General features: G+C 39.2%; 1 long non-coding RNA gene across 2 annotated transcripts; it reads left to right on the top strand.

Moving 5' to 3' along the window:
• The first annotated feature begins 496 nt into the window (after positions 1–496).
• Positions 497–17,236, top strand: LOC117308728 (uncharacterized). Of its 2 annotated transcripts, XR_004522898.1 has the most exons (5): positions 497–683; positions 5,916–6,024; positions 7,611–7,721; positions 7,922–8,056; positions 16,779–17,236. It is a non-coding gene; the product is annotated as an uncharacterized lncRNA (long non-coding RNA). The 2 variants fall into 2 exon arrangements; XR_004522899.1 differs by lacking the exon at positions 7,922–8,056.
• Positions 17,237–60,948: the final 43,712 nt, after the last annotated feature.

Genomic DNA, 60,948 nt, shown 5'->3' with positions numbered 1-60,948 from the left:
TTAAACCTAGGAAAATACCGGCCAAGTAACGGTTTAACATATCTTTTTTCTTGGAATCCTGCTAAACAATTGTTTACAAATAATCCCCATTTATTTAAGACCCATCTTATTGTTATAAAAGAAAATCTTATAGGAAATGGTTTGCACTGTTAATAAATCAATATGTAAATAAATCAATATCTATATAAATCAATATGTAAATAAATCAATATGTTAATAAATAAATGTGTAAATAAATATGTTAATAAATCATAAGTAAACTTATGAAATTCTTTGGAACACTCCATCTGCTATGATGGGGGCAGGGACCAGTTATGTGTCCACTCAGTGTTAGCTCCTGTATCTCACGCCTTTTCTTTACTCAGCTGGGGCCACTGTCAGTTGCCACGGTTTCAAAACACCCGTTGCATTTTACTTCCCTAAAGATAGTTTTCTCCTGTATTACTCTATACCAACAACAAGAAAAAGCTGAACAAACCGAAGAAGTCAACAACTCTGCTCAGTTCCATCCGAAAATTGCTGGACAGCCAGGACAAATGGTTGCCCCCAGAATTGTCAGGCACGTACAGAGCCTCACAACAGTTTACCTGGGAGCAAAAACCTCTGTGGGAGCCGGGACCAGGCAGGAAAACCTGAACTGGAATTAACAAGTTGCTGGAGCTTCAGTGTGGACAGTCTGAGAGGTAACAACTCTGGGGGTGGGGGGTAGTTATAGGTGAGGCCTCCACACTTCTGTGAGTTTATCTCCAGGAAATCTACCAGTTTCCCACAGTGAAAACTGGAGAAAAATCCCCTCGGGCTTCTGGCAGGAGAAAGGGGAAAAGTAGCTATTTTGAAATACACTAGAGCATTCCGTCCTTTTAAAATTTTATTTTATTTTATATTGGTGTAGAGTTGATTTACAATGTTGTGTTAGTTTCAGATGTCCAGCAAAGTGATTTAGTTATACATATACGTATACGTATACATATACATATACATACACTATGAAAGGATTCTGTTCTTAGGAAGCCCTAGCTTCAAGTGAAACTATTTTACCAGAACCTAACCTACTGTTTTCGTTTTTGTTTTTTTTCAAACCCTAACCAAACTGTGCGAAGGGAAATACCCAGCTCCAGCCCACTGTAGACTCCTATTAGAGAAGGGGAGTTCCCAACTCCAGCTCCCTCTAGCTTTTCATGTAGGAGAAGGGAAATATCCAGCTCCAGGTCCCTCCAGCCGTCCTACCCCACCAAAGGGAGGGGCTTGCTGAGAGGCACTGGTGAAGGCCACAGCCCAGGGGCCCAAGTTCACGAACAACTCAGACCACAAGACCGCAGAACCTTCCCCCTCCCTGCAAACCTCACCACCACATTACTGAAGGCTTACTTACTTTCACCCAGTACATCATGTGTGAATTTCAACAAAACATAGCAAGACATTCTAAAAAGCAAAAAGAACACAGTTTTAAGAGATAGAGAAGACATTAGAAACAGACACAGCAGGGATGTTGGAATTATCAGGCCAGGGATTTAAAACAATTATAATTAATATGCTAAGGGCTCTAATGGAAAAAGTAGACAAAAAGCAAAAATATATGGGTAATATAAGAAGGGAAACAGCAGTCTAAGAAGGAATACAATAGAAATGCTATAGAGCAAAAAACACTAACAGAAACAAAGAATGCTTTCGATGAGTTCATTAGTAGATTGAATACAGCTAAGGAAAGAATCTCTGAGCTTGAGGGTATGTCAACAGAAACTTCCAAAACTGAAAAGCAAAAAAAAAAAAAAAAAAAAAAAAGACAAAATATTGACAGAATACACAAGAACTGTGGGACAACTACAAAAAATATAACGTGTGGATAAGGATAGAACCAGAAGAAGAAGAAAGAGAAAAAGGATCTGAAGAAACATTTGAAACGATAATGACTAAGAATTTCCCTAAATTAATGTCAGACTTCAAACCACAGATCCAGGAAGCTCAGAGAACACCAAGCTGGATAATTGCCAAAAAACCACATCTAGTATTTCATAGTAAAACTGTAGAGAATCAAGGATAAAAAATAAGTCTTGAAGGAAACCAGAGGGAGGAAAGAGCCTTATCTACATGGGAGCAAAGACAAGAATTGCATCCACCTTCCTCTCAAAAATCAAGGAAGCAAGAAGAGAATGGAATTAAATATTTAAAGTGTTGACAAAAGCAAGCAAGCAAACAAAAACACCAAGGATTCTTTATCTGCAAAATTATTCTTCAAAGGTGAAATATAAATAAAGACTTCCTCAGGCAAACAAAAACTGAGGGACTTTGTTTCAGGTAGTCCTGTCTTATAGAAACATTGAAGAAGTTCTTGAGAGAGAAGGAAAATGATACAGGTGAGAAACTCAGATATACATAAAGAAGATTAGAAAAGGAGTAAGTTAAGATAAAATAAAATATTTTTCTTATCCTTAATTGATCTAAAAGACAACAGTTTTCTGGTAAATAATAACAAAATGTATTTGATCACTATAGCACATGTATAATTGAAATGAATGACAGAAATACTACAAGAAATGGATGGAAAAATTAGGAATAATTTATAACTTACTTGTACTACCAGAGAAATGGAATAGAGTTATGTGAAGTGGATTTGGATTAGTTGTAAATGTATACTGCGAACTCTAGACAACCATTAATAGAAGTTTAAAAGAAGCATAATTAATATTATAAGAACGAAGAGAAACTGTAATCATATACATGCTTAATTAAAACCATAAAAGGCAGAAAAAGAGTGGAAAACAAAATAGGAACAAAGAACAACAGGAATTAATAGAACCAATCAAATATGTTACATATTAATTCAACTATATCAATAATCATTATAATGTCAATCATCTAAATATAGCAATTAGACGATGGAGATTGTCCGAGTGAACAAAAAAGAAAACCAAACTATATGTTGTCTAAAAGAAACCCAATTTAAATATAAAGACACATATAGATTAAAAGAAAAGGGGTGGAAAACAGGTATACCATGTGAACACCAATCAAAGCTGGAGTAGCTATACCAACAGAGCAGGCTTCAAAACAAGAAAAATTATCAAGGATAAAGAGAGGCATTACATAATGATAAAGGGGTAAATTCTCCAAGAAGACACAATACCTAATGTGTATGCACCTACCAACTCAGCATCAAAATACGTGAGGAAACAAATTGATAGAAATACAAGGATAGAAGGCATTGTTGTAGTTGGAGACTTCAACATCTCTCTATGAGAAATGGACAGGTCCAGGGGGCAGAAAAGTAGTCAGAATATAGTTGAGCTCAAAAGCCCAATCAATCAACTGGATAAAATTAACATCTGAAGACAATTTCAGCCAACAATAGCAGAATACAAATTATTTTCAAGGTCACAGGGAGTACTCACCAAGACAAACCACATTTTGGATCACAAAACACACCTTAAAATTTTTAAAGAAGAGAAATCATACAGTGTATGCTCTCTATGAATACAAAGGAAGTAAACGAGAAGTCAATAACAGAAATATAGCTGGAAAAGCCCCAAATACGTACAGATTAAACAACACACTTTCAAAGAACACATGGATCAAAGAAGAAATCTCAAGTAATGTGAAAAATATTTTGAAGTAAATTAAAACAAAAATAATTTATCAAGTTTTGTGGGAGACAGTAAAATCAGTGCATAGTGAGAAATTTGTAACACTAAACATACATTAAAAAAGAAAGATCTAAATCAATAATCTAAGCTTCCATCTTATAAAACTAGAAAAGGAAGACCAGAATAAATTCAAGTAAGCAAGAAAAGAAATAACAAAAATTAGAGCAGAAGTCAATAAAATAGAAAAATCAACAGGGAAAGTCAATGAAACCCAAACTGGTTCTTTGAAAAGATCAATACAATTGATAAACTTCTAGCCAGGCCAACTAAGAAAAAGGACACAATTTACTAAAATCAGAAATAAAAGTTGGACCATCACTACAGATCCCATGGACACTAAAAGGATGATAAATTAATATTATGAACAACTCTATGCTCACAATTTTGATAACCTAGATGAAATGGACCAATTCCTTGAAAAATATAATCTGACAAAACTCACACAAGGAGAAACTGACAATGTGATTAGGCCTATATCTTTTAAAGAAATTGAAGCAATAATTAAAACCTTCCCAAACAAAAATCAATAGGCCCATATGGATTCCATGGTTATACCAAACGTTTAATTAAGAAATGATACCAACCCTCTATACATTCTTCCATAAGACAGAAGTAGAGGGGATTTTTCCTAACTCGTTCTATGAGGCCAGTATTAACACTAATATTAATACCCAAACCAGACAAAGACAATACAAGAAGTCTACAGACCATTATCTCTCACAAATATAGATGCAAAAATCCCCAGCAAAAATGAGCAAATTGAATCTCACAATGTATAAAGGAATTGTGCATCACAATCAAGTGGAATCTATTGCAACCTATCACATCAATAGGCTAAAGAAGAAAAATTACATGACTGTATCAATTTATGCACAAAAAACATTTGATAAAATCAAACAGCTATTTATGATAAAAACTCTCAGTAGGGCTTCCCTGGTGGTGCAGTGGTTGAGAGTCCGCCTGCCGATGCAGGGGACACGGGTTCGTGCCCCGGTCCGGGAGGATCCCACATGCCGCGGAGCGGCTGGGCCCGTGAGCCATGGCCGCTGAGCCTGTGCATCCGGAGCCTGTGCTCCGCAACGGGAGAGGCCACAACAGTGAGAGGCCCGCGTACCGCATAAAAAAAAACCAAAAAACAAACAAACAAAAAAACCCTCTCAGTAAACTTGGAATACTACTTCCTGAACTTGACAAAGAACAAAAAAATAAAACTACATTTCATGTGACACTAATGGTGAGAAACTAGAAGTTTTATTGCTAAGATCAGAAACAAAGCAAGAATGTCCTTTCTCACCACTCCTTCTTAATACTGTATTGGGAGTCCTAGTTAATGCAATAGGACAAGAAAAAGAAAAGAAAGGTATACATATTGGAAAGGAAGAAATAAAATTGTCTGTTCACAGATGACTTGATTGTCTATGTATAAAATCCAAAATAATTGATTAAAAAATTCTTGTAACTAATAAACTATATAGCAAGTTTGCAGGATACAAGGTTAACAGATAAAAGTCAATTGCTTTCCTATATACCAGCAATCAACAAATGGAATTTGAAATTAAAAGCAAAATATCATTAATATCAGTACCCTCCAAAGTGAAATACTTTAGTATAAATCTAATGAAATATGTATAAAATCTGTATTAGGAAAACTACAAAACTCTGATGAAAGAAATTATAAAAGAACTAAGTAAGTGGAGAAATATAGTCCACATTTACAGCCAGGAAGACTCAATATTTTCAAGATGTTACATCTTCCCAACTTGATTTATAGATTTAACATAATCCCAATCAAAATCCCAAACAAGTTATTTTGTGGATATTGACAAATTGATTCTCAAGTTTTATGAAGAGGCAAAAGACCCAGAATAGCCAACACAATATTGAAGAAGAACAAAGTTGCAAGGCGAACACTAGCCAATTTCAAGACTTACTGTAAAGCTACAGTAATAGAGACAGTGGTATTGGCAAAAGAATAGGCAAATAGACCCGAGGAACAGAACAGAGAGCCTAGAAACAGACACACATAAATATAGTCAACTAATCTTTTACAAAGGAGCAAAAGTAATACAATGGAGAAAATATCATCTTTCAACAGATAGTGCTAGAACAATTGGACACATATATGCAAAAAATAATAATTTAGATGGAGACTTCTCACAGGGAGTGAGTTCACTGCACTCACTATGGTGTGTGTGCCTGTTTGTTTGTGTTATTAACCACCATTATATGAACTAAACCACTTAAAAATTATACTATACTTTACACACTTTATAGCACAGAAATTTTCAGTGAAAGGCTTGATGAGGACATACTCAGATGAGGAAATAGCTTCCAACACTCCAGAAGATTCCCTGGACCACTCTCAGCACTATCTGCCCCACAGGTAACTGCTCATCTAACTTCTGTCACCAGAGATTACTTTGAGCTGCTTTTGACTATACATAAATGGAATCATACAGGATGTTTTTTTTTTTTTACATCTTTATTGGAGTATAATTGCTTTACAATGGTGTGTTAGTTTCTGCTTTATAACAAAGTGAATCAGTTATACATATATTCCCATATCTCTTCCCTCTTGCATCTCCCTCCCTCCCACCCTCCCTATCCCACCCCTCTAGATGGTCACAAAGCACCGAGCTAATCTCCCTGTGTTATGCAGCTGCTTCCCACTAGCTATCTACCTTACGTTTGGTAGTGTATATATGTCCATGCCTCTCTCTCGCTTTGTCACAGCTTACCCTTCCCCTTCCCCATATCCTCAAGTCCATTCTCTAGTAGGTCTGTGTCTTTATTCCTGTCTTACCCCTAGGTTCTTCATCACATTTTTTTTCTTAAATTCCATGTATATGTGTTAGCATACGGTATTTGTCTTTCTCTTTCTGACTTACTTCACTCTGTATGACAGACTCTAGGTCTATAGGATGTATTTTTTTAATTGATTTCCTTAACTCAACATTGTATCTCTGAGATTTATCCATGCAGTTACGCGAATTATTAATTAATTCACTGGAATTACTATATCATAGTCCACTGAACGAATATAGCACTATTCAGTGAACCATTATACTGATGGGCATTTGACTTGTTTCAAGTTCTTGGCTATTGTGAATAAATCTAATATGACAATTTTGGTATAAATTTTAGTGGGCATAAGCATGTATTTCTACTAAGAATATCAAATTATGTTTTGAAAACTGTTAAATAGATGAAAAGAATCGAGCATTGATCTGTCCTGCCTTTCCTAAACAATGCAATAGCTGTAACACTAGATAACCAAACGGTAGAAGAGGGACATTTCTATTTCTAAGCATATTCCAGTTGATAAACAAAGGTGGAATGTTTGAACTAGAATAGAAAATACATGTAATAACATTTTGAAAAGTCCATAAAAAAAGAAGTGCATTAAAATATGAGGTCGATAGTCAGATGCATGTGCACACATATAATTTTTCACATAATACATCGTTATGGTTCACACACATACAGAGAACACGTATTACGGGATTTTAAAGCTGATACGCGTGGCTCTGTGCATCTGGATTATCACAGGTGACATAACTCAGGTACTGACAAGAGGGGCTGGCAGCGTCCTAAATCTACGGGAGGAAATGGACCCAGCAGTTCTGGATGCAGAGCTCTTGGTCCCCCACTAGGTCCTTCCAAGACAACTACTACAGAGTGCATCACGGGAGTCACAGAGCGCTGTTTGTATCAAGGGTGATTGCTGCGAAGTGCTGGAGGGAATGAATCAAACGTTATCTCCCTTTCTCTAGGGAGAATGGGTAAGAACACTGAACAGGTGGAGCTCCAGGGAGGAACGAGATCTAGACCACTAGGAGTGTACCTTGGTGTGTTCTCAAGTTACAGGAAGGCTGATGCTCTGTACGTGGTGAAGCACTGCACCCAGCGGGTCCCACCCTGGCATGATTACATAATTACCTTAGAGCATTCTTTTCCTCATGTTTGTAGATGGTACAGCCCCTGCTGAGAACAGCTCCAAGTACAAACAGGAAGGAAACAGCCCTGCCCTCCAGTCCAGTGAGGAAGATAAACAAGCCTGTAGCAATTACAACTCAGTTGGTAAGAGACATGCTCTGCGTAGGCACGGATGCTGGGAGGACACAGAGAGAAAAGAGGCCACGTTGTTTATGATCCCTTTGTAAATTCCAGTTTTTGGGACAGATTTGCTATACAAGTTAGTAACCAACCATTATGTGACATAAAGAAGTCAATTTCAATACCTCACACTGCTCTTAATTAGGTTTTGTTACTTTTTTCAGAGTAACATGAGTGAAGGCACCTATTCCTCTGACAATCAAGCTTTACTTTTCAGTAAAAGAAACATGCAAAATGGGTCCAAAATTAGTTACATATACATGACCACGGTCACTTGGTGAGTCATTACAGAAGATGAGGTATGTACTACTTTCAGTGCCCAGACTTACATTTTCAGTTCTTAATAAACATGTTCTGGAATCATCATGGATTCTGCCATGTTTACCAAATTCTACAAGCTAGGAGAGTGTGTACATGTTTTTGATGCTTTACTTACAGATCAGTGGCATATTACAGGTGAAAATTCCCAAAAGTAATACATTGGTTTAAAGAAATTACATCGAAGTTCTACCCTAGTGGGTTTTAAAGATCACCTGACTTACTCCATCATCTAAGAGATGAAGAAAGTAAGGTTCAGAGAGTATTCAAAGTGTGCTTAATGGCTCTACATGTATTAGGTGGTAATTATAGAACCAGAACATGGATTTAAGTACTATTCTACTGGACCATGATAAGTATTTAAATTCATCACTTGCAAATGTAAGTCTAAGAGGGAAGAAGATTAAATATAATCTATAGGACAATAATGAGATAAGGTAAGGTAAACAGTGACACCCAAAATCTGAAGGAAAAAGTATCTTAAAATCTTTCTTGAAAACCAACTTAATTGTGATTTAAATTAAAAAAATACGGGGCTTCCCTGGTGGTGCAGTGGTTGAGAGTCCGCCTGCCAATGCAGGGGACGCAGATTCGTGCCCCGGTCTGGGAAGATCCCACATGCCGCGGAGCAGCTGGGCCCATGAGCCATGGCCGCTGAGCCTGTGCGTCCGGAGCCTGTGCTCCGCAACGAGAGAGGCCACGACAGTGAGAGGCCCGCGTACCGCAAAAAAAAAAAAATATATATGGAAAACATTTGAGTAATATTGTTCCCTTTGAATGATGTCTTCTCACATTCAATTTTCACTTTTCTGAATTTTCAGGTAGTATTTATTCAATTAAAATTCAAAAGGTAGAACTAGCTTGTCATCAGTATACTTTCAGCTTACACCTGGAAATTGTCGATCTTAACTGCAAAGTAGATGTTCACGGTGAAGAACAGAGCAGAACTTTGATGATTTTTCATCCTTCGTATTATTGTTCTTTTTTTTGATGTTTTTTAATGAAGTTAGCTATTCAGTATACCTATTTTTACTGTGAGTGTCTAAGAAGAAAAAAAAATTCTTGTAATGACTGTATTTCACAATTTCATCTATTTTACATTTTAGTCCAATATTGCAGGTTTTCTGAAGTAATCTACATTTTCTGATTTTCCATCCAGCATTGTGTTCACTACCTACAATATTAGTTTATTATTCTTACCTGCTATTTTATTACCCTTAAGCAATTTGCTTAACAATGTTGCACTGTAAAACCAATTGCTATTTTTTCATTTCTTTTACTATTTGCTATCTAATTTATGGGGAATGTCAATAAAATGCATACAGAGTTTCAATGATATTAAGGTATTTATGAAGTAAATAAAAATATAATTATTCATTTCAACTTATAATTTATCTTCTATTAGCTCCTGAAAAGCAATGCTATTTTTTTCCTGTCGGTCACACACGGGAAATGAAGTTGAATTGCACTGCACTAACCCCGTAGTGATCAATGCAGCCCCACCCACTGATCTCACATTACAGAAATCAAATATAATGTACATGAAAGAACGTTATAATAAAGAAATCTGAATCTTTTAAAACTCATTTTAAATGCGGAAAGTCTTTCACAGCTTTAATGGTTACATTTTTACTAATGAATCACTTAATAAACACTGCACAACTGATGAATTCAAATGGATCAATTTATCAAAGTACTATAGTTAAAACCACTACCATAAGGGATACAAAAATGTAATGCAGGCTATCTCTCAAGCTAATGGCATCTAGTAGACAGTGAAGTTCACCAGTGCCTATAAAACAAGGTAAATGAAAAATACTCGAGAGGTATAAGCCAAATGCAGAGTTGGAAGTAATCATATTTAATTAAAGAGATGACAGAATTCTTTACAAAACAAGTGACATTTGAAATTGTCCCATAATTACATTTAGACTTTGATATGAAATATAGGGACAGGTGGCATAGGTCATTCCACACTGTGGGAACAGCATATGCAGAAGCATGATTTTTAAACATTATGAGGCACTTTCAGGAAAGAGCAAGATGTACCACCCTTCCCTGAGATTCAGTTCTCCATTTACAACTCTGAGTATGTTTTCTTCAGATGGACAGGCGCTTCTCGCCTGCTATGAGACACAGGCCTAATATGGCTCTAACGTCTTCCACTGAAAACCACCTCCTTCTGCTGCTCCCTTCTTGACATCCAGCTTTTGACTCTTCTCTTTATGTCATCCTCCAAAATCAAAGCTGATCAAGTCATATAGATTTTATTGCCCAGTGATCCTTGCATTAATTCTCTTTCGCATAACAATTATACTGCCTTAAATTATGCTTTTGTGTTATAAATATGACTGATTTACATTAGAGACATAAATTCGCTGAACTAACTATAATACAGAATAAAAATTGGCTTTTATGACTTAGGCTATTGGCCAAGATAGAGTAACAGGGATAGGATTTAATCTCCTCCATAAGACAATAAAAACTTAATATATGAAACAATGGTATTCAAACTATGGACATAAGGCAATAAAGTCAGTGATCCATAGAAATGAGAAAAATTGAGGTGAGCCCTAACAACACCCCTGCTGACCGCCTGGATAGAATCCCCGGGAAGGGCACAGGCATAGGAGGAAATGACTCAAGGCCAGGGAGAGAAACACATACCAACATTAGATGCAATCTTACTCCATCCTCACACAGGCCAAGAAGAGTGCCCTTCCCTCATCCAGAGTACATGGGGCACTGGGTAAATTACTTGGAAGTTCCATGCCTCGGTAAGGAGGTATAATTAGCCCTAAACCAACACTGCTCTAGTCCAACCTAAAAAACTTTAGTCCAGCCTAAGAAACCTTAATGCAAAATACAAAAGGATCAAACTCTTTCTAAATAACTACATCCCACAACAGAGCTTAGTAACATTTACAAGAATCTGAAAAATATCTACCACAGAGTAAAGTAAAACTCACATCTGACATCCAATAAAAAATTACCAGGCATACAAAGTAGCAGGACAATTCAACCCATCACAAGGTGATAAGAAGTCAATCAGAGCTGACTTAGAACTGACACAGACGTTAGCATTAACAGACAAGGACAATAAAACAATAATTATAACTAGATCCCATGTATTCCAAGTGGTTAGTAAAGATATAGAAGATTAAAAAGTCCCAACTCCAACTTCTAGATGTGAAAAGTACAATATCTGAGATTAAAAAAGAAACACATTGAATGGTATTGCCAGCATTAGACATTACAAAGAAAAATAAAATAGTAAATTTGAACTTATGAAATAGAATAAGCATTAAAACAAATAAATAGGTCATCACAAGTGGCCAACTATACATGTAATTAGAATGTCTAGATTAGAAGAGGGAACAGAAATATATGTGAAGAAGCAAAATGCCTGGAACACACAGACCCAACTTCCTCAACAAAGCCAGACACAAGAAACACGAAGAATATTATACATATAATAGTCTTATATATATATAAGAATATTATAAAGCACACTGTGATCAAATTGCTCAAAACGAGTGATAAAGAAGAAAATTTTCAATGAGCCAAAGAGAAAAAGAACCAAGATTTTCATTATGAAGGAATAAAGAGACAAGTATAAACTAAAAATACTAGTCAAACTCAGATCGAGTGTTTTCCTTAAGATTAAATAACACTGGCCACGGAAGAATCCTAAAGGTGAGGACAGCCTGGGGAAGCAAGCATCCCTAACAACGTTAAGAGCTTCTTCGGGTCTTAAACTGAAGAAACCAAAGTTGAAAAGATAGCGTGGAGACAAGCGAACACCTGAAAATTGATAACTTACTAAATATTAATGGAAGTTTTATAAATATTTTTAAAATTGTGATAATGAAAAGCTAGTTTTGTAGAAAAAGAAAGCCCTTGTATCTCAGGTATGCACTGTGGAGTGTTTAAGTTGGAAATGAGAGGGAATCCAAATTTACTTTTAAATATTGCTGAAAAAAATGATGTTGAAGAGAAACGAAAGAAGACATTGATCATGGTTCATTATACTATTCTTTTTGTGTTTGCTTTCTATTATAAAAGGAGTTTTAAAGAAGCTATAAAGATGTGTTTTTCAAACACCATTTTATTCTAAGTATGCCTACATAATTTTGACAACAAAAAATACATTCAGAATGTACAAATTAACAATTTTATTCTATTGTCGTAGATAGCCACTATTTTCCTATATTTCCACTTAAGGAAAAAGCTAGTGAACAACAACAATAAAAATATCCTATTAATGAAAACTTCATATACAGCAACTATCAGTGAATGTATAGATTCGAACTAGGAAATTGCAGCTGAAGTTAAAAGGCAGATTTTAATTTTTTTTATATCTTGTACTGTTTATCTTGAAAATGCTATTTATTTAAGACAAAATAGTAAAAGAAATGGGTTTGCTCATAATCAAAACCAGAATGTACTCAAGGCTATCTTCTAAGGGCATTTATTAATTAAAAAACCTTTCAAATGAAATACCTAAAACCAATGCAGCTAAATAAAATTGATCTTTGCCACATTTACCTATCCAGGTGGAGAGTAGAATAGAGCTTTTCGTAAGTGGCCTCTCCATCGTGTTCTAGCTAAAAAGGCTCCAACAGTGGCTTCCTGCTAATGTAGCTGTTGGAATCCATATTGATAAACATAAAAGAAAGCTGAATATATCACTTCAGTTTAGAGAACGATTCTGAAAATTGAGAGCATCATTTCTGCCATGGTAACGCAGCTTAGATTTCAGTCTATATGAAAATAAATGTGTAATCACTACACCATTAATGCCTCAACAGTTGGAAGCAATGATGCATAACCAAACTGTATTATAGAGGCTGAATCTGTGTGGATCTGAAATTGAATGTAATTCAAAATCATTTGGTCTAAATGTTTTTCTTTTTTTTATTAGTATATGATTAGCTGTTTATATAGTGATATCCAGAAGATCCCTAAAACTTTTGTTTAATATTTAACCCCACTAATCAAGAGGCAGCAGCCTAAAATACACACACACACACACACACACACACACCACACACATTCACAGAAGTACAGAACTGATATTTTTTTTAATTTGAAAGGCAATAATAGAAAAGGTCAGTAAAATAATGCAAAGGCATAGTGGAAAGGAATAAAGAAAGAAGATAATACAGTTAATGGAATGAGAGAACAAATTAAGGAGAGGAAATAAATAGAAGTAATAAATGTCACATAATAAATTTCATTTTTTTCATTTTATGTTGAAGAAAGGGAATAAATGCTTTTAAAAATACAGAAAGGGGCTTCCCCGGTGGCGCAGTGGTTTGGAATCTGCCTGCCAATGCAAGGGACACGGGTTCGAGCCCTGGTCTGGGAAGATCCCACACGCCGTGGAGCAACTAGGCCCGTGAGCCACAACTACTGAGCCTGTGCGTCTGGAGCCTGTGCTCTGCAACAAGAGAGGCTGCGACAGTGAGACGCCCACGCACCGCGATGAAGAGTGGCCCCCGCTCAATGCAACTGGAGAAAGCCCTCGCACAGAAACGAAGACCCAACATGGCCAAAAATAAATAAATAAATTTATTTTTTAAAAAGAGCTAACTAGGCTGTACATAGGATTAAAAAAAAAAAGAAATATCATGAATACAGGATAGAATAAATAACTGAATGTATGGATTATACCACAGAAAGGTAAAACATATTCTGAATAAATCTGAGGCCCAGAAAGTGAGTGAAGAAGATGACTGGTACTCCAGGAGGAATCAGCAGAAAGAATAAGAAAGATAAGAGATTTCCATTGGATCTCATTTATGTGGGAAATACAGGAGGGATGGCATATACGTGCAGTTCTATAAATGGTTTTAATGTAGTCATATAATGACTGTGAATTAACTATCACTGGATCAATACAGATGAAATAAAACACAGAAATTAATGTAATGTCAAATATAAATGAAATATACTAAAAATACATAACTAAATGCAACAAACAAATAAGAATTCAAAATATTTTTATTTTTCCCTATGTCCTACTAGATTTTGCACAGATATTTCCAGAAAAAAAAAATTGCTCCAAAGATTATTTTTTAATAATGGAAGACTTGAAAAAATCTATAAGCATATTTTGATGAGAAAAATAGTATATTTATTTAACATTAAAGTATCTGTAGGAAATTATTTGTGAAAAAATATGACAGAGTCTTTTCAATGTCAATGATTTTCTACTTAATTACATAAATGTTGATTGTCCATTTTTTAAATTTCTAGTTACCCAACTAAACGAGGTAAAGGGGCTTTAAAAACAATGCCCTGAGTGACAGTGTGACCCTACGTGAGATGGGGCTCTTCTCTCTGGCACATTCATCCCGTTCACAATAACACCAATTACCACAGTACTCGGTTACAGCTCACGTTCAGCTTTCGATTTAGCCTGTTTTGTTGTTGTTGTTCTTGCTCCTTTCTTGCTTTCTTTTTGGTTTATTCAAGGTTTTCTTTTCCTTTCTTGTTAATTGAATTTTTCTGTCTATTGTTTCACAACTTAAAATTTAGTTAATTCTTTAAATTTCACGGGACTTCCCTGGTGGCACAGTGATTAAGAATCTGCCTGCCAATGCAGGGGACACGGGTTCAAGCTCTGGTCTGGGAAAATCCCACATGCCACAGAGCAACGAAGCCCGTGGGCCACAACTACTGAGCCTGCGCTCTAGAGCCCGTGAGCCATAACTACTGAGCCCACGTGCCACAACTACTGAAGCCCGTGTGCCTAGAGCCCGTGCTCCACAACAAGAGAAGCCACCACAACGAGAAGTCCACGCACCGCAACGAAGAGTAGCCCCCGCTCACCACAACTAGAGAAAGCCCACACGCAGCAACGAAGATCCAACGCAGCCAAAAATAAGTAAATAAATTAAAAAAAAAAATTTTGCTAACATTTTACACACATATTAGACAAGTAGGCCTATCTCCCTGATAACCATTTCCTACTGTTCTGTGACATTTTAGTTGCATATTAATTTAATATGATCTAAATTACACCACCACTGTTACATGTATCACAAATGTCTTCATATCCACACACCTAATCCGTCCTTGCACCTCTGTGCTTCCTTCTAGGCCCGGTTTTCCTCCACATTAAGAACAATCTTTAGAAAATTCTATAATCAAACTATGTAAAAGATAAACACTCTCAAGTATATTGCCTGAAAAAACTTTACCGTACACTTGTTTGGATTAGTTAGGATAAGTATAAAATTACAGGTTAACAGTTATTTTCTCTCAGATATTTGAGGTTACTATGCCATTGGATTCTGGCTTCCATCTCTACTACTGAGAAGTCTATTATTATTGAAACATTTGTCTTTTGTTTAGGTAATTTGCATGTTCTGTCTGTGTGCTTTTCAGATAATCTTTTTGCTTTTAACACTTTGTGATTTCAGTCCAGCATATGTTGGTGTGGGTTTGTACCTATTTATCCTGCCCAGGAGTTTCCTCGTGTCTTTCATCTATTCTGTAACATTATCTGCAAGTATATCTGTAGGAGGAAACCCTTTTATCATCTGATTTTTATGTGAAATAATCTTAGCTCAGAAGACTTTGTGTATCTCTAATTCACTTACGCTCAGAGGATGTGGAATGCCTTACAAGTAAATCTGGGAAGGAAACTTGGCCATGACGTGATCATTATCGACCTTGTTCCTTTTGTTTCTCTCTCTTCTGTTCCTGCTTTCCACACGTTTCACCTCACAGTATTACCCAGTAAGACACTGATTATTGATGGCTGGTATCTCTAAAATTTCATTCATAAATTTGTCTCTCACACTAAGGTACATTATTCAAAATATTCTCTATCATTAATAAAAGTGACATTTTACTTCCATAATTATTTTGTAAAGTTGTTCTGGGCCAGATGGAAAAGAACATTGCCTTTTAATAAGGAATCCCTCAAAACTCCCAACAATACCAATACCTTAAAATAAATGTCCTTTCTGTTTTCGCTGTATTCTCTTCTTTGGAATTCTTACATGATCTATGTTGGGTATCTTTTTCCATACTTATCTCTCTTAACTCTTCTGCTTTTTCCATCTTTTAAACCAGAGTGTGATTTGTCCAGCTCTACACTCCAGTTTTCTAATTACTTCATATTTTAACAGCTATGTTTTATGCTATTTAACGCATATATTGAGGTTTTAATTTCCATGGTAGAATTTCTAATTATTTCTTTTGCAGGTCTGTCTGGTGTATTGTTTTTCAGTAGCTTGTTATATTTTAATCACTCGTATAATTGACTATTTAAAATATATTGATTTTATTTACTTTTTACTTTTTTTTTTTTTTTGGCCACACTGCATGGGTTGCAGGATCTTAGTTCCTTGACCAGGGACTGAACCCAGCCGTGCAGTGCAAGCCCCAAGTCCTAACCACTGGACCGCCAGGAAATTCACGAACATATATTGATTTTAGATTCTGCATCCCTCTTATGTAACCCTATCATGTAAAACTTTGTGGTCACATTTTTGCTTGCTGTGTCATATAACTTGCACTAATAGTGGAAGCTTCCTTGTGTGTTCTGGAATTGGATTGTGAACTCATGTTCAGGTGGTCTTATCTATAAGAGTCTTGTGTGTCCTGAGCCAGGGATGTATCTTTCTGGCAGTATTTTCAGTTTGCAACTGATTTTAAATGTTCATGTCTTTTACTGCATGTTCCCAGACCACACAGAATTTGTAAATTTGATGCATGGTTACAAATATCCAGAGAAGACTTTATTTTCACCCAGAGACGGGGTGCAATAGAAAAACTGCCTCGATGCCTTTCCTCCTCAGCTTGGAAGTTTTGAATCTACTCCTGCACTAAAATACCTTGAAGCCTCCTTCTTCATAGAAGCTTTCACTTCACTTCCCTGAACCAGGAAGCCCCCGTTCTCCTGACTGCACATGATTATTAAAATTTAAACTCTTCAGATTTGAAACCTGACTTGATATTGTTAATTTTTCAGTATGATACTGTATTTGGTTATATTTGTTTAGAAAGCCCATTTTATATAAACCTGGTAAAAACTTTACAGGTGAACATAATATATGTTTGTTTTTTTTGTTTCAAAATAACCCAAAAAAGAGTGTTGGGAATTGAGAAGAGGTAAAGGTGAACTGTATTTTGTCATAGAGAAGTTCGGTGATGGGTGTGTAGTTGTTTCGAGTACTACTTCCTGTATTTTTGCACATGCCTAAAGTTGCCCACAATCACAGTACTTTTTAACCCAACCGTGGTTAGTACTTGCAAGAGCCCTTCTGCCCCTCACCCTCGTCCTCCGTGAGGCAGGACCAGCTTCTGGTTACAGCTCTGTTTTTCAGTTTTACACTGGTACTAAACCTTATTTTTGAATTCTGTTTTACACTTAAATTATATTTTATCGGGCTTCCCTGGTGGTGCAGTGGTTGAGAGTCCGCCTGCCGATGCAGGGGACGCGGGTTCGTGCCCCGGTCCGGGAAGATCCCACATGCCGCGGAGCGGCTAGGCCCATGAGCCATGGCCGCTGAGCCTGCGCGTCCAGAGCCTGTGCTCCGCAACGGGAGAGGCCACAACAGTGAGAGGCTTGCATACCGCCAAAAAAAAAAAAAAAAAATTATATTTTATCTGTAAATTTTAGAAATTTTGTACCAAAATTCTTTTTTCCGATAATTTAATTTGCCTTATGTTTTTTAATTAAAAAAGAATAATTTATTTAGACCAGGGCACCTATTTGCATTATTTTAAGATTACAACTGAACATCCATCTTTTTGAAAACAGGATGAGAGGGGATTTGAACAGTATCACTTAAATCATAGATTATATTCTCAATGATAACTCTGGCTTTATTACTTAATCAAACTTTCACACTTTCAAGATAAAAACAACTGCCATTCTTTAAGGCTCTTGAAATTCTACCCTTAGGACAGTTTTTAGAATGCATTTCTGCAACTCTCCGTGCCAATGTCAAATCATCACCTCTGAAATTGAAATTTTATGACACTCCAAGGAACCCACAAACTATTTAATAAAACTAGAGAACAAACTGGGTAACAAGTTTGAAATAAAAAACAGGTACCTTAAGCAATGGTGGCATCACTGCAGTAAGCACACTCCTTTCCAGTTTGAAGGATAATATTCATTGGAAACTACAAGTTTAGGTACATTGTGGAGATGAACGCATTGGCCAGTGGATATGCACATATTTAGACTGAGGCTTACTTAATATCTGTTAAATAAAATGGGCAGTTTAACTGTTTTCACATATGTAGACACTGAGCTTTAACTTTCAATATCAATAAGACAGAGTTACAACAAATTTATATTTTCCTTTAATTGTCTCAATTCAATATGTCTTCTTTCCTGACCAATGGTGTCTATGGACAGTGGATTTATATGTGCAGGGTACTGAAACGTAAAACGTTTTACTATCATACCAAGTATTAAAATGTTTTTCCTCTAAGGACTGAAAACGTTTTGGAAGAGAAGTGATGAGAGCTGAATTAGGTACACACCTGCCTGGCATCTCCATCTCTTCTTTGGGTGCTTCTGTCAGCCAGCTTTGAAATAGCTGCACACTTAGGCCAAGGAGTAAGACGTAGTGTACCTGGTTCAGCCTTAAATGTCATCTTTCGCTTTTGTAGATTTTTAAATCTTTTCACCAAAGACAGACACAATCAATCTGTCCTAAATGAATGCGTGTAGGTTGCACGTCAAACTTAAAATCTGCATACGGTGCAATCAGATTCACTGTCAAATACATTTTTTTTGCCCAGCAGTAGTTTTGCATCAGATGATGTGGGAAAAAAATCAAAACTACTAGACTTTCTTTCCTTGGGATCATCATACTTGCTTTTTTCCCCAAAGGAGAACGTGGCATAGCCTACTTAGTATTTCGAAGTTTAAAGAAGAGAGTAAATCCACGGTTAGCGTCTCATCGTGGGGTGCTATCATTTCTGTCTTGGGAATGATGGACATGTTTCAAAAGAAATTTAAGCCTTGGTGCCCTTTCAAATACAGAACAATAGCAAAAAGCATGTGTTTCCTTCATCTCCTGAACTCTAAGCTTGATTAAGCTCAGTAAAGGGCCACTAACACCATCAGACAGCTTTAGAAAACTATTTTTATTAGTTCTTTCCAGATGACTATAAACGCCAAGAATTCATGAAGATACATTTGCTTCCTTTTGTGAAAGCCGTTCAACGTCGTCTTTGATATGAAGATCACAAGTATTGCTTCCTAGTTAAAACAGACAAAACTGTCCATGAATAGGAGCCTCTTTTAGAAAACAAATCATGTTTATGCAATTCTGTAGCTCTGGAAAGCAGTTTCTAGGAAAATGAGGGCAGGACATGACCAGGAAGAAAAAAAATCTAACTAGCATTTATAACCTTAACAGCCAGTTGTTAAAATACAACAATACCTATGGACAGTTATGAAATGACAGACACTCTTATTTTACTAGGCATTTAATATGAATAAATGAATAGGTATAACATATGAGGCATTAAAGAAAAATGAAATTAACTGTAGCATACTCTATCCATCTTAAGATATAGAACTTGGAATATTACAAATCATAAAAGAATATAGAAGAAAGGTGGAGGTGGTGCCAGTACAGGTTTTTATCTTCTTAAATTACTGCCCACCCCCAAGAAACAACCCTAGAGGGACTGATACAGAGACACGCTCACACACACACACTCACATATATAATCTCTCTCTATATATCCTCTTTATAAATTAATAACATCTACAACAATGACAACACAAAAGGCGATGAGGCAGCCTCAGGCACCCCGCGTTGTGTTTGGTAGGGGAGAAGAAACACAAAAACAGTTACAAGTCTGGTATGGTGTTAATATCTGGTAGAAGGAAGCAGAGACACACAACAAAACCTCTGATGGAGATGAACCAACAGAAGGAAAACTCATAGTGAAGCGAACTCTCTGGAAAGCACAGCAAGCTTAAAGGAGCATCACAGCTGAGGCTCGGCAGGACTGTTTGTACTTGAAAATTAATAGGTGAGTGGGAGGGTCTCCTAAGGTCTGAAGGGGCTGGGACAGTAAATCCTGTCAGCGCGTCAAATTCACCAGCCAAAGCTCCCGTCTAGGACAAGACCCTGATCTGAGGAGAAACCTCTGGCTAGAAGGAAAAAAATAAAGATACACTAACAGGAAAAACAAAACATAGTTTTAAGAGACAGAGTAAGCATCAGAACCAGACTCAGCTATGGCAGGAATGTTGGAATTAGCAGACTGGGAATTTAAAACAACTCTAACAAATATGCTAAAGACTCTGAAAGTAGAAAGCATGGAAGAAGAGATGAGCAACGTAAGCAAAGAGACAGAAATCCTAAGTAAGAAGCCAAAGGAAATGCTAGAGACCACATACAATGTACCAGAAGTAAAGAGGGCCTTTGATGGGCTTATTAGTAGACAGGACATGGCTGAGCAAAGAATCTCTAAGCTCAAGGATGTATCAATAGAAACCTCCAAAAATGAAGAGCAAAGAAATAGAAGCAAACAAATAAAAAACAGGAAAAATATAGAAAAGTTTTCAGATTAACTACAAAAGGTGGAATATTTGTAATGGAAATACCAGAAAAAGAAGAAAGAGAAAATGGACAGAAGAATTATTTGAAATAATATGACTGAGAATTTCCCCAAATTAAGATAAGATACCAAACCACAGATCCAGGAAGCTCAGAGGACACCAAGCAGGATGAACTGATTCCACCCCTGCCCCCCACCTCCAGCAAAAAAAAACTATATGTAGGCATGTTATTTTCAAACTATAGAAAACCAGAAATAAAGAAAAAGAATCCTGAAAGAAACTGAAAGAGAAAGAAAAAACAACTTACCTATAGAGGAACAAAGATACAAAGATAAGAATTACATCTGACTTCTCAGAAATCATGTACAGGAAGAGAGTGGAGGGAAATATTTGAAGTGTTGAGACAAAATAAATCAATCTAGAATTCTGTACTTTGCAAAATAACCTTCAAAAGTGAAGGAAAAATAAAGATTTTTCTCAGATAAAACACAGGATGAAGGAATTTGTTGCCAGTAGACCTGTGTTGCAAGAAATGTTAAAAGAAGTTCTTCAGAGAGAAGGAAAAAGATATAAGTAAGAAATGTGAATCTCCATAAAGCAAGGAACAGCATCAGAGAAGAAATAAGTGAAGGTTAAAAACAAGGTTTTTTCACATTTTTAATCGAACAGAAAACGATTTGTTCAAACCCCTTGATCCTCCAGGGTTCCCTAAGGTTTTCCTCTGTGACAGGTCGGGGAAGGGGATGTTTGGTCAACGCTGGTCTATTTCACTGCAGAGAAAATCAACTGATACAATGTGCTACATTACAGTTTATCCAAATTATTATTTCACTCAAAACAGGCTGTGATGTCACGATGGGGACAGGGCCAAGCTGGCTGTCAAAGCAAAGTACAAACACGTCTGTTTTGGTGTAACTATGGTGTGACTCACAATACCCAACTGCACTTAACAGAACGATAGGAAAGCAGCTTGGACAATCACTGATTCCTTTTTAAAGCGGCAAATTAGGATAAAAACATCAAATGGAGTTTTTACTTTTGAAATTGTAAGTCTCGACTTTGAAATTGCTCCAACTGCCACATCCAGTTAATAGAGGAGTGTGTTCTAGATACCGTAATCAGACGCAATACAAGGTAACAAATTAAAACATTCGAATTGCTTTATATATTTAAGAACAAAAACAAACGAACAGAAAAACTTTTTAGACCGAAACAGAAACATTCTCAATTTACTTACTATTTGAAAATGCTACAAAATGCATTTCTAGTTTCTAGTACAATATTTTTTGCCATATCCTACGAGAATTTAAGATGTTCTATGAAATTATACATTTCATATAGGTTGGGTTTTTTTATATCTATATGCATCTTATTCCAAAATAATCTGAGGCTTTACTTTAAATTCGATATTATTTTAATTATATGCCATCATAAGCGTACTAAGTATTCATGTAATACAAAATATTTTTCCTATATGTATTTGATATATAACATTGAAACAAATACTAATAAGTTAAGAAATTTTTAGTATTAATTAGATTAATGTTTCTGTGTGTACTAGGACTGTGGTAACATTGTAATTCCAACACCCTCAAAAATTATTTAATATTGTATGTAAAAATAATTACTTGAGGAAGTCAGAACTTTTATAGACTCAGAGACAGTGGAATAAGGAGGTGAGTATCTAATTAATTAACTAAAGCATCTGAGAGGCCACTGTGATAAAAGTAGTAAGTTCTCACCATGAAGACCATAGAATACTACTAAAATATTTATAGGCTTTCAAAACTGCAACATAAATATGTGCTTCAGTGTCCAACACTAAGTTATTTTAAATGTGTTAATGAAATAAGCCATTTCAAAACATGTTTGCCAAGGTGAAGAATTAACACATTCACTGATTATTTTATTCATCAAATATGTTTAAATTATTCTGATATGTTCTAAGTGAGGATCTCAGCAAATATCCAAGAAAGCAATGATAAAACTGGACAAAACTGTTCAAAAGCAATTTGTTCTTAGTCTAGAAATTGACCACTTATTTAAGAAAACCTACTTAGCCTCCATAAGAACATTTCAAGTCTGTGGTGTCTTGTCTCAAGTTTCTCTTAACTCCCCACCTAGCTCCATGATGGGCTCGTTCTACCAGCGTAAGACAGGTCATAAACACCAGCAGCCTCACTTCGGGAGGTGGATGTCCTGATTCTTAGTGAAATATGAAAACCCATGACCAGAAGTGCTGTCAAAAACTATCATGATCCCACCAGCAAACAACAGGGAAAGCCAAGCAACAAACTTGTTGTTAAGAAGACTGGGTTATCTGAGGAATGAAACCACCATAGTGGCCTTTAATGAACCCCCAACATCCTTGATTGTCTGAGAAGCTGTGCATCTCCGCAGAGACAGTGGAAGGCCTGGAACAGCTGAGCTTCTTTGGCTGAGCAGGAGGCCTTGCATCTATGGGAAACGAAGCTAGGATATGCCTGTAGGGCGCCTCAGAACCGAGTGTGTGTCCCAACCCCTGCACTGACCTGACGCATCTGCAAAGGGTCACTCAAAGTATTTTTAAGCACAGCATCCATTGAATTCCCAAACAAAGCTGATCCACAGGTAACACTCAGGAGCTAAGCTAAAATAATACAAACTAAAACCAGGGATTTCCATGGATGCAAACTGCAGGGGAGACAAATTTTACAGAAATAATCCAAACAAGTCACTTAAAAATAAATGACTAGGGCTTCCCTGGTGGCGCAGTGGTTGGGAGTCCACCTGCCGATGCAGGGGATGCGGGTTCGTGCCCCGGTCCGGGAAGATCCCACATGCCGCGGAGCGGCTGGGCCCGTGAGCCATGGCCACTGAGCCTGCGCGTCCGGAGCCTGTGCTCCGCAACGGGAGAGGCCACGACAGGGAGAGGCCCACGTACGGCAAAAATAATAATAATAATAATAAATAAATAAATAAATGACTAAAACAAACAAACACATGGCAAATATCACGGTATCGAAGAAACATGAGAAGCTACAGTTGCAGCAGTACAGTTTACAAAATAGCATATAAAATTTACAGTTTCTGGAAAAAAGAAACCCATTTAAAACAGGAATGTGTGACCCAAAGAAAGGAAAATAAGAGCAGTCAGTAGACACTGTCCCTGAGAACAAATAGCTATTGGACTTACTAGACAAAGGCTTCGAATCAGGTATTATACATGTCAGAAAAAAGTAAAAGAAACCAAAATACAATAATTGAAATGAAAATCTCAGTACAGAGTTACAGTAAATTTGAATTGGTTGAATAAATAATTAATAAACTTGAAGACAGATCAATAGAGAGTCCCCAATTTCAAAAAACAAAAATTAAGAAGAATAAAGAAAAAATAAAAAGACCCATAGTCCATTAAGCATAACGACATATGTATAGTAAAAGTCCTAAAAGTAGAGGTAAGAGAGTAAAAAGGCAGAAAAAGTATTTGAAAAAGTGTCTCAAAACTTCCCACACTTAATGAAATATTAATCCAAGTAGCTCAATAAACTCCAACTAAGATAGACACAAAGAAATCCACCCCTAGCTATATCATAGTCAAACTGTTGAAAGACAAAGAGGAAATCTTGAACACAGCAAGAGAAAAATGGCCCATCATCGCATAAAAGGAGCCACATATGATAAACATCTTACTACTCATTAGAGTCAATGGAGGGCAGAAAGCAGCGGAAAGACATATTCTAACCATTGAATTAAAGTAAGTGTCAACCAAAAATTATATATCAGGAAAAACTATCTTTCTAAAATAAAGGTACAGTAAAGATATTCCACAACAAAAAGGGACAGATAGAATTTGTTGCTAGTACCTGCCTTACAAGAAATGCTGAAATAATTTCCTTCAAGCTAAAAGAAAATTAACACAAATCAATACAAAGAAATAAGAATTACTGATGAAAAATATTACATAGGCATATATAACTGTTCGCTGCCTCTCAGGTCTTTCTGGTAATTGTTTATTTTTTAGCTCTATGTTTTCTTCCATCAGCCCTTTATTTTTCTATTTTTCTTTCATGGGAAGACTTATCTGAATTTCTTAATCTATAAACAGAAGAGGAAGTTTCCAATTATTGATACTTATTAGATTATCAGTTTTTGTTTAAATCAATTTCAAGTTGCAATCTTAAGGAGGTATAAGTATGTAAATATGTATATTGTATATATGTGTGTATATACGTGCTTTCAGGAATATATGTTCATGGATCTTCTCATCCAATGTCCTCCTTCAACTCCATATACTTCTGATTGCATAAGATTCACCAAGAACATCTGAGTTAATTCACGAAAATTATGTCTGAAATCACTCATTTGTTTTTTTGAATTGTACTTCTTACATTCAGAGACATTAGTTACACCTTCATCAAAAATAAGTGAGAGAAAAGAATATATTCATGAATTGAGTTAAAGAAGACAGAAAGTGGAATTATTTTCTTTATTAGTAAACTCTGTCATATTCAGCAATTCTTTCATTCACATTTTCTGAGTTTCTAAACAAAGGTAGACACTAATGAAAACAAAGGGAACAACTTCTGGAGAGATATATCTGCCAAGTCAGAGAAATAAATTAATGGTGAACACTAGGAATGTATACACCCTATCAGGCAAAGAGGGAGAGAGCTTAGAACAGGACGACCTTCCAAGAATCACTGAAATCCTAGTATGGCAGGATGCATTTTCAAATACATCCACAACGATATCTCCCATCTCACATGTTCTTCTTATAACGCAGCATTGACTCACCTCCCACGGGGAGGTGGGACCTATGGCCTTTCCCCTTGTAACTGGGTAGGGTTTTGTGACATTTTTGACCATGGGGTGTGGTGGAGCTGAACGCTATGTGATTTCTGAGACCAGGTCATGAAAGGCAATGCAGCCTCTGCTTTGTTTGCTGGAACACACACTTCTGAAGAGTCCAGTGACCATGAGATGCCCACTTGGCCACCACCACAAGCAACCCGACCAGTCCATGTGGAGGGATCACGTGACTAGGCCCTCAGACTGCATGAAAAGAGAGAGATCCCCACCCGTGTTTCAGTTTGCCAGTTTCTAAACGTAGGTGAGAGGACGGAGGCAGACTTCCTGAGCTAAGCCTTTCCCTAACTCTCAACCTTCTCAGAAACCTGGAGAGAGAATCAAATAATTATTATTGTTGTGAGCTACTAAGTCTTGAGGTCGTTTGTTACATAACGTAACATGTACCATTTAGAATATATTGTATAAAATATAATTTGAACAATACACTTTAGGAATTCTTACAATGATGTGCTCGTATTAATCTTAGTTCATAAGATAGTCTGCCATAATAATTTGTTTTTTATGTTGTCCAGTTTTTCTGGCTACATTTTTCCTATGCTTCATCAGCAAGATTTATAAATAGGTATGAAAGATGTAAATGAACATTCCTTAAGCCTCCAATGCCGGCTGTGAGAGTGAGGAATAGTATGGGTCCTATGATGCTGTATTTCTTGTTTATACTTGTTCGTCTGCATCTGGCACAGTGGGGACAGGGGAAATGAAGGACACCACATGACCTAAGATGCTGTGTATCTTGTTTATACTTGTACCTGTGAGTCTAGCAGAGCACTCATAGTTGGCATTCAGGAAACTTTTGTTCAGTGAATAGATGAGTTAATTAACTATGAGCATTTGGATAGAGTTCATTAACTATGGCCTGATATGGTATCAGGGTAATAATGTTAATAAATAATTAGCTAATTTTTATTGAGAACCTTCTATGAGCTGGGCACTAGTCTAAGGGGTTTACATGTAACCATCTCATTTAAGCTTTATAGCCAAATTGAGGGTGTTCCAATTATTATCCACATTTTATAGATGAAAAAACCAAGAAGTAAAGAGGTTATTAACTTGCCTAAGTTTATAGAAATAATATGTTTCAATAAAAAATATTCATGACTCTCATTTTGTTTGTTTTCAGATATTGAGAAAGGTTTTACAGAATGTTAATTGTGCATACTTGTTTGACCTCCTCAACTCTGATTCTTGAATTAGCTGTCCAAATGAATCTTAAGATTTGATGAAGTTTCAGATGTGTCCTTTGCATTGTAAGAAGAAAAAATAATTTAGGCAAGGTACCATACTTAGATGTCATATAGGAAACTCTGTAACTTCAACTTTATCTCATGCTGCATTAATGAGTATAAACTGTTAAGATATAAACCATCAAACAAATATTATGTTTGAGCACAAAAAGGAGGAGGAGGAGAAAAATGGGTCTTGAAACACTAGCAGATGTTGAAGTAAAAGGGAACATTCTGCACATGAACAAGCACAGCTACGTGGTTTTTATGCAGGTTTCTACTGTCTGGAACACATGCTCTCAACACAGAGGAGCTAATGCCAGCCATTTCTAGGGACCAGGATGAAATCTTAGTAAAGTACTTAATCCTGTCTGAGAACAAGGAGATTAATATTCAAATAACATTTGGGCTTTCTATTTGCGAATAAAGAATTTGAAAACCCTTTTATAATTCTCTGTGTTGTATCATCTTTAAATCTCTACCTTTGGCATTAAAAGCATCAATGTGTGAACTGGTCCTGGAAGAGACAACTTAGTTTTGATGGGACTTAAAGTAATATCAGCCATGATTTTGGAATTATGTTATTTGATTTGTTTCACCTAAGAGTTCTGAGCATTCATGTTCAAAGTATATGCTATTTCACTTTCAAACAAATGCATTTAGGACAACCTGGATTTCAATACCTTATAAGCAATAAAATTTTCCTATCAGCTCATATATATTGGCACTGTTGCTATGAGATCGACGTTTAAAGAATATGAAAATGCTAATCAACTAATAAAGGAAACCTCAACTGAAATGAAAGTTGGGAAGGGAACTTTCATCCCTACCACTTGTCAATTTCCCCAAACAGGAAGAGACCTACCATGACTCCCCAACAGGAAGAAGGTTGCTACTTTAATACCCCAGGTGAAGGAAGAAGATCTTTTCTGGCCTAACAACAAGCCCGGCCAATGGAAAACGCCGCAGCTCAGCCAATGAGAACACACCACCACCCTGAACTCTTACTTTCCTCCAATAAACTTTCATTTAGAGCAGCCCCTCCCCAAACCCCCTTTTCTCTAGAAACGCAAGCCCTGTCCTTTGCTCTCTGGAGCCATAGCTTGTGTTTTCCAAACTGCAATCCTTCTGACTCTTCCATAAGCTCATTTTGCTGGTGAGATAACCAGCTGTTTTATTATTAAAGTTGACAAAAGGCTTTGTGGGGAAATAAATCTTCCCTGGAGTTCTCAGAGCTCCTGCAAGAAGCCTTAGTCTTTGGAGACCTGAAAATGTATACAACGTAAAATTGGGAGACATCTGCCTCACTTCCCCTGAAAACATTTTACTCTTCGCACGATATGAGGATTAGATCTGTAGTCACCTGTCACGTTTATTTCTCTGCTCCAAAAGGGTGACACAACTTCTTTCATCTCCCCGAGATGGACAAATGGTCACAGCCCACACCAGCTCTTAGGTTACACCCCCAAATGTCAGGAAGACCAGCGAAGGTCCCTTTCTACCTATTTACATTTTAAAGAGACATGATACTTGGAATTTGGAAACACCTCTAAATTGTAAACATCTGCATACATAGGGCGATATGGCTCCTGGCGTAACCTGATTACATTCCAAAGGGCTGGAGTTAGGACTCAGGACAGATGTGTTTCCCAGGAGACTCTTCTGAGAGGGGAGGGGGACAGCTGCCTCTTCGTAAGCAGAGAACGCAGGAAAAATTCCCTTGGCCTCTCATGACTTGGAATAAGGGTTAAAGCACGTGGGAGGGGGCAACTAACCAATTTTTACTCTGGAGTAGTAAGACATTTGCCTCTGACCCAGAACACTTCAGGCGAGCAGTCGAGACGGATTCAGCACGGAAGACTGCTAACAGCCCTCTCAAACAGCTCTCGAGACCTCATCCACAGCTCTGTTTACTCTCTGCCAGCCACAGAAACCCACACTGACGCCAACTTTTATATTTGTACAACCTGAGAATTACTAACGAGACAATCCCCAAAAAGCTATTGCTGAATGTGGCTGCATGCAAAGTGAAACACAAAAACCCAAGGGAAAAATAAGACGATTCACATCGTTAAAGCCGGCAAGCTGTTTCTAGGGGCGCTACGTTTCCTCTTCTCATTGAATTACTGCATTTAGAGCTTGTCCAAAATCGTGCAACTTGCAAGTTACTGGGTGTCATGCTGATTCCTTTCCCTTAATCACCCTCCTACTCTATTATCCAGCCTTTATAATATACCAGGATTCAGATAAGTTCATCATTTGTATTTGCACATAAATATGGTGCACAGCAACACAACGCGTGAGATATATTTATGATCTCCATTTTACAGAGGGAGAAACTGAAGCTTAGAAAGACTGCTTGCAAATGTACCCAGTTAAGTGGCAAACCCAGGAAATCTGACTCTGGAGACAATACTTTTAACTGCTGTCTCAGCAGGCAAAACCTATTTATTCCTCAAGTCTCAGCCCAACCTTCCTGTCCTTTTGGAGAGCCTTTCCCGATCTCCTAATTCAACGGGATGACTTTCCTCAGCCCCTCTGTTCATCCCCACCTTTACACGGCTCATCACATGCCCTAGTCACTTGTGTGGACAAACACCTCTACGGTATCACACGTGAAGTCGAGCAGGGCTGTAAGGAGACCAGGCTGATCTCGCTTTCTTATGGCTGAACAAATACGTAAGACTCAGAAGGAGCCACCAGGTAGGGGCACACGGGGCCAGGAGGCATATGCGACACAACGTCTAACTGCTGATTCCCAGTTAGAATCAGGATCTAATTCCCTGAGGAAATGGCTTTTTAGGTGAGGCTGAACGAAGGAAGCAAACAGTTGGAAAGAAGCTGGAGGAAGATGTGTCCTGTGAGGAGGGGTTAGAGGTCGATGTGAATGATATTTGAGGCAGAAAGACCATGTTGTGGGAAAACTTTGAGATGAAAAGCAATTGAGAAACAGCCAGTGTGTCAGGCGCGTCCTTCATGAGGGGGTGGAAGCCTGGGCAGCTGGGCAGCGGGGCGGTGGCCAGAGGAGTTTTGGAGCAGGACGATGGCGTAAAGGGCCTCTCTCCTGTCCTGCACCTCGGCTCCACTATGACAAAGGCAGTATCTCACTTACATTTGTTTTCTCCTTGCTGAGAAGAGAGTCCTCACGCAACAGGCATGGCACTGTTTATTGGCTAAACGGTTGTTGTCAAAAAAGCCAGCTTATCAACGAGCCCTGCCCTCTTGCTACTACACCATTCCCACACTCACTATAGTTGTTCCAAAGCTGGCATTCAAAAATTCTCTGTAGATAATTTAACAAAATATATGCACCCATGGAATAGAAGACCATAGTGTGTGCGGGGCACACCCACATGTGCTGAGCCGCCTTGAGCACCAGTGACTTAGGGGAGCGTGAGATGGCCTCTGCGCTTAGGGCTCCAGAGTCAAGCTGATGAACGACAGATCTTGAGATGGATCTATGGGATGTGCGGGGTACATATTTGGGGTGCACGTCTTGTGATCACTGCTTAATAAGCGGGCTTGCTCATTTCCTCAACTATGACGTAAAGGCCACGGAATGAAGTTGGATTATCCTAATTGCAGCCTGTAACCCACCCTTTCCATAGGAGAGATTTCTCCTTTAATTAGGACACAGAGCATAGCTCTGTGCTTGGGAAGAGTGTGTGGTCTGGCGGAGCAAACTAAATCTTGTATATATAATTTCAAATCTTAAAGTATTAACCAATTTAACCAATTTTCCTAGCCTAGAGCTTTGAGATATACACATGCTCAAATGCCGTCACAGAACCTTAATGCATTAGATGCAATTCCTCTATCAAGAGTTCCTTTATTAACAATCAGGAATTAACATCTCTAGAATGGTTTTTGACTCAACAGGGGAGCATCTGTATAAAGATGCCGATGCCTTTAGTGCTTTATTTTCTATGTCGGCTATATGGGGATTCCCGCAGTTTCTAGATTCTCTTTAAACTGCCATGTGAATATCCAAGCGAACACAATGCAAACAAAGAGCATCTGCAGCAATGAGAAAAATTAACCTTCTGAAAAGTTACCTGCTGACACCAACACTCATTGGCAGTGATGGTTCTTCCTTTAATCTATCACAGGGAAGAAGAACCTATGCAGGTGACTCAGATCAATGTATCTGTGACGGCAGCTGGGAGACCACTTCTCACTGTTAATGGCGCACTGTTTGGTGTAGAGCAGAATTCTTATTTCAAAAAAATTATTCACATATTTTATTAAAAGAGAAAAACCTTCTTAGGGTAAACTGTAAACACGCCATACACATATAGTATATGTATGTATGTACACAGAGTACATATACCTTCAAAGGTACATGGATTTTTTGGAATGAGCAGAGGTATAAGAATCTCAGGCGTGCTTGAAATGAAGGCTGGCACACGAATCGTTTTCTCTGCTCAGTCAGCTGTCAGTATTGACATTACTGGTACTTCTTTCTAGTGGAAAATGTGTATTCTTACGTAGTATTTAGATTGTAGCTTATAAACGCACTCCCTTCTTAGGTTTGATTTGATCGCCTTTGCTTTTTGTCTACATTTTCAAGGTGTCCTGGAGTTAGCTGCTGTCTTAGAGTGTCTCCTTGCTCTGACCCTAGTATACCCATGAGCATATGCTAGGAACAAAGGACTTCTGTGAAAACTGCCGGACTGGTCTGGCTGCTTTGGCCAGTCAGCACGTGCCCCTGAGCCGCGGGATCTGAGGTGCTGCTGGGAGGAGGGGCTTCGTGCCCACGGCCCAGCTGTGGGGCCTCCTGGCAAGACAGTGGCCATCTGAGCCACGGACCTATGCATCAGCCCCTCAGCCCCCTCCCTGGTTTACCTAGCAAGCAGAGGTGCTGCTAGCAAGCAGAGGTGGAGGAGAAGTAGATGGTTGTGATGGTGAATGTTGTGTGTCAGCTTGGCCGTGGTGCTCAGATACGTGACGGGACGCCATTCTTGACGTCTCTGTGACGGTGGTTTGGATGAGATTAACGGTTAAGTCTGTGGCTATTTCAGTAAAGCATATTGCCCTCAATTACATGGGCGGGCCTTGTCCAGTCAGTTGAAGGCCTGACTAGAACAAAATAATGACCTCATGTGAGTAAGAAGGAGGCTGCCCTTGGAGCTGAACTCAGCTTGGGCTCTTTCCTGGGGCTCCAGCCTGATGACCTTCAGACTTGAACTGCAGACTTCAGACTTGCCAACCTCATAATCACATGAGCCCATTCCTCAGAACGTCTGTCTGTGTGTTTATACACATACTACCGCTTCTGTTTTTCTGTGGTTGCTAAACACACCGCACTAAATGCTCCTCCTCGAGGGCTGCTTGAATGTTCTGGAGCCCTTGCTGCTTCTTGTACCTGCTGAGTCTGAATTAGAGCTGCCTAGAACTCTGCACCGATCTAATCCTGAACACGTTATTACAGGTGTGATTATTACAGGTGTAATTATTACAGGTGTAATTATTACAGGTGTAATCATCTAATTTAACATTTTAACCTTTTTCATTTTTAGGAGTTAATCTTTAACACGATAATGATAGATATTCTTAACCTTTTTAAACTACAGATTCATTTCATTACTTATCCCCATTATTTCATAGATTTTCGGATAGAAAAGGGGGTGGACAACTCACACCTTGATCCAGTCTTCCGCATAATCCTAATAATCTTAAGTTAATTTGTCATTATTGTTAGGTCATAATTTTTTCTTGATTAGGTGTTCTCTTCAGTAATATGACAGTGTAAGTTATTTTCCTCCAGGAATAGTAAAGTTGTACGATGCTACATATTGAAAAGTTTCTGTAGAAGTTCTTTTCCAAGTAATAATTCTTATAAATGTAGTACTTAGGTAGTCTATTATAAGATGAATTATGTTCTCCCAAAATTCATGTGTTGAAACCCTAAAACCCTGAATCTCAGAACATGACTGTATTTCGAGACAGGGTCTTTAAAGAGACATTTATGTTAAAAGGAGGTCCTTGGGGAGGGCTCTAATCCAACACGACTGGTATCTTTCTAAGAAGAGGGAACTAGGACAGACGTGGACGGAGGGAAGGCCATGTGAGGACACAGAGAGAAGATGGCCATCTAGAAGCTAAGGGGAGAGGTCCCAGAAGAAACCAGCCCTGCTGACACCTTGATTTTGGACGTCCAGCCTCCAGAATTGTGAGAAAATAAACTCCTTTGTTTAAGCCACTCAATCTGTGGTACCTGCTTAGAGCAGCAATACAAACTAACACACTGACAAAACATCGCGGATGCCCAATTCTACACTCAGTTCTAAAGGCTACACACTAGATGCACACACAGGATACTCCAAGGAGCAAATGGGTACAAGCACAGTTCTGAGACCTCACAGATACTGCCTACGTGAGTTGCCCTGAAGGTGGGGCTCCTGAACATTTTTTGCTTCCATGGTCAGAATCCCCTGGGCTTGTCTCAGACCTCTGGCTGCACCTCCTCCATCTCCTGTGCCCCCTGGTCCTCATAAACAAGGCTGGAACCCCCTCTTCTTCCAGGGGTTCTTGCCCCCCTCACCCTCTGCACTTACACAGAAAGCTCATTTACTACTTTGGCTTTTACTGCCACCAGTAGGCTGTAGATGACTGCAGGTCCAAATACACATGCCGGTTCTGTTCCCAAATACCCAAGCACCCACTTGACAAGACCCCATCAAAGTCGCGAAGCCTCTTCCACCTACCAGTGGCTTCTGGCTCAGTTGGTATTAACACTCCCTCCAAGCTCTCAAACCGGCACCTGACCAAAGTCTTCCAATTTCTTTCAAATACTTTCACTTCTCTCTTTCCATCATCACCATCTGTGCCCAAGATGCAGCCTCACCTGCACTCCTGCAAGTCACCTGAATAGCCAAATAGTCTCTTTACCTCTCTGGACTTGTCCTCACACTTCAACTGACAGATTTTACAGAAACCACTGAATATGTTAGTCATGGCACTGTTGAAAGTTCTTCAGTCATTCCCGGTACCCTTCCTGTGGCTGCCAGCCCCACCCCAACTTAGCACTACTTCCTTCTTTCTGTTCATATTATGTCAACTCTGCCTTTAATGTTTCACCCAAACTGGTTTGTCCTGCCTTCAATGGGTCATGCTCCCAGCTCCAACTGTTAGGTGTGACGCCAGCCTGGCACTCTCCCTTCCACTCTCCTAACCTGGTGACCACCTGCCCTCACTCTTCCCCTGACCCTCTGCTCGTCTTCTGTTAATGATGTCACCCAGGTGCGCACTTGTAGATCTGTCTGCCTATGTGGATGGCTCCTGTGTTTGTATGTCTAGGATCAAACTCTCCCACAAACTCCAGACTCTAGCCTACTGCCTAATTCATTCCACCATTAAACATGGTTATGTAATAGGCACTTCAAACTGAGCATTCAGAAAAAAAAGAAAAAACTGTAAAACTTCCCAATTCTGGCCCTTACGCTGAACATTTCTCCATTTCAGTAAATGTCTCCACTTGGCCAGGCCGAAGCACTAGGGATCATCGTGAAGCCCCCGTTTCTCTGACATCTCAGATCAAACCCATCAACAGGCCTACCTTTCCTGTCTTCACAGCATAGCCTAGCTGAGCTTCTGTTTAGCTCAATTCCAGACGCCATGGTCAGTGTCTTCAGAGCATAGCCTAGCTGAGCTTCTGTCTAACTCGACTCCAAACGCCATGGTCCTGCACACAAGCTCTCTCACCTGGCTTTTTCCGTTGTTCTCCTAACCGGTTTCTCCGATTCCATTCTTATTTTCCTACAGCCTAACCTCTGCTCCGGAAGACTTTTGAAACAGCCATTCCATTGTGTTCAGAACAGGCATCAGCTCTCCATCGCGCACACAGTAAAATCCCGAGTCTTCAGTGCAGCCGGGGAGGCGCTGTCAGTCTGGCCCTGCATCTCCTCCAAGGCTGCGTCCTACTGCTCCCTCTCTCGTTCGCGGCACCGTAGATCCTCAAACACCCCGCGCAGGCTTCCCTGCCTGGCATGCGTACAAGCTTCTCCTTCTGCCTTCTCCCCACTGCCTGAATACTGACATGGTTTGCTTCTCTGCTTGATCCAGGCCTCTGCCCAAGTCACACTCCCCAGAAAGGACTTTCCTGAGCACAGTTAAAAACAGCACCATTGACACTCTATGCCTCCACTCTAGTTTTTTTTTCTTCATAGCTCTTCTCATTACCTGGCCTTTTATTATGTATTTTTATATCTGTCTGTCTCTCTCTCTAGTATATAAGACACCTGAGGAAACAGACTTGGCCCTTTTGTTCTCTGTTAAAAACCTCAGGGTCTGGAGGTTTGCATTACAAATGCTCAATTTTATTACTTGAATGAAAGGCACTCATTCAGGAATGAACAGATGCATGAATGAATGAATGAATGAAGACTGGTATTATTAACATTGTAACTGACTAGACCCTGTTCTCAAGAAGAATGAGTAAGAATAGACAAACAAGTAAACCAAAAAGGGCTCTAAGGTAACATATGTGCAACACTAACGTCTATATTTAGGGACACAGGATGTTAGAACTGAAAGAATTCTTCGTATCTTTGGAAACTGCAACCCCGAAGGTTTTGGATATGTGTCTAAGATGGAACAGTCAGCCAATAACTTTCCTATTGCTCAGTAACCCAAACAATGATGTTTTCCTGCAGTGGCGCTACAGTGTATAGAAAACACAGCCGTGAGGATTTTTACTCAATGCTTTTGAGTAAAAAGAAGGAAACAGTCCTCTTCCGAGGACTTTGTATCATTCTAAATGGCATTCCGAAATCTGAGTTAGGGCACTTCCTATAGGTCGTGATAAAAAAAAAGAAAATAGAAATGCTGTAATAACTCACAAGGCACATCAAATGGTTTATTAGAGTAATTCCAGATACAGAGAGTAAACAAGATTTGAAGGAACCTGGGCACAGGAGAGGTTTGAGGGTGTGAGGCCAAGGAAATGTGTCAGAAAAAGGCCTCAGCGTCCTGTGAGTCAGAGAGCTGCCTTTCTGAGAGGTCAGAGTGTGTACAGGGCGCCCAGGGGCCCTGCCAGCACTGAAAGAACTGAAAAATCCTACATTTGAAGCGAACTTAATCACACCACCTGTTCACACACAGCCTCTACAGGAACAACGTTCACAGCCATCCACATTCTGTGAGTGCACTCTGGGAAACCCAGACTCCCTAGATGTCTATATCAGGTATCTCCTGAAACGGAAGAAGACGGGTATCCCAAAGGAAGGTGGACACTCAACCAATTCCACCGTTTTTCCTGGTACCAATCCTGATTGAAACATATTAGTTTCTCATTTCAGTCAATATTCATTCAACAGCTACTCATTCTTCTACAGTTCGAGGCAAAGAGCAGAACAGACAAACTTCCCTGTGCAGTATAGTTTATTTTCTAGTTTGGTATTTCTTTAAGTCCAAATAATTAACTATTCCAGAACATCAGTGATACGGTGATGTACGGGGAGTATTTAACGAGGCACAACAATACCTCACTACACCTGAGGTACCAGCAAGAGGGGACACATCAGCACAACACTGACAGCGTGCCCGCCCCCTCTGAGGCTCTTGTGCTTTCTTGCTCTGCAGGCGAGTTACAGGCACTGAAGCTTCGTCCCAGGTCTACACATCCTGTTCAGTGATTACTCAGTAAATGGTGCTGTAAGACTCAGCAAACCTGGCGTCTTACCTGTTAAAGACACAGCTGTACCTGGACCCCTATACACATCACAGCGTGTGAGTGGCTTTTATTTTCCACATCCCATAGAACAAAAGGCTGCAATATTTATATGGGAATCATCTAGCTAAGTTCATTGTATTCTGATTATTTAAGTGTAAAGGTTGATCTTCACCATTTTGCTCTTCTAAACAGAAGCCTTGCGAAGCAAATGTCAAACAGCACCAGAATCAAATTCTCCAGATCAAATTGGTCACATTTTGGAATTATGTCATATTTTCCTGGTAAATAGACTGAACCTTAGGACACAGCCCTGCTCCTTCAGCAAGAAAAGGGTAAAATTGCTGTGCTTAATTTAAAAAGAAGAGACACTATAAATTGATGTTAGCAACAGATAACATGAAATACTTGGATGGTAATTAAAAGTTAAATTACTAGGAATAAGACTAGCGTGTGAAGTTCATTAACTTCTGAAATGACTAACATAGCCTTACGTTTCAATGTTATTTAATTGTGTAACTAGAAATCACTCTATTTATCCTACATTTAATTCTCCAGATGACTTTAAACAGCACATGTTATAACTCTGCACACAAAACGTATCGCTTGAAATCGTCAGCGTTTTTGAGCTTCTGAGTCCCCAGAGAGTTGAGCTGTTATGATATGAGCTGCTCATTTCACTGTGCATCTAATGTGTGCAAAAGGGGAGGGTTTGGTTTGTCAGTTAAAACAAATAAATAAATAAAGATAATCAAGGACTTTCCCTGCTCTCAAAGGCAGTATAAAGAAGTAAAGTTCTTCGGGGCTTCCCTGGTGGCGCAGTGGTTGAGAGTCCGCCTGCCGATGCAGGGGACACGGGTTCGTGCCCCGGTCCGGGAAGATCCCACGTGCCGCGGAGCGGCTGGGCCCGTGAGCCATGGCCGCTGAGCCTGCGCGTCCGGAGCCTGTGCTCCGCAACGGGAGAGGCCACAACAGTGAGAGGCCCGCGTACCGCAAAAACAAAAAACAAACAAAAAAAAGAAGTAAAGTTTTCCAATATAGTGAATATGTCCTGAGCTTTAGGGAAATAGTGTGAATCACTGATTCTCTAATTAAACCAATAAACCAGTAAATCAATGGCATACCATTTAGAAATATGGGAGGAGGTATTTTTTGCTACTTGAGTAGGTTATTTTTCTCTTTTTCTAAACCAATTCAAAATATGGGAGGGCAGCTTGTATTTAGAAAATATGACAAATCTAGGTGCGTGCTACCTTAGTCCTTCTTAGAAACCCAAATTGTTACCCTTTTTAAAAAAGAGTCTGTTTATCAGAACTAACATTAACTTCATTCACTAATATCATTCCATTCTGTCCTAATGTGTAAATGGCAGTCTTCTGGATACTACGAATAAAAATATTAATGAACAGGCACATCTTGTTGTTTTCCTAAAGAAGTTTACAGGTCTTAAAGGTCCACAATATAAATGCCATATTTGTAGGGGGCAAAGGAGAAAGTAGGGAATAGGCAAGGCATCAGAAAAGGCATCACAGACATTTGCAATGAGACCAGCAAAACAGGAAGTGGAAAGCCAGGGGACACAGAGGGATGGAGGCAACACAGTAGTTAGCAGGACTTCCATGAACATAAAAAACGTTGTATGATAGTTACATTTTTTTCTTGTGATGAGAACTTTTAAGATCTACTTTGTCAGCAACTTTCAAATATGCGATACAGTGTTACTGACTACAGTCCCCATGCTGTGCATTACATCCCTAGGACTTATTTATTTTATAACTGGTAACAGATGGCAACTAGACTTACTGGGGTGACCATTTTGCAGTGGGTACATAGAATCACTATGTTGTACACCTGAAACTAATGTAATGCTATATGCCAATTATACCTTAATTTAAAAATAAAACAGAACAAAGAAAAGTATGAAATAATTTTTTGAATTTGGTGTGGAATGTTGTCTCTGAAGGCTAGACCAGGAGATGAGATAGAAAGGGTGAACTGGGCGAAGAGGGAGCTTTAAAAGCTCTGATGGTCTGGACTCAGGTTACAGTGGGAGGAGGTGAGTTGTGTATTTAGGCAGGAAAGTAATATGCTCAGGGGTATGTATCACAAAGGCCACTCAACGTGGAAGATGGTACAGACGGTGAGGATTCTGGAAGCAGGAAGACAAGTTAGGTATAAAGTGAAGAGCTTCCAAAGTAGGACTGAGGAGACAGGAGGGGACCCCTGACCACAGGATTGTACTCAGGCTCATTGTTCAGGATTTTGGGGTCATTTTGTATGGGGGGGATGGGCTCCAGCTAGACCCTAGGGCACCTCTCTCAGGACAAGTGACCTGGGCCAGTGCTCTGACCTCGCTGCTGTTTTTCAGTCTGTCAACTGCACAGCTGTACATGGAAGCTGGGATACTGAGGGCAGGTGGAAATGAGCTAACTTTCCGACTATTCGGCTGAGTGGTTTTATTCATGAAAACAGAAGAACAATGTTAGGAGAAAAGTGCAGGACCTGTAAGTTCGGATATGATATCGTTCATTTGGAAGTGGTCTGTAGGCCTAGATTTTGAGAGACAGACCTTAACCTGATAAATGTTTGGGACAGTAAGTAAAAAGGTAGGTGATGGAAACACGCGAATGGCAGTAATTACTCAGGAGAAAGAGAACCAGAACAGAAGAAACTGATGTTGCGTTAGCAGTCAGAGCAAGAAAGACACAAATACAACCCGAAGAACGGTTACGGAGAGGTGAGAAAAGAGAAGAGAATTTTTAGACAGGAAAATAAATTAATAATGTTAAATCCTTGAGTGGGATGAGGTAAAACTAGTTCTGAAAACAGGCTACTGGCTTCCATAATGAGGAGATCATCAATGACCTCAATCAGGGCCAGTTCAGCTGAGTCATGGGGCAGAAGCCTAATTGTATGACTTGAAAAATAAACTGCTTTTTTCCTTATTAAAACAATGGAAAATTGCATTACAAACTTTTTTTTTACTGATTATGAAATTAAGAAACAATTGTAACAAACAGCAACAAATTCTCCAACCTAACCTAAACATCAGAATTAACATGATACAACTGATATTAGACATCAATAAGAGATGGAAAAAAAAAAATAGGGACTAAACAGACAGCTCAGTCCAGCTCAGGTCTTAACCCTTCCTCCACAATCCTGAAAAAATAGGGGTACGTGGTAACTATTTGGAGAACTCCCCTAAGACTTCAAATTTCAAGAGAGGAAAATTCGTGGTTATCCTTACCTTTTCCTATTTTGTGAAAGTATAAAGGAAGTGACTGGTGGAGAGAAATGGGTGAACTGGGGACAGTAAATGGCAAGAGTGACTGATGTTCAGCAATGAAAACCCACGAGTTTTGTCACATTTGGACAGACACAGTCCCAGATAGTTTGAAAAAACACTGCTAGAGAACACTTAAAAACACAAGATCAGAAGGAAAGGAAAGATCTGGTAAATCCAATGTGTTTTCAGTTGGCCATTTCCACTCAGACCCCTCAGTCTCTAAGGCCACCATGTCCACCCCAATCCTTTGTTCAACGTTTGTAAAAATGGGCAGAAAGGAAGGAGAACAGCACAGGCTTCAAAGCACAAGCCATGTAGAGGGACGGGAAGCCATGTGTGTAGCAGGAAGGGGCAGGTGGATCTGTCTCACTGCATTGGAACAGAGGAAAGGACTGAAAAGAAGGGCCTAAGGTATTAAAAAAACACAGCAATTATGCCAACATAAAATTGAGGGAGAAAAACAAAAGAATAAAGAACATGCTACTGATGAAACTAGTGAACTGAGAAGACAACGTAACTCAAGGTATTGAGAGACGTTTCTCACACTTATTTTATGCTGTCATCACTATTCCACATCACATTAATAAGCACTTTAATTCAATATAATAAGAGCTCAAAAGTGAGATAATAAAAAGAATGAAATGGAAACAGAATTTGCAAATTTCAAGAAATACATTGAGGTTCAAAAAACAAAGCAAATTAATACTATTAAAAGAAACATAAACAACATTGAAAACTTTCATATCTAATATATAGGAAGGACTTGCAAGAATCAGAGTGAATGCAGGTGAAAAACAGAAATGACTTAGGTAAGTAAAGGCAAGGATTTCCCTAAGGATGATTATTATGACCCCTCGTCTGACATACTGCAGCTGATGGGGAGGTGCTTACTATTTGTTTTCCCAGATTTGTAACTATTTTGATTCAATTAGTTCTATATTTTTCCCTATTCACTTTTTCTTATTTTTTCTCACTGGCTCCTTTACTTCAGGTTTGAGATTATTGATTTAGGTTCGATTAATGTTTTCCCAGAAGGTTTATATAATTGAGTTTATTTGACAAATAAGCAACTCATAACAACCCTAGGATTTAGCTATGAATCTACATGCAAAGTTCTGTATATCTTAAAGAATCCTTGTTCATTATTCACAATAAATTCAATCTCCGGGAATTCTGAAGAGATTTCCATTTCAATTAGGCAGGCTCATTATTATACTTCAGGTCAGGCAGAAAGCACATTGCAAGGTCAAACACAAGGGAAGAGACTGTGAAAAAGCAGTAAAAGAAATCTTTGCGATTTCAGAAGTGAAGAGCTAGAACTGTCTAGGTTATCAGGAAAAGTGACTCCTTGTCTTTGGGAAATATTTCACTCAGTCATGACAAAAAATCACATCTTCCTTTAAATTCTGGATGAAGAATAATTCATAAAGTTAACTTTCGTTAGCTACATAGATCCCAATTAGGTGTCTTCCATAGGCATCAATAAGACTAAAACAGGATAATTAATAAAACAGATAACATTTTAAGTAAAATAAATAATAAAACATAAATAAAATTAATTAATGAAAAGTTAATTAATCTAGATCCTGATGAGGTCTTCCATAACAGTCAATAAGACTAAAACCAGGATAGTTTCACAGAAATGGTTAGTATTTTCTTGAGGCAATAATTATATAATTCTGAAATGGAACTTGGGAAAAGTTTGCAGAATAGACACACCTCCTAACAAAAATAAATAAATAAATAAGTGACTATTTGCATGAACATAGGAGTATATTAACAGTGTTTTAAACTCCATTTGGTAACATCCATCAGTCAGTCTCATTTTCAACTTCATTTCACATAGATCGAAATCATGTGGGTCTGCCTTACTTTAATGAATCATTTCACCTTTAGGTTTATCTTTCAAAAATACATATGACTTCTCACGTGTCTGAAAAAGTTTCTATAACCTAATGAAACCACAACAACTTATGGAGTTAAAAGAATGTTAAACCCATACTAGATTTATTCATTATATTAATATAATCTATTTCCACCTTGACATGGAGATCACCTTCTCCAAAGATACATCAGAAATACATCTACACGTAGAACAACTCCTACAGAACACCTACTGAACGCTGGCAGAAGACCTCAGACCTCCCAAAAGTCAAGAAACTCCCCACATACCTGGGGAGGGCAAAAGAAAAAAGAAAAAACAGATAAAAGAATAGGGATGGGACCTGCCCCTCCAGGAGGGAGCTGTGAAGGAGGAAAGGTTTCCACACACTAGGAAACCCCATCACTGGTGGAGACGGGGGTTGGCGGGGGGGAAAGCTTCCGAGTCGCGGAGGAGAGCGCAGCAACAGGGGTGCAGAAGGCCAAGCGGAGAGATTCCCGCACAGAGGATTGGTGCCGACCGGCACTCACCAGCCCGAGAGGCTTGTCTGCTCACCCGTGGGGGCGGGCGGGGCTGGGAGCTGAGGCTCGGGCTTCGGAGGTCGGATCCCAGGGAGAGGACTGGGGTTGGCAGCGTGAACACAGCCTGAAGGGGTTAGTGCACCACGGCTAGCCGGGAGGGAGTCCAGGAAAAGGTCTGGAGCTGCCGAAGAGGCAAGAGACCATTGTTTCAGGGTGTGTGAGGAGAGGGGATTCAGAGCACCGCCTAAACGAGCTCCAGAGATGGGCACGAGCTGCGGCGATCAGTGCAGATATCAGAGACGGGCATGAGACGCTAGGGCTGCTGCTGCCGCCACCAAGAAGCCTGTGTGTGAGCACAGGTCACTATTCACACCCCCCTTCCGGGGAGCCTGTGCAGCCCGCCACTGCCAGGGTCCCGGGATCCAGGGACAACTTTCCCGGGAGAACGCACAGCGCCCCTCAGGCTGCTGCAAGGTCACGCTGGCTTCTGCTGCCTCAGGCTCATCCCGCATCCGTACCCCTCCCTCCCCTCAGCCTGAGTGAGCCAGAGCCCCCGAATCAGCGGCTCCTTTAACCCCATCCTGTCTGGGAGGGAACAGACGCCCTCAGGCAACCTACATGCAGAGGTGGGTCCAAACCCAAAGCTGAACTCCAGCAGCTGTGCGAACAAAGAAGAGAAAGGGAAATCTCCCCCAGCAGCCTCAGGAGCAGCGGATTAAATCTCCACAATCAACTTGATGTACCTGCCTCTGCAGAATAGCTGAATAGACAACGAATCACCCCAAAATGGAGGCGGTGGGCTTTGGGTGTAGCTGTAGACTTGGGTTTGCTTTCTGCATCTAATTTGTTTCTGGTTTTCTGCGTATCTTAGTTTAGTATTTAGAGCTTATTATCATTGGTAGATTTCTTTACTGATTTGGTTTTTCTCTTCCTTTATATATATATATATATTTTTTTTTTTTTCCTTTTTCACTTTTTGTGAGTGTGCATGTGTATGCTTCTTTGTGTGATTTTCTCTGTATACCTTTGCTTTTACTTTTTGTCCTAGGGTTCTCTCTGTCCAATTTTTGGTAGTTTTTGGGTTTTCTTAGTATAGCTTTTAGTACTTGTTATCATTCATGGATTTGATTATTGGTTTGGGTGCTATCTTCTTTCTTTCTTATATTTTTTATTACTTTTTTACTTTTAATAATTTTTTTATTTTAATAACTTTTATTTTATTTTTATTTTTTTCTTTCTTTCTTTCTTTTTCTCCCTTTTCTTCTGAGCCATGTGCTGACAGGATCTTGGTGCTCAAGCCAGGTGTCAGGCCAGAGCCTCTTAGGTGGGAGAGCCAAGTTCAGGACATTGATCCACCAGAGGCCTCCCGGCCCCACGTAATATCAAACAGCAAAGATTCTCCCAGAGATCTCCATCTCAACGCTAAGACACAGCTCCACTCAACGACCAGCAAGCTACAGTGTTGAACACCCTATGCCAAACAACTAGCAAGACAGGAACACAACCCCACCCATTAGCAGAGAGGCTCCCTAAAATCATAATGAGTTCACAGACACCCCAAAGCACACCACCAGATGAGGTACTGCCCACCAGAAAGACAAGATCCAGCCTCATCCACCAGAAAACAGGCACCAGTCCCCTCCACCAGAAAGCCTACACAATCCACTGAACCAACCTTACCCACTGGGAGCAGACACCAAAAACAGTGGGAACTATGAACCTGCAGCCTGGGAAAAGGAGACCCCAAACACAGTAAGTTAAGCAAAATGAGAGGACAGAGAAATACACAGCAGATGAATGACCAAGGTAAAAACCCACCAGACCAAACAAATGAAGAGGAAATAGGCAGTCTACCTGAAAAAGAATTCAGAATAATGATAGTAAAGATGACCCAAAATCTTGGAAACAGAATGGAGAAAATACAAGAAACGTTTAACAATCTAGAAGATCTAGACCTAGGTCTAGAAGAACTAGAAGACCTAGAACAACTAAAGTGCAAACAAACAATGATGGATAACACAATATATGAAATTTAAAATTCTCTAGAAGGAATCAATAGCAGAATAACTGAGGCAGAATAACAGATAAGTGACCTGGAAGATAAAATAGTGGAAATAACTACTGCAGGGCAGAATAAAGAAAAAAGAATGAAAAGAATGGAGGACAGTCTCAGAGACCTCTGGGACAACATTAAACGTACCAACATTCAAATTCTATGGGTCCCAGAAGAAGAAGAGAAAAAGAAAGGGACTGAGAAAATATTTGAAGAGATTATAGCTGAAAACTTCCCTGATATGGGAAAGGAAATAGTCTATCACGTCCAGGAAGCGCAGAGAGTCCCATACAGGATAAATCCAAGGAGAAACACGCCAAGACACATATTAATCAAACTATCAAAAATTAAATACAAAGAAAAAATATTAAAAGCAGCAAGGGAAAAACAACAAATAACACACAAGGGAATCCACATAAGGTCAAGAGCTGATCTTTCAGCAGAAACTCTGCAAGCCAGAAGGGAGTGGGCAAGACATATTTAAAGTGATGAATGGGAAAAACCTACAACCAAGATTACTCTACCCAGCAAGGATCTCATTCAGATTCGACAGAGAAATTAAAATCTTTACAGACAAGCAAAAGCTAAGAGAGTTCACCACCACCAAACCAGCTTTACAACAAATGCTAAAGGAACTTCTCTAGGCAGGAAACAGAAGAGAAGGAAAAGACCTACAATAACAAACCCAAAACATTAAGAAAATGGTGATAGGAACATACATATCGATAATTACCTTAAATGTAAATGCATTAAATGCTCCAACCAAAAGACAGACTGGCTGAATGGAAACAAAAACAAGACCCGTATATTTGCTGTCTACAAGAGACCCACTTCAGACCTAGGGACACATACAGACTGAAAGTGAGGGGATGGAAAAAGATATTCCATGCAAATGGAAATCAAGAGAAAGCTGGAGTAGCAATTCTCATATCAGACAAAATAGACTTTAAAATAAAGACTATTACAAGAGACAAAGAAGGACACTCACTACGTAATGATCAAGGGATCGATCCAAGAAGAAGATATAACAATTGTAAATATTTATGCACCCAACATAGGAATACCCCAATACATAAGGCAAATGCTAACAGCCATAAAAGGGGGAAATCGACAGTAACACAGTCATAGTAGTGAACTTTAACACCCCACTTTCAGCAACTGACAGATCAACCAAAATGAAAAAAAAAAAGGAATCAGCACTTAGAACAGTGCCTGGCATACAGCAGGTACCATGTAAATGCTTGGATGAAGCAATGACCAGGCAGGTGTTTTTTGCAGAACTTCTATCAGAACTTGTGTCCTTCAGAAACCATTTGAACCATGTCGAATTAAGTGTTTGCATGAGGCTCTTACTGTGAAACTATATAATATATATTCTGAAAGTGGCTTTTATTTCCCTCGAAGCCCTTATAACATAACATGACTCCCTAAGAATTACTCCTTAAAAATATGCTAAACTATTCTAAACTTCAGCATGCTAATCATCTTCCACGTTGATGCAAATTCTACGTCATTCCAAGATAAATCTGAGATGCTTTATCAGTTTTTATTATGGAAAATTTGAATAAACATTTTAATTTTTAAAATATGGAGAATTACAAGTTGTATAGTCTAAATGGCATGTAGTATCTATCATCACTTCACCAGTCAAGCCTCAAGGCTCTTGCCTTGGAGTCTGAGACGGGCACTTGGCAGTCCCCAGAGTAGGCGGTGGGAGGGGCAGATGGAAAGATGGACAGGAGGCAGGAACAAGTGGCACCTGCACATGAGCTGGACTCACAGGAAGCACTGAAACATGTGCCAGTTCTTATCGTGTGTGAGCCTGGTGGGACGAGGGCCTTGCAGAAGCGGGGGCTCTGTTATGGAGCGAAGTACACCCAAGCTGAAGGAGGGTCTGGGGAAGACGCAGTTACAGCTCATCCGTCACACGTAGGAGCCGCACAACAGCTGTTGCCTCACTCCTATCCATCAACCTCCCACAGGAGGGCTCCTGTGGCCGCCCCTACCCCCCAAGCAGAAACATGAAGAAAGGAGTGTTCTGGGCAGTGCAGCGTGGCCTTGCCTCACCCACGGAACGTTTGAGAGACACACTGCGACGAGCAGCTCACTGACAAATGGAAAACATTATAACCAAGTACGCACATTATCTACCTTAACTGAAACCAAGCTGCTCACACAGAGAATCCTAGTTATAGAATGTTCAGGGTCACAATGTTTAGGAAGTAAACTCTTGTACAAATATACTCCCTGACTAAGCGTGGTTGAATCATTCTGATGAAAGAAAATTGAATTATACCTTACATTTTTTAGCCTGCAATTTAATTCTTGGAAAGCAATCTGTGTAGGTATAAAATAAACGCTTGTAACTATAATCAAGTAACAAAAACAGCTCAAAAATTTAGAGCTGATTAAAATGATGTCACTGCTATTCATTATCAGAAAGCCTCTCAGACTTTGAGATTTTAAGTGGATGTCGAAAGAAAATATTTGTTAGTGATTTTTAAAAGAAGTGGAAAAAAAGCCACTGTGAATTTCATATAAGCACAAAAACTTTCTGAGCTCTGGGTAAACATGAGAAATATGGTACATTAAAATGGAAAGTTATACTGTTTGTAGTTCTTCGGTAAATGTCACTATCATTTTTCTTACAGTTTGTTGGCATAATAATGGATCTTCAGAAAGGATTCGGGATGGAATACCAAAAGCTGACATATTTTTAATAATACTTTCCATTTCTCACATGCCTGTGTAATCTCTTCCCCTAATCGTGTTTGCCAGGGATGATGTGACTTCAGTTAATCACCCAAACCCAGCGCTCACTATTGATGGGAATTTGGTACATAGTGTCTCATGTTTCCCCACAGAAAAAATAATCAGGTTCATCTGTTTTTCTGACTCTGAGTGTTTCTAAGTGTCAATAAAAGAGGCAGCAAGAGCATATTTAGAGTAACTGTCACCGTATTCCAAGTACGCCCAAAGGCACTGCAAAACAGCCAAGCAGTGATTGTCTCATAACTCACAGGGCAAGGCTGCGATTTCCCTGTCTTTACAGAATCTCTCCTCACCAGACACCAGGGCGTAACAGCTCTCCCTTTCTACATCTCCCTTCTCTTTGACTCGCAGAATCAACATGCACTAAGCCTAGTGATTCTAGCTCATGTATGTGTGCATTCAAGATTCAGTTAAGATGCACACTGACCTGTTAATTATGCCCCAAACGCTGTGCAAAGTACTGAGCGTGAAGCCCAGAATAGAGGACGTGATTCCTTCCCTCACTGAGCTTATAGGACGGAGGACTCTTGAATCCATCTCAACTCACTTCTTTCACAGACCATGCAAATCCCAGTTCCTCGGGCTTTAACAGCCTAGTTACAGGACCGCACTACACCCCAACCTTAACAGGCTTTTGATGTTTAATTCACAAAGTAACTGTTACTTATTAAAGTAACTTTCCTTTTTGTATTTCTTGATCCTTCTTAATATTTTTAGTCTAGGATAGGACTGAGAGCTTTGACAATATATGTTCTCATCAGATTGCCTGTATTATATCTGTGTGGCCCCATTGAGACACCTACTGACCCCAACAAGCTACAGGGCAAATGTAAAGTTCCTAACTTGGCATTCCAGCCCTTCTAAAGTCTGGCTTTGATTTTTTTTCTGACAATGTTTTCACACAGAACTCTGGATTTGGAAGAAATGGGCTGACTGGGCTTTGCCATCTTGTTTCTGTCACCCTGAATTTACTCCTATTACTAACTTACGTTTACAAAAATATTCCTGTCTTTAAAGATGACCCCAAAATGCCCGTGTTCCATGGGCTTTTACAAAAAGCACTGTCATCAGCCTCTTCTGCTTACAGAGTAAACATGTGTATGTCTTTTACGTAACTTACACATTCTGCCCTGTACCCAAATCATTTGTGTGCATCTCATTTCTTAACTTAGGAATCCTTGAAGGCGACAACTATATATGTATGGTTATTTTTCTTTTCTTTTTCCTGCTTCAAATGATGTTTATGTCAGCTATTATACATGGTAAATACTGAAAGTTTGCACATACTTATACAGATTCACAGCACAGGGCTGTGCACATAAATGTAACTACTCTACTGTACGATCACCATGGAGCACACGCAAATGTAATTTTTTCTGCACATAATTTTTTTTGTTTTTTAAAAAACTTTATTTCGAGTAAATTTTAGATTGACATGCAGTTGTAAGAATTGGCACAGAGGGATCCAGTGTACCCTTTATCCAGTTTCCCCCAAAGGTAGCACCTTGGAAAACTAGTACAATATCCCAACGAGAATTATGCTGTTGGTACAATCTACCAATTTAATTCAAATTTTCTCAGCTCTATTTGCACCAATGTGTTTCTGTTGGATTTCATTGCATTACTATCATTATTAATGTTATTTCATGTGTAGGTCCACGTATCCACAACCACAGAGAATAGAGGGAAGAGTTCCAGGGCACGAGGAGCCTCCCAGTTCCCTTCCACATTCACCCAATCTCCCTCCCACCCCCAGCTCCGCCTCCTTGATGACAACTGGAGGCCACTGATGTTCTCAGTTTCTGTAATTTTGTCACTTCAGAAATGGTATATAAAAAGAATCATATAGTATGTAACCTTTTGAAATGGACTTTATTCACTCAGCATAATTCCCTTGGGATTCTCCTGTTTACTGTGTTTCAGTATTTCTTTTCTTCTCACTGCTAACTTACTCCATGGCATGGAAGTACCTATGTTTGTTTAACCCTTCATCCACTAAAGGACATCTAGGTAGCGTCCAATCTGACTATTACAAATAAAGAAAGCTGCTATGAACAATCATTAAGTGTTTTATGTGACTATAACTCTGCATTTCTCTGGGATAAATGCCATTTGGGGGGTGTATGAGTTGTACATTTAGTTTTATGAGAAACTGACAAGTTGTTTTCCCAAATGACTGTACCATTTCCATTTCCATCATCGACATATACGTGATCTGCTTTTCTGCATCTTCGCCGGCATTTGATGTTGTCACTATTTTTAAATTTTAACCATTCTGGTAGGTGTGTAGTAAAATGTCACTGCGGTTTTAAACTGCATCCCTGCTGACTGAGGATAGTGGACTTATCTGCACGTGCTTACTTTCATCTGTATATCCTCTCTAGTGAAGCGTCTCTTCAAACCTCTTACCCATTTTAGATGTGGATTTTTTCTTTATCTGTATCTAATTGCTCAAATATTAGTTGATGAAAAGTTTATCCTACCTCCAAAAAATTGCTTTCACACGTTTTTCAAAATTAGTTGGGCATATATATGTATCTATTCCTGGGTTTTCTACTGCACTGTGTTGCACTGGTGTGTGTACCTCTCCCTCTGTCTGGATTATTGTGGCTACATAGTAAGGCTTGATTTGGGGTAGAGTGATTCTTCCCATGTTATTCTCCCTTTTTTTTCACGATTATTTTTGGCTACTCTAGCCCACCAGTATGTTCTCATCTTTTCAATAAAAAATTGCTGGGATTTTGATAGATATCGCATTAAATCTCTAGGTCCCTCTGGGTGACCTCTGGGTTACTCAGAATACCACGACTCACAGAATCCACGGCTTCTTGAACACAGTGCGTCTCTCCACGTACTTAAATCCTCCTTGATTTCATTCAGCAACATTTTGTGATTTTCAGCATACGGATGCTATACATGTTTTGTTATTTTTAACCAATGTATTTCATTTTGCGGGGAGGTTTTAAATGGTATCGTGTTTTTAATTTTTTTCATGTTTATTGTTAGTATAACAAAATGCATATGAATTTTTCACGTTGGTGTTATATCCAGTAACCTTGCTAAGGCGACATATTATTTCTAGGAGTTTTCTGCAGATTTATTGTGATTTTCTGCATAGTCCATTATGTCATTGGAAAATCGGCATAGTTTTATTTCTTCATTTCCAATATGTATGGCATTTACCTCCTCGTACTGTGTTGACTAAGAGTGATGAAAATGGACGTTCTTGCCTTGTTCATGATGTTAGGGGAAGCATTCATTCCATCACTGTAACTACTATTTATGTTACAGTGTTGCTGTATCTTTCTGGAGATGTTCTCTACCAATTAAGTTTCCATTTATTCCTAAATTATTGAGAGTGTTTTCATAAGTGAGTGTTGGACTTTATCAAGTACATTTTCGACACCAGTCTAATTCTATTATGGTCTCATAGGAGACATTGTATGATTTCTAGTCTTAAATGTTAAGGTAGGTTTTGGCTGAGGAGAGAGGCATGGAAAAGATTTTTCTTCACAACCTCAGAAGGAACCAGTCAACTCTACCGACACCTTGACTTTGGACTTCTAGTCTTCACAACTGTGGAGACTATAAATGTCTGTTTCTTAAGCCACCCAGTCTGTGGTACCGTGTTAGGACAGCCCTAGGCAATACACATGATGACAGTGAAGGTTAGAAAGTGCTACAATATCCTTCAGAAGTTAGTTCAAAACAATAGAAAGGTGACATATTTATAAAATGAATTAGAGAGAGAGAAGCTTTTAGATGTAAGGAAATCAGCTGAGTGGTAAGAATAATAATCACAGCTAAAGGTAACAAATGCCTATGCTCCATTCTAAAAATAAGTCTGACACTGTAATTATGAATGACCCTGATGAGAAAGAAAACTACAGGTTTCTAAAAACTAATTGTGGATGCAGAGATAGCTCTCTGCTCTATGATGAGCTCAGATCTAAAAAGGTCAATTAAAGAGGACAGAAGGTTCATTGACTACGCTAGAGCAAATAAAGGCTCACAGATGAGTGACATCAGAACGGCTACAGCGCAGATCGGAGTGAACGGAATGAAAACGACTAGAAGACGACAAAAATGTGTGGAGCAAAGTAAGTGAGAACGAAAGAGATCCCCAAGCCCTAGCAGCGGAAGTCTTGCAGAATAGAAATGCCTAGTTAGTTAGCCCTTGGCTTCCGTTCCCAGTCAGCTCTTCTTAGTCTTGACACCGCCAAGAGGAAACCCAGGTCTGAAGCTGGAGAATAAGTGAGAAACTACCTGGAGATTTCTGTGCTAATTACAAACCAAGCTGTGGAGGGAAACCTGAGGATAAGATTTTCGACTTTCAGTGATCTCTGAGTTTCTAGGAAGGGCGCCTACGGGAAGGTGATTCTGCAAAATAAGAGGCACCACCTGTCGCGGAGCCCCCCACCAGGGAGTGTTTTCTTTGCTAGGAGATGCTTTGTGTTGGCTGTGAATACAGGCTTTGAGTTTCATTGTCATGTTTCTCCCGGCACCCACTTTTAATGACTTCATGGGTCCAGGCAGCTTATTTAACTACACTGTGTCATATTTTTATTTTTAAAATAAGAATAGACTTTGCAAAACAATGAACACATATATGGCACATGGTAAGTACCAAATAAAAGAGCCACTGCTAATACCATGCCAGCATCACCACTATCTGTCTTCGTTTCCAGAAACTCACCTTTTTATTCTTTATTTGCTCTTTTAACCCAGATTGAGTGGTTGCTGTGTTTTGTGTACCCTGTTTTTGCACTGGGCTGTGGAAATACCTAGCTCTAAATAAATAGGAAAAATTATTCATTTCAGAGAGTATAAGCTCATTACAAGGAGCAGACGAGCCAGAGAGATTCTGGAGAATTTACTGTTGTCAAGGCTGGGGTGGGAATTAGGATAAAGCGTCACAGAGGAACTGACAGCTGACAGAGTCCAGTAGGACGAGGGGGAAGTTATGAAGGTGTCACGCAGAGAAAAAGCTTCTGGGGAAAAGGAAATCAACGCTTGGAAATGCAGAGATACATAAGGGCACATTCGCCCTTGAGGGAGTTGGGTTTACCACGGCAGGACTGGAGAAAAGTCGAAAGTTGATTCTTAACGGAGGCATTGGGGGAAGCCTCATCAGTTTTATCTGACAGCAAGTCAGGAGGGCTGTAGAGAGTGTGTTACAGGTGGACTTAACGTCCCCCCCAAAATTCGTATGTTGAAGTGCTAAAAACCAGTACCTCAGAATGTGACCTTCTTTAGAGAGACGGTCTTCATAAAGGTGGTCAAGTTTAAATGAGGCCATTAGGATGGGCCCTGACCCACCATGACTGGTGTCATGAAAAGGTGTAATTTGGATACAGAGGCAGACTTGAAGAGGTAGAAGGAAGCTGTGAAGTAAGGAGACACAGGGAAAAGAAGGTCATCTACAGGTCAAGGAGAGGCCTGGACAGGTCCTCCCTCACAGCCTCAGAAGAGGCCAGCCCTGCCCACACCTTAATCTTGCCCTTTTAGCCTCCAGACTGTGAGACGATGGATTTCTGTTGCTGGAGCCCCCCAGCGGTGACGCTTTGTTACTGCAGCCCTAGGAAACGAACGCAGAGGGTGGAGAATAAGGGGGTCATTTTCTGCTTCACTTCCAGTGGTCATATAATCTCCACTAACCCAATCTTAATAGCGTCATGTTTAATGCATCCAATGTCAGGTGTATATTATTTCTGTGCATGAACCATTTTAATATATTTTAGTAAGGCATAGTTCATGGTTTTTGATGTCTTTCTTTAATTACTTAGTTGTTAATGCTTTCAGCAGGCTATTACATTGGCCCTGATTTTTGAGATTACAATTACATAACATTTCTCCCAATTTCAGGATAAGTGACTTGGACCACTGATGTAATACTTAGTAGTTTGAACATTTTTCACAGTTTACACTGTTCGTTCACACACGTTCTGTCCTGTTTCACGTCAACCAGGAGAGGAGGCTCCTGCACCCCTCTGGTCATGCTCTGACAGGTGAGGAACCTGAGCTCAGGTGGGTCACAGAGCACCCAAGGGTACCGTGACTACAGGAACCCCGCTGCCACGCTGCCTTCATTTGTTTAACCATCAAGCTCAAAAGACACCAGAGTCTATGGTCTGAACACCCCGATCGCTGCTCTTAGGAGTGTGAGGTCTCAGGCAGGGTTCTGAACTCACCTCACTACTGTGGGCTGACTCTCTAGGGCGTTTGGGAAAGGGAAACAGTCTGGTTAAGCCACAAGATGAAAACCGTTCACTGCTCGGTCTGCAGGCCCTGGGAACACTCCTAGGTAGTCTGGGAGTCATGGATGCTCTAATCCAGCCAGGAAGACATAAACAACTTTATTGGAAGGAGAGAGAGAGAGAGAGAGAGAGAGAGAGAGAAATCCACTTTTTAAAAACTATCAAGAATTAATGCTAAGCAGTAATACCAGTAAAATAAGTCATTAAAATGAATGAGCATCATTAGAATGACTCTGGGATGTAACAGAAGGAACATGCTAGAAGATGCCTGACCCTATCACCTGCCATCCATTTCACCTTGCATAAGCACCTCAACTTCTCCAAGGCTACTTTTAAAATAAAATTTGAGGTAATCGCAAACGCCTTGTTTAATGAACTAGTAGCGATCAGAAGAACGCCCCCCTCCCCTCGCCCTCACACCCAGGCTCACCCACCTCTGTTCACCTTTATTTTCAACAACTCTTAGACACACGGGTCTCAGCTCAGTCCAGGTGTGATGCTGGAAGGGCGCGGGATCCTGAGCCTGTGTCTCCATCACCACAGTGAGATTTTTCAATAGTATTTGCTCCTGGACCTCAGGACCCTCTGGGAACAATCTTTGCTCAGATGACTTGAGACCGTGTCAGCGTTGCCCTGCTGTTTGCTGAGCTCCCGCTGTACACCCTGTGGTACATCCATTCTGATAATGAAGCTTGTTGCATAATTGAGAGTCTTGGTCACCCTCCAGCCCCAGCCCCCCCGCTGGTCTGCAAGCTTTGACATTAGCTCGTGTTTCTCAGCGTCCTCATTGGCAGCTGTTACTGCAACTTCCCTGAGGGTTGTGGCACCGCCTTACACTTCTCTTCCCAAGAGCTAAACTTTGTCCTCCTAACCCCAGAGCAGTACTCAAGGCCGCGAAGGGACTTCTCAGTCACGGCGTGCCTGCCCACCCAGACATGGGAGTGCCCCCCACCTAAATCCCCAGGAATATCACGGAGCCTCATCTTGGTCGCTGCTGTAGGCCAGAGGCTAAAATTCATGGAAGATTGTCTCCCACAAAGAGCATCGTTTCTCCTCCATTCACCTGAAACCCTGCTGTCACCTCACTGAACCCCATCCAGTCTGAACTGGTGTCTCCCAAATCGTAACTCTGGTGCCCAGCTGTTCCCTCTCACACTGTCAGCCCTCCTTCCTATATTTTTGGTCTTAATATAACACAAGGATTCACATGAATCTAAAACCAGAAATTAGAAAAAAAAAAATTCCTAAGGTCTGTCGAAACATTTTGTAAAATAAAAGCCCTGAACAAATGCACAACTTTATCTTTTAAATCATTAAGTTTATCGTAACATTTTTACCCCACTACTAGCCCTCATCCACACCTACATGACACGGTCGTTTTGTTTATCCTAACTTCCCAATAATAGAGGAATTTATCCTACGCCCTCGTGCATTTCTGGATGGCTTTTGGAGTGGAAACTTTTTGATTCTACAAAGACTTAACTCCATTAAAGCGACCTTGCTTCTGCTTACTATCCTATTGTTAGAAAAAAGTAAGATAGAAAGATACACACACATCATTTCCTTGAGATAAAAAAATATGAATTCAGAGTATGAATCTCTCACAAGTAAAAAAGAGTTTTATGAAAAAATTGGTAAAAATAATCAAAATTATTTATGCCTAAAATTGTGTTACGAACTATTTTACTTGTGGGTAAGGGAATGAATCAAAGACCTAAAGAAGAACCTCTATTGCTCAGCCATCAGCTGAGACAACTTTGAATACTAAACCTGATTCTGTTCCATCAGCAGCAGAAGTACCTGCACTGCTTGTCCCCAGCTTTGTCTTCTCCCCAGAGATGAGAGTGCTCTTGGTATGAAATATAAAATATAAAATTTCGAGGAAAGTTTAGTTTGTTAAATGAACTCACAAGGTGAAAACAGGGTAAAAGTTTAATGATGATTCATAAAAGTTAAATTATTTCAGATATAACTACAGGAACCTCAATGGAATTTTAATTCTTTTAACTAAGTAAACCTCATTTATTCAGCAAACTTTATTGAAAAGAGAAGTGTGACTTTGGGTATTTGAAAAAATCAGTTCAGGCTGTCATCACCTTCCGCTGAAAATAAAAACACAAAACCAGCAGGATAAAATAAAAATGCTCTGGAAGACTTAAAATAAGCAATATGCAAAGGCTTGTTTATACTTCAAAAGCATGGATTCGTCATTCCCTCTGACTGTTGTTCACTTGCTTTCTTCAGCATTGGGACATCTGGGCACCATCTGCTGCAGAAGTCAGCCTGGCACATGTATGATGGTCTCTGCCAGTCCTAAGAGGTTCTTCAGTTTGCTTTTCTATTAACCCTGGTCAGCTCTCTCAGTTTTAACTGTTCCTCCAACTATTCCCCCAACTTTCCATCCATTAGCAGAAGCCAAAGTAGTACAATTACTCCCAAATTCTAATACTTTATCAGTTCAAGATGTAATGGAAGTCAAAGGGTGTTCTTATATCAGAGGGGGGAATTGGAGGTTTTTACCTGATGCTGTTTTACTATTCAAAAATTAAATGACTGAGATCAAAGTCTGGTCAAGACATGGATGTGTTTCCCAATCTTCAACCCTTTTCCTACCCCTGAAATAAAATAGAACAGAGCAAGTCGGGTAAGACAAACAAGGAAATGAGAAAAGGAAAAAAAAACAAAAAACAAAACTATAGACAAAATCTAGAACAATATTGACAAGGTATCCCCCAAACCCCAAACAGTTGCAAGGGAGCCACACACAGCAGCAGTCCTGGGTGGTGCCAGCAGCTCTGCAGGCGGAGGAATAGAAACTCTTCTGATGGCTCTGAGAGCAGGAGAAATTGAATTGCCAAGTGGTCCTCGCCTGGCAGCTTAGCATCCTCACTCAGTGGGAAAGCTTAGGCTAACTGCAGCTCAGCAGCCAAAGACGGGCTTTACAAGCTCTGGTTCATAACTCAGCCCTGATGACACAGACTATGTCTTCATTTTAAGTAGCCATGGAACAGCTGGCAAACATTTTCTGTTTCTTGTCTTAAAAACCATCTCAATAATTTCCCAAAAATACAAAGAATGTAACAACACAATCTGAACGTAGGTACAATAAATTAGATAAAATTAGCACAAATGCAAAACAAAAAAAGTTTTACTGGACAGCTTTAGATTAAATAAAAATTCAAAATGAAAATGACAGAATTACTTTAAAACAATGATATGATTTCATAATATTTCAGACTCTGGAAAACAGCTAAAAGAACTCTAAGAAAGAAATTTATGACATAAGGAATTGAAGCCCTTGGAAATAAAAACAAAGAAATGAATTAAAAATTCTACTGAATTAAAAATAAGTAAAATAAGATGAAAACAAAGAGCAGAAGAATGGAATTAGTAATTATAAATCAAAAAAGGAGTTAAAAAACAAACACTTCCAGAATTGGAACTAATATATAAATGCAAATATTGATTCATTAATGAAATCAATAAAACAGCAAAACTCCTAACCAACTTAAAGGATTAAAAAGATGGAGAGAGACAAAGCACAACTAAATAAAACTGGAGACTGAAACGGGGAATAAGGGCTTCCGTGGTGGTGCAGTGGTTAAGAATCCACCTGCCAATGCAGGGAACACGGGTTCAAGCCCTCTTCCAGGAAGATCCCACATGCTGCAGAGCAACTAAGCCCGGGTGCCACAACTTCTGAGCCTTTGCTCTAGATCCCGTGAGCCACAACTACTGAGCCCACGTGCCGCAACTACTGAAGCCTGCGCACCTAGAGCTCGTGCTCCACAACAAGAGAAGCCACCGCAATGAGAAGCCCACGCACCGCAAGGAAAGTAGCCCCCGCTTGCCGCAACTAGAGAAAGCCCACGTGCAGTGACGAAGACCCAACACAGCCAAAAATAAATAAAATAAATAAATTTAAAAAGGGGAATAACTATAGAGAGGAAAATTCAAAAGCCTAAGACACCGCTTTACAAAACTCTTCATAAGTACATTTTAAAACCTAGATGGAGTGTTTTTTTTTCTAAAGAGAACATATCCTATTGTAATAGAACTGAGTACTATGCAGAAACTAAGCAGAATAAGTATCATAGAAGAAATGAAGAAAGAAGTAGTTGAAGAGTTTCCCGACGAACAGCAATAAGTTCCTGTGCTGTTCGGAACCAGGATTTTTCCATGCGGGAGCAAGACGATGCAGACGCAGAGCCAAAGGGTTTAAGCCACAACTCCACGATTTTAACAGGAGTAGAAGCATGATCCCCTGACGTGACTCATCTTTCTACTAAGAGGCCTAGAAAGGCTGAGTGTGTGAGTAGCACTGAGTACCCACACTGCCCAGAGTTTGGTCTCTAAATATTTTTTTAAAGGCTTAGCTAATTCCAGGGCAGGTAATATATAAACCTGAGGAATCTTGTTATAGTAGAAGGCAAAACAACATCAAACACTGCTGAAGATGCATTATACGGACACAGAAAACAATTTAAGTCGAGATTTTAGCATCAATAAGAATATTTAGTGATGAAATAAATGTGTGTAAAATATGAATTTAAAGAGTTGCTCTAAAACTCTCCTTTTGCCTCCTTGAAGAATGCTTTGGGGGAAATATTGAAATTTCGAAAACTTGTAAGTAAAGAAAGGTGATGTAGCTTTGTCCTTTGTCATTGTCTTTTACATACAATGTAAAAGCTTCTCTGATAAAGTGGAAGTTTTCCATTACACATGTATTCTAGGGAATAAATTAAGATCATTTCCAAAATTCTAATTGAATAACAGATCTAGTCAATGGTCACTGGTGATGGCTGGCTTCATAAAGAGATAAAATCAAACATGCAGCTTCTGATCTGTGTATATAACATCTCCAATTAAGTATTCTTGACAAATTAATGGATCTTGAATCTCATCAAGCCCATTTGATGAGATTTTTCAGGAAATATATGGGGAGCATAGGAACATAAATATATTAAATTACTTCACAGTAATGCAATTGAAAACAATCAGTCTCTAAGAAACACTGTCAGATAGAGGTCCTGGTTATTTCAAGAGAAAATAGCGAGAAAAAAAAATTTGTTAAGGGTCTTAACTGTATGATCTTTAATTTATGATTTTATTTGGCTCCTGATTTGAATAAAGTATTACAAAGTGTTATGAAACACCTGGGGAAAATTTAAGCACTAAATACTTGTTTATACTAAAGCATTACTTGTGATAATGATGTATTGCACTTGTGATTCTGAAAAAGTGTTTTTATTTTTTAGATACGCTTATTAAATTACTTAAAAAGGAAGTTTTATGATGTCTAGGATTTGCGTCGAAATAGACAAAGCAAGTAGAGGGAAGTGGATGGAGGATGCAGAAGAAAGGACACTGGCCCTGCTTTGTCAGTGCTAAAACGGTTGGGAGACCAACACGTGGGGTGGTTATGCTACTTTACATCTGCATATATTTGATATCTTCAAATTTTTCTAATTAAGAATAGATTTTCTAATGTTGAACATACTTTTCTCCCCTATAATAAACCCAGTGAGGTAATGATCATCCAGTACAAGATACATGAGTTCTGGGAGCTTAAGGACAGCATGGTAACAATACTTAGCAAGACGGTATCGAGTACATGAGAGTTGCTGGGAGGGTAGATGGCAAATGTTCTCACTACAAAAAAATAGTACTTAGGGCTTCCCTGCTGGCGCAGTGGTTGAGAGTCTGCCTGCCAATGCAGGGGACACGGGTTCGAGCCCTGGTCTGGGAAGATCCCACATGCCATGGAGCAACTGGGCCCGTGAGCCACAACTACTGAGCCTGCGCGTCTGGAGCCTGTGCTCCACAAGAGAGGCCGCAATAGTGAGAGGCTCGTGCACCACGATGAAGAGTGGCCCCCGCTCGCCGCAACTGGAGAAAGCCCTCGCACAGAAACAAAGACCCAACGCAGCCAAAAAGAAAGAAAGAAAGAAAAAAAAATAGTACTTATGTGAGGTTAGGAAAGCATTAACTAACCTATGTGGTAATCATTTCATTATATATATATATATAAAATCATTACATTGTACATCTTAATCTTACACAATATTACATTTCAAAGATGTCTCAATAAAGCTAGAATAAAAAAGACTGAAATGATTTGTTTCCTCAATAATCAGTGAAACTTACAAATTAAACTACTCTGCCACGGGAGACATTTAATGTTTCTTTTCCTTTAAAGTGTACAATTTAGTGGTTTTCAGTGTAGTCATAAGTTTATGTACCTAGCACCAGTATCTGATTCCAGAAAATGTTTGTTACCCCTCAGAAAAAGCCTGTACCCATGAGCAGTCCTTCTTCATCCCTACCCCCGTTAATATCTCTTTGAATTCCTTAATATTAAGCTTCTTTGGAATTGGCCCTAAAATTATTTCTAGGACTTTTTCCATTTTATATAAATTTTCAAATTTATTGGTATTAAGTGTCTGCTTCTGATAACACAATTTCTTAAGCCCCTGTTGACTGTTTATTGTTTCTGCAATTTTCATTCACATTTTCTTATCTCCTCCTCCTGTTGGCCATCAATGTTGACTGCATGCAAAACATTGTATTTGAAAAGGGTGTTTACAGAAATAATTTAAAGTCTAGGATGATATCTGCCTCCAGAGAGGATGCTCATTTGCTTTTGTTTGCATCTGAAGACACTAGCACTCCAGAAACAGACTAATTTGGCATTGGAGATTGCTTGAGGCCGAGCGCATTCCCTGGTGAGGAACTGTCCACTTCAGGGTTATTCTGTTAACGTGTGGCTTTTCAAGGTCCTAACATTCGGCAAGCCCTAGCTTCAAATTGCTATCCCCATAGTGCCACAGAGCTGTCAAATTCCTCCCAAACTGGAAAACGCAGAGGAAAAGTGGGCCAAGCACATAGCATGCATTGCTGCTCTGCTCTCCTCCCCAGATCTTTCCTATATCATTAGTTCTCCCTTGCTGCCTCTGAGTGTATGTTCTTATAATTGGTCAGCCGTGTGTGTGTGTGTGTGTGTGTGTGTGTGTACATCGTGGGGAGGAATAGCAGAAGTAGAAGGCCTTGTATTACATACTGTTCATGGTTTTGTATTAATCTTTTGTTTTTGAATCTTTTCTTTTTAACACTTCAGTGTTGTTGACCCTCTCTATTGTCTTGGGTTTCCACTTTAATTATCATTTTCATAATTTCTCTCTTTATATTGCATCTTTCTTAGCATTCAAATTAATTCTCAGTCTTGCATTTTCCCCAGTAAATGCATTAAAGGCTATACATTTCTCTGTGTCCTACAAATTTTTATATGTAATAATTTCTACATTACAATATTGTATGTATTTGTATACATTTCTATTATGTTTTCTTCTTTGAACGATGAAGTGCTTAGAAGACAATTTTAATTTCTAAATGTCTTAATTTCAAAATACATGGGGGTTTTAATGATTTTATTTTGTTACTGATTGTTAATTGTGCTAACTTAGTGCTATAGCCAGAGGATACAGTCTACGTGATACCAATATTGTTTTATGGACTTGATTCGGAAGAAATATATTTTCTCCACAAGCCCAGTCCAGTTCTATATACAACCTATTCTGCACAACATGTGTTTCTGTAAAGCAAATTCACTCATAAATGATTCATTAATAGAGTAATTATGTTGGAATAGAAGAAAAATTGCATTTGTTCATCCACAATCTATCCCAGGCAAGAGTAGGCAGAATGACGGTAGAGTTATGACCTCTGTTTGGAAATGGAAGTCTTCAACGTTACTGCTACTCTGGCAGGAAAAGCACTGCGGCATCCCCCTTGAGATGCTA

This window comes from Tursiops truncatus, chromosome 17 (assembly GCF_011762595.2).
Source record: "Tursiops truncatus isolate mTurTru1 chromosome 17, mTurTru1.mat.Y, whole genome shotgun sequence".
NCBI classification, from domain to species: Eukaryota; Metazoa; Chordata; class Mammalia; order Artiodactyla; family Delphinidae; genus Tursiops; species Tursiops truncatus.
The sequence above is the reverse complement of the archived record's forward strand: the minus strand, read 5'-3'. Positions and strand labels throughout refer to the sequence as shown.